The sequence below is a fragment of the Chrysoperla carnea genome, chromosome 4 (genome assembly GCF_905475395.1).
Source record: "Chrysoperla carnea chromosome 4, inChrCarn1.1, whole genome shotgun sequence".
NCBI classification, from domain to species: Eukaryota; Metazoa; Arthropoda; class Insecta; order Neuroptera; family Chrysopidae; genus Chrysoperla; species Chrysoperla carnea.
This window is the reverse complement of record NC_058340.1, coordinates 20,713,712-20,785,800: the sequence shown is the minus strand read 5'-3', so window position 1 is coordinate 20,785,800 and position 72,089 is coordinate 20,713,712. Positions and strand designations below refer to the sequence as shown.

The window sequence follows — 72,089 nt, the reverse complement described above, 5'->3', positions numbered from 1 at the left end:
ATAGTTAACAAGGACCCAAAAAGCATCAAGATTTAAAATTTGACGATAAGATGAGATATCTTCACAATTACTTCGAAATAAAAACTTTTAATAAAGGAATTTAGACAATGTCCATAACATTAAAGGAAAGTGGGCGATATCTTCAAAACTGGTCACTCAATCGTTGAATGACCCCAATTTGTGTACATATGGGGTCAAAATTACTCAATATACCAAGTTTATAGAATTCCAAAACCAAAATTTATTTCCTTGATAGTTTTGAAAAGTGCTTTTAGAAATTTGCATTAAATTGAAAAGCATTCTGTGTCCAATTTGGAGAAAAATAACTTTTAAATGAGAAACATTTGACGTATATCGTAACTCAATAACGTAACTCAATTATGTTATTTGAGATGGCAGCAGGATAATAAATTGTTATTTGGCTATGAAGCATTCCCAAAAAAAAGTTCATTGTAAGGAAACGGAAGCCAAAAATATTGTGTGGACCAAAAAATTTTTGTCATCGTCCGTAAAACATTTCAACGCTTGTGCGATCTTTGCGTGAATTAATCATGGTGACCTATTCATCCTGTATGTATGTTCATATATATGAAAGAAATAAATAAATATCCCAGCGTAAATAATGAAATACACATTTGGAGCGGCTTGATCGACAACAATACATTTAATATAAACATAATACACAATACATACACACATGAAGAAGATGGAACAGTTTGTGTATGAAAGCACATCGACCGTATAGGAAAAAGAAAAACTTCTCTATGTGTGTATGTTGTTAGCAGAGTATGTAGCTGGTATACCTAGAAACAACACAATTGTCTGGTATAGTAAACAGAAGCTCTTAAATGAATTAAATTTTATACACATATCTTTCTTTATCATGTTGGTGTTTGTGTTTTAGCCACCCTCCACCCATGACGTGATCATATATAAATATTAATATTAAATTCGTTTTTTGTGGTATATTTCTTATAAAGTGAATACAATGCTTAGACTATTTCCTCATTGGAAAATGTGATCGTATTTTTCTAATTTTATTTAAAAAATGGCACACTTTAAATATTCCAAAAAATTGAGGATTAAAGATTGTAATATTATGAATTTGTGCAATCTATTATAATGGAATATGAGAAAAAAAGATCAGTTAAACAAGTCAGTCATAAGCACTGTCGACGGTCGAAGTGAAAACTTTAAGCTTTTTAAATTTTAATTAATTATAGTGAAAATAATTAAAATTTTATAATTTGAAAATTGAAATTATTAACGTGTCAATAAAAACTATTATACATAATAAATAAAGCAACAACACAAAATTTTTTTCAAGCGGTCAACCCATCCTAGAAATCAGTGTGCTCAATATTTCTTGACTTCAATGATCGTGTGAAAACCGTTGTTTTCTATGTGGTATGTATGGAGCGTGACGATGATGCGAATTCCATGAATTTTGCTCACCCAAAAAGTGCTCAACTCTGACTCCATTTCTGACTTACATATTATACAAAGTCTACAAGTTATGTTAGACTTTTAATTTAAGTTAAAAAGATTTGTCCATCATTATCAATTTCTCCAGAACTAAATTAATGGATGGAAGAGCATTATGGAACTAAAAATTCATTCGATTTGACGTATGAAAACGGAACTCTATAAAGTACTTGCACCTTTTTCGAGCAGCATTTTGTACATGCATGTTTCAAGTGGCTTTTAAGAGTAGCAGTTACGTTATTAAATTGAGGTGTCTGAAACACAAAACAATAATTTTTTGAATGTTCCTGTAATAGAACCCATTTGGTAAGCAATAACAGACTATGTTTAAATATACTCATAAGACATTTGAGGATAGATGAATCTTTTGAATTGGGACATGGGATTGCACAAAGAAACGCACCGCCAATTTAACAATATGTCTATAAAAGAATTAGAAAATTTTTTTAGTTACTTCAGACAAAGAATCTAACCATACTAATCAAGTACTTAAAAATTTAATATGAACGGAAACTGGCTTCATTTACAATTCACATATTGACGAAACTACACATTCGGTAGCACAAGAGAGATATCTATTGAATTATACAGTAAGGTGAATTGAAATATACTAGAGAAGGATAAGACTATTGAGTAATAAAAATATAGATATCGTGAGGTAGATACATGCATATATGAAAAACTCTCTGCTGGATTTTATAAATCGAAAACGGAAAACTTTTATATAGATGTAATATTCTATACGATATACACGCTTTTTTTCCTTCGAAAAACAATACAAAATGTTTAAAAAGATTATGCAGCATAACTTGCTTGATTTGAAAATATGGTGGTCATGATATCTATCTCAGAAATAGTTTTTGTTTCCTGCAAAACGATTAACGAATAATTTTAGCTACCAGTTTTAAGAGTAATTCCCAAAAATCAAAGCACATTTTTAAATAAATCACATTTTATTTTTCGATTTTATTTTATTTAATCTAATAAAAATAAATAGAAAATCATGATAATAAAGAAAAAATTAATGCATCTTTGAAATTTTCCACAGTTGTTTATTAGATTGTAAACACTTTGTAAAAAAAGTGAACCTCTCACTTGCGTATCTAACCTCCTTTTTAGGGGAGTAGTTGGCGGTTTTAACCAGTTCTTTGGAAATTACATACATAAAACTATGCATCAACTAAAATTCCATTTAAAGTTCTAGCTAAAGTAGTTGTGCACATTTTCGTTTTTTCCGACTTTTTAGCTTCAAAGTTGACCGAGATATGCCAATTTTAAAATGGAATTTTTTGCTTTTTGAAAAAGCACCCATCTTGTAAACCGTTAGAAATAGAACAAAAGTTTAAATATAAAAGTTATTCCTTATAAAAAATTGTTATTTAAACAATTTTTATATGAATCATTATTTCGTAAACATCACTGTTTAGCCGTGAGTTTTTAACAATGGGTACCAATTCTGGCTTTCTGGCCCTCAAGTGAAAGTTGATTGATCTAATTCTTCAAACTATTAACCTAGATATATACCCTTAAATTTACGATAATAAGTTGTTTTTTTTTGAGATGTCTTAAGACCCTTTGTATTAAATTTTAAAAAAATAAACAAACTTTTTAAAAAAAGGCATTTTAATTATATATATTTGATGAATCCTTTGAGAGTTTTTGATCATCTCTTATATATTAAAAAAATTATTTTTCTATAATTCAGCTCTTTTAAATTATATTTATACGTAAACATTATATACTTCTATATAATGTATACATATACATTATATAAATAAAATAGGATAGGTTTTATACACATGACATGTATAAGAAAATATTATGTATTATTGAAACCATATATATATTATTTTAAATTAAATTTTTATTTTTGTGAAATAAAAGTTTAAACATACATAGATATATTATACATCTAACATCTACAACTTTATTATAGATAGATGTATATTATAATATGATATACCATATATTATTGTATTACATAATACAGTGAAGAGTGGCTTCAGTTATATAGTAGAGTAAAATTACGCCTTGTGCATGGATTTAAAGTTCGGAAAGCGAAACTTTGGGGTTTTTCTTTTCACATCAAAATCAAAGTATAAAATTCTTCAAAAGTAAAGTATTTTTTGAATTTTTTTTACTTTCCCGGAGTGGTGCAACGGAGTGGGTTACTTTAGCATTTTAAACTATTTTGACCCTTTTTTTAAATCTTTTAAAATACATTTAATACAACGCTTTTGTACGATAAAATGATTTTTTTTGAATTTAAAGAAATCATTTTCTACTTTTTAGTTCAGCTAATTACAAAAGCGTGTATTTTAGTTTTTTTAAACTATAATTTATTTTGTGTTTTTTATTTTATTTTTTTAGAGTATTATTTATTTATCAAAAATTCTGTATAAATATGGTGGGAGCGAAAATAAATATATATGTTTTGAGATATGGAAATCGTTAATCATGAAAGTCCTGATCAGGATAATCAAATATACAAGATAATCTCTAAATGTATCAGACGCATTGTATGCACATGCTATCTTGAGCGTGAAACGCCTTTATCAAGTCACTAGTTTGTGAATATACTATATTATTTTTAATAAAAGAAAAATAATTAAGAAGCCATCCTGTCTATGTATATTTAATATTAATATTCATTTTTAGGAAACAATTTATTTTTAATAATAAAAAATATACAAAAGAAAATATCAAGTTTTATACACAAGACTTTCTCATATAATAATAATAATAATAATAATAAATAACTTACCTCACTTGTATCACAAAATTTGTTGGGGAAGTATTATTTGTGCTTTGTTTAGGCTGCGATAATGGACATAGATGATCTCTAGATTTGTTCGATATGCTCTTTGCACGTATAGTAGTTACCGATATTATTAAATTGTATAACTTTTCATCGGGAATTCTAATTATTTCATTGCTAGTGGGGAATCACATATAAGAAATAGTTACTTCCAAATTAGTTATTTCCGTCTTGATATATTAAATTTATCAGTTTTGAGAGCTGGGCTCTTTAATTCCTCAAAATCAGATATTGAGTTCGTTAATTTTTTAATTTTAATTTTAAAACTTGAACTCAATCATGTTATTTAAAAAATAAAATCATTTATTTCGAAAGGCTTTTCTCAGAGGGATAGGTAAACATTCATAAGAATATGCTTCATAAATATAAGTACTATAAATATTCATTGAAATAAAACATAAAAAAATTTAAATAACAACGGTCCGAAAAAAAATTCAAATTATTATAGAACCCGTAATAAATTATCAATATTTTGACTCTATAAAAAAATTCATACATTACGAATTTTAAAATATTATAAATAAAAATAATTTTCAAATTAATCAAATGATTGAATAATAATGTACCTGTGTGAAAGTATTATATTGAATAGAAGTGCTAGAATGTAAAAAAAGGTACTTATACCATACCTATAGCAGCAAATATCTGAACACTCAAAAAAATAACACACCACAACTAATAAAAATAAATTATATATCGTTACAATATGAATTTGAAAATCAAGGGGTGTTCACACCTTTATTGATAAATTGTTGAGTGTTTACTTTAAATTATCGTCTAAAAGTGGCTCAAATTTCAATTTACAAAGTTTTATTTCCGATGTTTAAAAAAGCACTATATTAAATATACTGATTGATTTTTTTCAAATGTAAAACATAATAAAGTTAAAAACTTAATAAAGCTCGATAAAGTTAAAAAATAAATAAAGCTGATGCCATTTGAAAGGACTAAGATTAATAAATTATAGTTTAAAAAACTAACGATTTATTGGACTAAAAAGTGGTTAGTTATACTCTCTCTCTACATTCATTCTTCAAATTGCCTGATTTGAGAGATATTGACCACCCCACGCTTCGAATTTTAGCTTGTTTGAAGGGAAGTTAATATATTAAATAATTAATTGTTAGTATATATATTATAGTTGTAATTGGAGCCTTTCTTTCCTTCTGTTATCCCTATATATTATAAATGTAAACTTTCACGCAAAAACTAATGAATGGATTTGAGTGAAACTTAACAATAATATAGCTCATACATCAAAATAACACATGAGCTGTAATTATTTATAAAGATGTATATATATATATACATAAAAATAAAAAAAATAAAAACATTAAAAAATTTAACTTTATTTGACATTACTATTAATTTCAGATTTCTGTAAAACTAGTCAATATAACAATTTCGTGGCCATCTTTTCTGATATACTCACTGCATTATGACTTATTTTACATTTAAAAAAAATAGGAAACCGTACATATATTTTACCTGTGTAAAACAATCCCTATCATTATTTGAGTGTTATAAAGTAGGCTATAAGACGGTGGTCTTTATCAATCTTTACTGTTAAACCCAGCGAAGCGGGTGGGTATCGCTCTAGTTTCTATATATCTTATGCTTGTTTTCATTTTTTACGTTTTAGTGTTTTAGATTTTTTTAATAATTTTTATTTAATTTTAGACCTTTTCAAATGGTGTGAGTTCATTAAATTGTGTTTATAGGTAGAATTATTTAAAAGGAAGTGCCTTTCGGGGACATTATCTTTCCAGATATTTCTTCCTATTTTTATGAAATTTATTTTTCTTCCTATAAAATCTTCTTTTTTCACGACTTTTAAGGTTTTGTTCAAAACTTAGATAAAGGGATGAACATTTCTCTGAGATTTAAACTAATGAAAAGGAAGTGCCTTTTGGCATGACAAAACGTGAGAAGATTAAAATCCTATTTCAATGAAGATATTAAATATTGGAGATATGACCTTGGAGGTGGAGCTCAGCAGTTGACGAGTTTTTTTTTAAATGTATATTATGTTTGTTATTAGCTTAGATTAATAATTTTTGTAGTTCAGCAAATAATAATTATTTACGTGTTAAAGTGCAATTAATGATTTAATATATGATCAATAAATGAGAAGCCACGATAACAAAATTTTATCCACAATATACAACAGTGAAACAATTTTTTTTTTATTGAAAGGATAATCGGATAAAAAAGGAAACGAAATAAAATTAAATTTTATCATATACAAATTAACACATTTACTTTATTATTTACCAGTTCATTCAAAATAAAACGAACAAAAAAAAAAAAAAAACAGAAAAGAAAAAAATATTTAAACTGTACGTAAAAGTTTAATCAATTATGACAAATTAATGAATGAAATTACCCAACGACTTTAGAAAAGCGCCAGTTAGTAATGGTAGTATACAGTAATATATAAGTCTTTAAGACGATCACTTCATACTAACACACACAAAATATACACATATATTTAAGACAGAGATCGTTATAGAAGAAAACATCTTCATAGTTAGATAGACAGAAAACAACATTCGTGCATATTAAAGACGGTATTCGCAGACATTTTTTGTTGGGAAAATATTTCTATAATTCATAGTGTCTCAAATTTAGTATTTTACAAATGAACCTATTCGAGATTACAGTCTAAGCAAGAATTCCTTGGTGGTCGTCACTGCAAGCTTCGAGACAGAAATTAGGAGCTAATCAAGAAGAGTTAGGACATTGCGACTATTTTCATCAAAATATTTTTAATATTTATGGAATTATGTTCTTAAGGCTTTAAATTATTAAACCATGATATTGGCTCGGGCGAGAAGTAAACAAATTAAGAAAGTAAATCCTTCTAAAAAAATTGAGCATCTTTTTGTAGGAGTTTTACAAAAACTGACTACATAATGTAGTAACCTATAAAACTACAAAACCAGAGAGATCAAACTTGTATCTAATTAATTTCTAGAAAAATGTTTCATCAAGAATTTTGCTTTAAAGATAGAATCGTTACTTTCTTATAGCAATAACTTATTTAAGAATGTACGAGCGCCAGGGCAATTGAGATTGTAGCGGACGCATCCTTCCGTTGGCTATTAATTATTCAAGTAATTAATGGACGAGGAAGGCTGTGACGTTGCATTTACCATAACAACATAATTTGTAAAAATATTCATTCGATTAATAAATTCTTAACTTTGAAGTCAGATTTATTATTTGCGCGTCAACTTATCTTTCAGGAGAAGGTTCTAGTGAAGACTTCATAAGATCAAAGGCTTGATTTTTATTTTATATTAAGTTTTACTAAGTCTAAATCAATTCTGAAAATTTTAGGGAGAAGAGGATACCCCAATTTTTTTAAATAAATAAATAATTTCAAAAGTAAGCATATTTAACACTGGTCTTATGGGAAAACGGTAGCTGCAAGATATTTTTCATAGATTTCTCGAAAACTTGTCGGTGGATATTAAACAAAATCTATTTAAATTAAAATTAAAACCTTAATAAATTATTGAAAACCAAAACAATACTGTTGTATCCGACTAAATACTAAAAATCCATACAAAATCCATACTAAAAATAATTCATTTTTCCAATTTTCATGGTGACTTATGTAATATTTGGAGTAATTTTCAAAATATCAAAAATTGAAAATTTTGTTTTATTATTTAGCTTTCGATATTTTGAAAAACAGGGCAGATATCGAAAAATTTTCTTCTTACTTTTTGTCAACATTCATGAAGTTATAACAAAATTAATCATCAAAGTTGAAAATAAGGTACAAATTATTGCCCTGATGCAATCTTGACAATTATTGATAAAAGCTTAAGAAAATTGTCAAGCCTATACTTGAAAAATGATTTTGAATACCTCCATAACTTTTCTTAGTTTTCATCATCATCATAATAATAATCATCATCTGGTGTTTTAAAACTTCTGTTCAAATAACAGGTGATGAGCTATAATATGATTTTAAAAGAGGAAGACAGATATATATGTATTTATATAATTGGTTGAAGGTAAGCAGATTTAATTTGTGCAATGTTCTTTTTACAAGTAAGATAAGAGATATTAAATTAACTTAGTTTTAAAAGAACTTCGACGTTGTGGTGGTTGTAAATGTGTATATACAGAGTGGGGCGCAGATAGATGTGCATTTATTAAAAATATCTTCGTTATGAGTCTTCATTATGAATTGTAGATGTGCATCATGTGTTGGATGAATTTGACTTTTTGGAATATCAAGTTGATTCAATTGAAAAAAAAACAAATTTGTATAAAAAATAATTTGGGTATTGCAGGAAGAACTGCAATACCCAAATTACTATTCGTAGATAAATTTCGGAACTATATTCTTTATCACACGATATTTGTTTGCTTGTTGGGAGTTAAAACCAAAAAAACTGCAACAGACACCAACAACCGACAGATAGGTTACCTAGGAAACTAAAACTTTTTCAATCGATTTAGGTTGCCATGAATTTTGAGAAAATGCAAAAATCTTTTTATAATTGTCAATTTATACTTTTTGTCAAAATTGTATGTTTTATCATTTAAAACAATTGTGAAAACTGAGTTTAAAGTAATAAGAAGTTAAAGAAAACAGAGATAATTTTATCAAAATAAAACCAAACATAATGTACTCACATATTTTTTTGACAATTAATTCAGAAGTATGTCTTTTTTAAACTAATACTACAATTATTTCATACAGTTATAACTAAAAGTAGCTATAAAATTAAATTATTAAAAGAATCAAACAATTATCTAAAATTCTAAAATAAAATACCTTAAATTTTATTAATATAATTTAAAAATAAGCTCTACATTTATAATGTATCAAGGTACGAAAGGAATATTGACCGTACCGGGTGTACCAGGAAACCTATGGATATTTTTTTTAAATATTAATTGTTATTATTTGCGTGAGTTATATATTACTATTCACCAACTAATAATTAGGAAATTTTGCTTTCTATAATTTTATATCTACTTACGCCTCACTCTGTACATGTGTGTATGTGTGAATATACTCCACGTAATAAGTGATATTTTTGTATTGGTGTGTGTGATGATGTTTTTCCTTGCTTGATGTTCCAACCTCTTTCTATTATGGTCTTATATAAATATGATTATTACACATAATTGACAATTTCTCATAATCATTGTTTACGGTGGTAATTTTATGTACGTTTTTAAAATCTATTTATTTCCTACTGCGTTCATGTTCGTTTTTCTTCTTTCTTTAATTGTATAATTAACTATTAAATATGTTTTTTTTCTTTTTGTTAGCTCTTGCCATTTTTATGATGCATTTAACTTGTTACATATAGTTGTCAACACACGGAGCAAAAATATGCGACTCTGTATTTTAGAGCAAACCCTTTACAGACAAAAATGAAATTAATTATTCAAACGATAATGTCTAAAAATGCTTCTCTGCTGAGGATAAGTCGAAAACAAGTTCCATCTCATCTTGAAATAATGATATCATTAAAAAGATCCTAATTTTTTCCCTAAGTTGCCTTTTCATGATTGATTGTTGGCTGACTCGAAATGAAGAGGCCTTCTGATGAGTGTGGAACAGTACATTATAGCATGATCTCAGGCTATTATATCTCGTAAAATAGAGGTTTTCTTGCACATTGTTTTTCAGACATTTAATAGGTATATATTCAATATATTTGACTATTTATGAATATCAATTTTTAATTTACGATTGAATTTGGCTATATCTTTGGTTATCCCAATTAACTGAAGTGGTAGATATGAGTTCACATGCATATATATTTCTTTCGCAGTGCCACTTTGGTTTGATCTAAAATACAGAGTCGCATATAGAACTCTAACTTGTTGTTAGTTTACATTTTGACAAGTGCATGAAATTGGAGTCACGAGTGCATGCAGTTAACATCCATTTGTATTAAGTTAAAGAAAACGAGTACATAGACGAGTATCAGGCGCATTAGATGATTTTGAAGTCACGGATGTGCATTTGTAGTCTATCTGAGAAAAAAGCCTGACTATTTCAGATTACCCATAGCGGGTATTTGGTATTGGTTTTTTTTTTGTGATTGGGGTGATCTTAACTCTGGAAAATTTTTTTTAATATCATAGTGATTCGATTCTAATTAACTTTAACCTTACTCTAGTTAACTTTTTGATTTTCTTTTAGAAATATTTTAACATAGAGAGTTGAAGATTGAATTTATTGTGATATCAATTTCCAGAATGCTAAAATGAGAATTCGTGTCAAAGGAATGAGTTTTATTTAAAAGAGAAATATAAATTTTATACAAAGTCAATACTATCTACAACAACAACAAAAAGAAATATAACACATTTTTATCTTAACAATTCCACACACCTTTTTAAATTCTATTACCAAAAGTAAAGATAATGTTACTACACAAAATTGTGTATTTAATGATACATTTTTTTTTTTTTTTTTGATGAAAAGTGTGATGGAAATATTATTATTATTATCAAAATATATGGGTTTGGGAAGAGGGGGGGGTGTTTTACATTTCTGTTAAAGTATATATAATAAACATGTATGTGTATATGTTGTTTGTTATATTTGGTTTTGGTAACAAGATGGTTGTTAGAATATCATCTTATTTTCCTCTTGGATTACACATTGCTAGGGCATTAAACTGAACGTTACCCAGGCGTAGCTGAGCAGTACACCCTGCTGTTTGCTTGTCTTAGAACGAAGTATAAGTATAAGTAAGATTTAGATAAATATGCCATGTGTAGAATGGAAGGAAAAAAAACGTATACAATAAAACTACCATACCAATATATATTCTGTGTACTAGGCAGGCTCTAACCATGAGAATAGGATATAAAATAAGTTTCAATACACTGAACTCAAATAGAAAGAGCTGAATTAAGTCTTTGAATGTACTGAAAATAGGCTTGTAAAATAATGAAAATGAAATTTTTTTAAATTGATAGTTTGTTATAAACTTTTATTTAACTTGCAATTCACAGACGGGAATTTAGTTCCAAAATGAGTCAGATCTCCTAACGCCGCTTATATCATTAGTTAGGATTCTTCTATAAATTTTGTGGTCTCCATACAAAATTTCCATACAATCTTTGTGAATTCTGACCTCCGTATAATATACAATAATAAAATAAATACTTATCTTCGCTGACCAATCAAGACTTCATTTATAAGCAATGATGAATAGTTTGACAAGGATTGGAAAATTAATACTTGACATGTTGACCAAGGCAACTATCACTTTGATTTGAAGTCAATATTGACCTGTTGTCATATTTGGTTGAGATTGAAACTTGCAAGGATTGGATATCAAGGCTGTATCTAACAATGTTAACCCAAACTCAAGTATATCGTCAAGCTTAGCAGTTTGCTTTTGAAATATATTTCAGTTTAAGCATGTAGCAATGCTATCTTAGAAAATTTAGATCAATCGTAAAAGATAGGATAAAAAATATAAAAAACCAAAACAATAGGGGATCGAATTAAATTTTTTTATCACTTCAGGTAAAGAACTCTCTCTTCACGATAGAAAAGTGAAGTTGATTTTTAAAATTTTTACTAGTAGGCAAGATATGAACGTTTAAATTCCTAATTATCGTCATAGAAATTACATATAAAACTTTGTTTTGCTAAAATGAGATGGGTAACCTTTGAATGCAATCTTTGATTGCCTATAACTTATTAGTTTTTTAATCAATTTTAATTTCATTTTCTAATTTAGTCATGAAATCTAGTCTAGTTTTTCCTTTTTATGGGTAATATGGTCAATTCGACATCAGGATTACACCCTATTGTGTGAAACTTATTAGTAAACTCAATACGTTTAAAATATATACAGAGTAAATACACAAGTTACTATGATACTTCTTATATCCTGTTCATTTTTAGCCCCCCGAAAAATGGGTGTTATAAGTTTGACCGCTATATGTGTCTGTCTGTGACATTGTAGCGCATGAACCGATTTGGTTTTTTTTGTTTCGTTTAAAAGGTAATATAATGAGGAGTGTTCTTAGCTACGTTTCAATTGCGATTTTAGGGTTCCGTACTCAAAACAATTAAAAATTAGGCGATTATCCTCAAAATCGGTTCAGTTTGGAAAATGCTCTAAGGAGAAAGGAAGTTTAATGGAGAGTGCTCTTTGATGCGGTTCAAGTGCGAGTTGCGCTTAAAGTACCCAAAAGATTAAACTGTTTTTTTTTTTTTTTTTTTAATTCTGTTAATTTCGTTTGTATTTATAGTATAGTTCATGGGACAAATGAATTACCAAACGTATATATGGTTTATATATATTTTATGTATGTAGTTTGAAAAGAAGGTTATTGTATACTATATATATGTACATATAAATGCGCTGTTATATTACGACGCTTTATGGTATAGTATTTGTGCTTGTATGCATGCATTGAGGCTTGCTAGGTGCTTTGAAAAAAATGGTAAAGAAAGCTATCAACTAGCAGTAGAATATATGTATAAACGACGGAAGGTTGCTTGAAAAACAGGGTGGCATTTCTAGTAATGGCCCGAGTTTAAAGGAAAGTTATATATACATGTATAATATATACAGCGTACCACAAAAATATTTGTTTAGTCAAATGTATCTTTTTGTGAGACTTTTAACCAATTTAAGTGTTAAAAATTCGAATTGCCCAAAGAGATGGTTAGTCCTTATACTTCTTCACCAATATTTTAGTAGATGGAAACACAAGTTTCATCTAATTGTCCGATTCGAGAGATTCGATTATTTCTATGTCAACTGATATTACCTGGAAAACGTGTATTACGTTGTACATCTAATGTTATTAACTTCAAACTAAATAGATCTAAAGTGTAATTATTAATTCAGATAATTAAATCCCTACGAAATGTGACAAATAAGAGGCAAAACAGATCATATTCAAGTAACAGATAACAAAAGATATAATCGATTTCACAAATACATACTATCATTTCTAATTTACTTCTTTGTAGACCAATTTAAAAAACTAGCTTAAATTTTGACAAGAGATTGTTACATTCTGTAAAAAATATTCACTGATGCTGTTATAAGCAGTAGTGGAAAAAATAAGATGGATGGTAGAAAATGTCTTATTCTTTTTTTGGTCTCCTTACCCTTTCTTCAATTTTATCCACATCTAATGCCACATGTGAGTGAGGTATGTATGATGGCTTGGCTTTGCTTGGCTTGCTTTTGCCTTTACGTTTTATGTATATCTACGTTGGGGGGGTGCTTTCCTTACGTACGTTACTTCTCAACGTGATCGAATTTGTTTTTTACATGTGCTCCATCTACATCCTTCTATTTTATTATAAGTTCGTTTCGTTCGCTCACTAGTATATGTTAGATGCTTTTCTTTCGTTTCTCTTTCACGATCATTTACTTTATATTTTTGATATCCTTTTTTTTTTTCTTATTTTCCCATTCAACCAAAATATATGTGTGTAGATATATACATACTGTGTTGTGTGTACGACTACTATTGCTTCGACGTAGCATCATATTGTAAATGATGGGATACTATGTTACGCTTCAAAATAGTAAACTTAAAGGTGATGTAATATAAATGTTGCGAGTTCATTGTTTTGCAAACAAACTTTAAGCATTAAATTTTGCTTTTTTTGTCTGAAAATTTTTATGTCAAAAAAGTATTGCATAAAGTTGGCAAGTAAGATCTTTATAGGGTGGCCCTAACTCACTGAACCATACAGAAACTATGAATTTCATAGTAAATTCTAAGGATAAAAGTCCTTTAGGGTTTAACATCGTATGTTCCCCTTACAATAAGGGCTTCGGTTATTATTTATTATTAATCTTAATTTTAGGAATTTCTCGAATTATATTGAGGGATGTCTCAAATTTTCATAATAAGCAAATTTCCAGGAGATCAAGTTATAATAAAATTAGTGTATCAGTTTATTATTTTGAGATAATTTCAATTTCACAATTCTCAAATAAAAAACTTTGAAAGTAAATTTCTCAGTAAATATGAAACTTATCGAAAATGTCTGAAAGATTAATTATAGTAAACTTTATACTTATAGCTTTCCTTATTACAAAAATTTATTTTTAAGATTTTTAATCCCACTTGGTTGCCACTTATTATTTGTGAAATTGAAACAGTTGTATCTTCGAGTAAAGTGGTCTAATCGAGATCAGCTACAGCTAATTTATAACCTTATAATTATTAGTTTTTGAATACGAATCTGAAATTTTTTTGGCACTACATAGTTTTGTGTTGAGGTTTTGAAAGATGAGAAATGCTAGTTATAATTTTCTTAGAATTTTGAAAGAGTATTCGGATTATGCATTGACTGAGTTATTTGTTGAAATACCAGGTATAGACAGTGTTGGTTGCTCATCACATTACACATACATACATGACACACATAACTGATATTTAATACAAACTACACAATTTGCACAGAATTTGCGCTTTCACGGGTAAACAGTGATGTTTACGAAAAAATGTTTCAAACAAAGGTTGTTTAATTTTTTATAAGAAACATTTTTTATATTTCAGCTCTTGACCCAAGACCCAATTGGTCTATGTTGCTCATTTACAAACTCGACCTTACGTTTTACGTCCTCAGCACACTATACAAATTTCAGCTTTTCAGTTTGATATCTCTTTACGTTTTTGAGTAATCGTTATGACAGAATAGACAGACAGACGACAAAGGACAGAGGACAGAGGACAGACGACAGACAGACAAACAACCGGAAATGGACTAATTAGGTGATATTATTAACACCTATACCAAAATGTTGTTCATAGCATCAATATTTTTAAGCGTTACAAACTTGGGACTAAACTTAGTGTACCTTGATAAATTTCATACACAAAGTATGAAAATGTAAACACTTACTTCAGTTCAACTGCCTTTTTTTCACAAGTTCTTCACTTTATGGTTGGCATTCTTTACAAAAGAAAAAAAATGTGTAATCAGCTTTAAATATATTAAGATGTATATGATTATATAGGGTTGATGTTTTTTTTTGTGGGGTGGTATGAGGTTGAAAAACGACTATGCAAAAGCGAATAATGTAGAAAACTTGGGGGATGAAGTGGTGTGTATCTATCTATATGGTTGTGGAATACATGTAGAACGTGTACATCTTCTTATATATGTTAACGAAAAAATAAAAACGAGTATGTGTAAAAAAAAACTTCAGAAGAACTGAATTAGGTTTTTTTTCCGTCTTTGTGTATATATACGTTTATATAAATATCTACGCATATATTTTCATTTTATTATTTTGAATAAATAAAGTAAAATATCGTATATGTATCTTTGTATGTATATATTCTTAGTAATATAATATTCTACCTTATCTTATCTCAATTTTCTGTATATTCGAAGTAAAATTGAAATTTAAAGTAAAAATAACAAATGTAAATCAAACGTTACAACCGGGAAAATATTCTGTCCTGCAATATTTTCAATTTATTGTATCATAAATTTTGGAAAATATATTTTGCCAGTAATAATCACACAGATATCACCATAAAAATATAATTATCTCTTTAGAATAATGAATTAAATTTTCAAGAAGGAAGTGAATGATCAGCTAAAAACTATAATTAATTTTCAAGAAAAATAGTTTTCTAAAAAATTATCTACATTTGAATTGATATTTTTATGCCAACGGCGCAGTTACATTCTAATAAATGATTGTTTTATAATAAAGGAATGTTACCCCGTTTATTTTTTAACCGAGTAGTTTAAAAAACAATTTCGATCGATTGACATGTAAAAAAAAGGGTGATTAATTTAGAATTAGCTTGAGACAAAAACAATTTAATCACATTATTTAGATAATTATTATTATTATTATTATTTTTTTTTTTTTAATATTATTAATTATTTTGTTATAGTAGTCCTAACTACCTAATATTTTAATGAGAAAGTTACTTGGTCAGTCTGCCTAACCGTTTGCTAAGTTTTCATGTCAAAACTCCGTATAGGCCGTAGAACAGCACAGTTTTTATTAATTGAGTAATACTTGAAACTTTGTGTATGGCTTCCTTTCGACGAATCTGCCAAACTTTTTTCGAAAGTGCAGTGTTATTTGAAAAAGCATGATCGAAATGTGTCGAACATATGAATATTTCTTTCTTAATTAATACATAGACAGGCTTTTAGTTTTAATGCATTTGAAAGATAATTTAATGAAAAATTCAAAAAATGATTTGTCCGAACAAAATACTGCACCGAGATTGTCTTCTACCGCTAGCACGCCGTACATGGTTCACTTTTTCTGCATTGCTTAATAATTATCAATGTTATCAAGTGATCATATTGTCCGAGAAATTTCCTGTTGCGTTGAAACAATATTTTCTGATTAATACACGTCAGACAAAAAACGACTTGATAGATTGGTAGTTCGTTCAAACCAAAGTGGCAACGACCGAGTGTGAGTGTAGATAAGACTTCACATACATATACAGCATACGCTCTCTCTAGTTCGGCGCCACTTTGGTTTGGACGAACTCTTTAAGTTATAACATGAAATTGTCTTGTGAGAACAAAAAGTAAATTCTTACAGTAAGATCGACAAAAATAGTCGAATAATATGGACCTCAATATTAAGCTTCAAATTTTTAGTCGAATGTGGCAATCATTATGCACCCGACTTTTCCATTTCTTACTATTAAAATGATGAAGAATTGACAACTTTTGTTATTTTTGTTATTCTATTTTCACAGTCGAAGTACTATACATAATATTCTTCTTTAAAATACAAATTGACCTAGAGTTACTAAAACGTTCTAGATTGTTGAAAATTTCTCTTTAAGTTCGTACTGATTGGCTTTAGGATGTGCAAAATTTTATTCACTTCAAGAAATACAATTTTGATTTTTCACAAACAAACAAGTATATATTCTAAAGAGTTCCATTTCATTCTGTTATAGAATAAAATGCGAAAAACGAATTGAAGTACATGTAAATAAAAGTATATTATATACCTACATATTATTATTTATATTTTGATTATATGATTCAACTTTTTCATTCTTGCTTAAAACGGAAATTAATATCTTAGATACATGAATACAAATGTTTATAGATACATTCATGTTATTTTTTTATATCACGTAGGTATGATTTTAGTATAAAAATTGTAAATATATATCTTTTACTTTGAAAACATGTAGTACCCATCTATGTTGAAATGTATATCGAGTGTAACCTGTTACCAACAGACTCTGATTGGAGTTATACGACTCCAGAATATTGGACGAAATCTCTAGTACCAACTTAAATTATTGCACAAGTAGTTAACAAAATTTTTGGAACAATATTCTTTATCACACGTTATGATGTGTTTGCTGGTTGGAAGGTAAAACAACAAAAAGTGCAACAGTCTCCAAAATCTAACATGTAGGTAACCTACGAAATTAAAACTTTTTATCGATTCAGCTTGCCATGAATTTTGAGAATATGCAAAAACATTTTACAATCTGCAAATTTTTTGTAAAATATTTATGTCTTTTCATTCAACAAAATGAGCTGCGAGTTATCAGGAGTTAAAGATACTAGAGATAATTTAAAGCTAGTACAAGAAATTTTATGTTATGTCCTATTAAATATCCTGATCAATGAAATTATGGGTAATATACTCACATATTGGGTTGACTACTTAATCAGAAGTATGTCTTTTTTAAACTAATATTACAAATAATTCATAAAGTATAGAGTTAAAGTAGCTAAGTATTTGACTTCTTAAATTAATACTTTAAATTTTCAGAATTTCCAATGCAAACAGTATTGGTGATAAAATATCCGATGGTGTAGTAAATAACCTTAAGTAGCAAGTAATGATTGTTTCATCACTTTTCAGCAATAAACAATATAGTTCGCTATTTTTCCAACCTATATGTACATATAATGTTTTTCACTAAACATGAAAAAAATAGGTATACACTAAAAAAAGTAAATTGAAATAAGATGTTTATCTGGAATAAATAAAAAAATATATGCAAATGAAAAATAATCACTTATATTACTTCAAAGATCATGAATTTGTATTCATTTTGAAAAATAAGTTTCATTTTTTAACAAAATTTTACGATGTATTTAATACATGTTTTGAAGCAAAAATTGGAAATGTAAGAGAAACGTTAAAATACATCCTTTATAATTGAGTCGGTTCAATCATTAGCTTGATTGACATTTTTTTAAGGATTTTCAATTAAATACTAATGGATATGTGAGACCCTTGTACCAGTAGCTCTGAGAAAATGAAATGACCCAATAACAGAGTTCATCGTTTATATCATTACATTCCTCAATAAATATTATTAAGAAAATATAATCATTTAACTGAGTTCTCGACAATTAAGTTACAAATTAACGTTAAAAATAAAAAAAATTATTGTTATAAAATGATATATTAATACTAGTGGCCTAGTCGGTATAAAGCGTTACCAATTTCGTACGCGGTGTACATAGGGTAAGGGGTTCGATAGCAACAGCTCCGAAAAGTTTACGGTATATGCCAGAAGGGCGGAAGTACTTCCCCACCGTATTTTTATGGCCATTGGAAATTAATAATTCTCTTCGCAAGGCTTCCGCCATTTTATCAGACCAATATGTAATGATGTGATTTTCAAAAAAATGACAAAAAAAATTATCATACAGACTTCCAATAAAAAACATCAAAAGTAGTCTATCTGTTTAGTGGCCCAACCGCGTTCAAAATCACAAACAATGAAATTAAAATTTGACCTTGAATCTCAAATCACAAATAAAACTGTCTTTGTAAAATAATAAACTAAATTATTTGCTTTATTATGTACAACTTATTCCCGTTTATTCATAACAACAAAACCATAACTTGAAAATTGCATTCACATCCCGTATATTGGTTAAAATAATTTATATGTTTACAGGAATAATTATTTAAACACAAAGTAATTTACATAAGCTAAATTTAAATGAGATGTGAAAATATGTTTGTGGTTTACACAGTCGAGTAATATATATGTAGACGAACAGACAGACAGACAAACAGATACAGATAGACATATTCTGAAAATAGTATAGAGATAGACATAAACGACCCGAGGGTGTATGGAAGAAATGAATCGAAAGGATAAGAATTATACACGATGGTTCAATAAAATGCCGCTATCTGTTATTCTAAAATAGAAAATTAAAATTTATAGTCCATGTAAATAAATCAAAATTCATTATACATGGAAAATATTGATAATGCATTTTTATTGGAAAACTTTTATCCTTTTTTAGAGTGACGTCATTGAAAATGTAAAAAGAAATCTTTATAGAATCATTATTGTGTTCGCCTTTCATAGAAGCCTGCATTTTTTCCCAATCTACTATAGAAACTTCAACGTTTAGAAAATTTAATAATTCAATCACGGGTGTATTGTGTAAACAATCAAATTCTGATTTCGATAGTTCGTTGCGTAAGAAAGAAACAAAAAACAACTTTCGAAGAGCTTTTTTTTGAAGTAGGTGTATATTTTGGAAATTTTTAAGCACATGTGTGAAAATTGAAAATTTCCCTCTCTATCTCCGAAACTATACTGTTTAAAATGTTACGAAAAATAAAGACTGTAAAATCTCACTCATAATTTACAGGAACACCTGAGGCAAAATTAAGTTTGTTCTGAAGGGTAAATTTTTGAGGCTAATTCATTAAGAAGAGTAAAACTTTCGAAATAGTGTTTCGTGCTACATATCAATTAAGGTATTCAGACGGCTATGCTTACAATTACAATTTTAGGTAAAATAATAAATGGATGTATAATGAGTCATTGCAGGATCCTTTCCATGCAAATCTAATTCACATTTTAGCAGTTGTTCTTCAAGTCATCCTCATTAGGATCATATAATCAAGTACCCACAAGAAAAATGATAGTCATGTGGACTGTTGACGGCAGTGAAAGCTCAAAACTTTGGAATAAATTTCTTTTTTTAAAATTTTTAATTAATTATAGTATAAATAATTAAAATTTCATAATTTGTAAATTGAAATTATTAACGTGTATATAAAAAACGAATATTAATAAATAAAAAAGGCAACAACACACAGTGTTTACAAGCGCTGTCCAATCCTAGAATTAAGTGTGCTCAATATTACTTAACTACAGTGATCGGGCGAGAACCGTTATTTTCAATGTAGTATGCATGGAGGAGCGGTAGGTAACGATTTACGATTAACGACGAGATTCATGATTTTTGTTCACCCAAAAAGTGGTGTTCAACGAGCCAAAAGAAGTTTTCAATCTGAATATAATTTGGATAAAATACCTCGCACAAGAGGATTTTTAAAATTTGGCAAAACGTCTTTCAATGCATTTTGTCAGGTAACATAATACACTAGATATACGCTTCCAAAATTATTTATTATTTTTGCCCATACTTGAACTTTAACCACCTATATCTAAAAAAAACATGTTTTTGATAACTGACTTGTCCATCAAGAGGTCTCATATTGTTGGAAAATTTTTGAGTGCACCTCATATAACATACGAAAGTTATGGAAGCCATACACTACTCAAGTGATGTCTGCGGATCATTCAAGTCCACTAGTGAGTTCGTTTTTAACATTCAACAAAATGAAAATCATTCAGGAAAAGTTATTTTCTACCTTATAGTACAATAAAAGCTTGTCCTTCAAAAATTACTATTTATTTCAATTATTATAAAAATTTGTATAGGGTTCATTTTAGTTGTACCATTATGTATAACATGAATGGTTCGGTTAAGTTTTAAGTGAGTTAAAACAACTAGAATATATATGAGTAAAACGTTAAATTTGCATAAATGGTTGATGAGAGGTCGCGTAGTCCTAGGTCAGGATCATCATCATCATCATTACCCTCTCATTTGCTTCTTTCTATCTCACTTTATTTTATAATACTGAGAGTTAGTTAATATATAAATATTGTCTCACTTTTGTGTGTAATATATACGGTCGTGTTTGTATGGTATGATTCGTATATGTATTGTATATATAATTTTAACAAGAGGTTGTAATAAGCAAACCAAAGTATGAAAATGTGGCTACATGGTAGTACCATGGCATGCCATCGTACTGAACCGTGGTACACAGAGAGTGTAATGACATAATTATTATTAGCGTACAGGGATCAAGTTTATATAACAACTTTTTAATGAATAATAAAATAGTCTTATTATATACATAGTACAATCATTGAATCAGTAATAGTAAAAATTATTAAAATAAATATTTTTGTCTTCAGCCTCAAAGTCAGTTTTCATTGTGCACAAATGAAATTGAAATGTTAATCAATTTTTACAATATTTTATCAGTAGAAATTATTTTTTAGTTAAGGATGTACGAGCACCAAGGCATTAAATAAAAAGCTTGATTTTTTTTATATAAAATTGTACTAAGTCTAAATTAATCCTGAAAATTTAGGGGAGGGGGTTGCCTTATAATTTAAATAATAAATTATTTTAAAAGTGGGCATAATTATCATTTTTTTATGGGAAAAAGGTAGATGAATTTGTATGTTTTCATACATTTCGCCATAACATAAATCCAATTTGGTAACACTAAAAGTAAATTTTTTTCTCGCTAAAGGTCAGAAACTATTACTTAAAAATTTAATTTTCCTTAAATCGGTAAAACATCTATTTTTATGTTTCAAATATTTTTGGAGATATTTGCAATCACAGTATTGCTGTGTAGAAAAGGCTCAAAATTTGTATGCTTGCCTCACGTTAGAGGTGTACGTTTTTTTTATCGGGTTCTACACACCAAATCAAAATATTATCCAAAGTTTACTTTGTATATGTAAAAAGTGAGAGATTGGTAAATAATCTGTTTTAAATGACTGTAGTAATAATACGTACTTCTGGATATATAAATCAATTATTTTTGGTACTTTTTTTTTATACATTATTTTAAAAATATGATTTATCAAAATCTGATAGTATAGACCTCAAACAATATTGTTCGTCAGAATTATTACATCATATGCGTAAACTTATACATTCAAGTTAAGTGTGTAATAAATAATAATAATGATAATAGCCCTACAGCCCTATTGGGCAAATGCCTCCTTCAACAACTCCCACTCCTTTCTATCTTGGGCCTTTCGCAACCATGGACCATGTGTGTAAAAGGCAAAGTAAAAAATTATCAAATATCTTTTTCAGAGCTCAAGATGTCTGGGCTTACAGATTTTGTGTACTCAGATTTCACAAGCTTTTTGATTTTTTGCTCAGATTACATAACCCAAAATATTACCCTAATAGAGTAACTTTTTAATTTTTGAGGCTTAGCTAAAGCCCAGTAAGAATTAGCTGCTACTAGGTTGCCTTCGGTATTCTTGTTAAACCGGAAAAAATAAAAAATAAATATAAAACAAAACAAAAAATAACTATCATTTTCTTGACGCAATTGAATAAAAAACATTTGTTATCGAACTAATTGTTTTCTTGTCTTAAGAATATTTTCGTCTTTTAACATTTACATTTGTTCTTAACATTATCACATTTTTATATATGTTGCTGACAATAAGATTTTCGTTACCAAAATAAACAACTATAAAAGAAATTGATGACAGATATTTAAAAAAAATAAATAACCCTTTTTTAGAATAATATTTAAAAAAAATGTATTCATATTTTTTTTATACATAATTCCTTGGGTGTGACTGATAAGATTTAATACAATAACTGAAATAATAGGTAATTTCATTATTTTTTCATGTGAAAAGATATATTTAAATTTTTATTATAACCCTTTCTTGGGATGACAATATGTATATTGGATAGTGGTTTCCAAAGCTAATATACATAAATATTTGAAAAAAAAAACTGTTTGCATTATATTGATAATATTCTATGGGAATTTTGACTTAATATGAATAATATCGTATGCAGGAATACGATTTTTTGATTTAATATATGCAGATGTATTTATAATTTCTATAAATATTTTATGTTATAAAAATAGAAAAAAGTCTATATTAGCATAGATATGATTTATTTAAGTTTGGTAAAAAAAATTTTCTCAAGCTTGTCAGAACATGTGCCGGCAGAACTGAAAAATTTTGAATGGTTAGGGAATAATTTTGCACGAATTGCTTTAATTATCAGTATAAAAGTACTATCATTTATGTGGTAGAATACAATATTTATTTATTATAAAATTGATGGAATGAATGGAATAAGAAATGAAAAAAGAAATTTTCCATCATCTTATTATTTGAATATCGCCTTTAATTTTTCTTCATATACGATTGAGAAGTCACCGAATAGTAAAATTTTTTAAAGGCAAGATGAAGAGTAAGTATCTAAGTGAAATTTATTTTAACCCTTAGGTCTTATAAACTTTATTGTAAAAATGAATTAAACTTAGGTCTGAAAATTTTGGCATGCTCATAATTAAGATATTAAAGATTTAAAATTTAAGAAAATTCCAAATTTTTTGTTTTTCTTCCTCACTGAACTCTTTGTTTCGAAATGCATCGAAAGATTGGAGTTTTTGGAATAATTAAAATAACTTCTCTAAACTGGAACCTTGTGTGAGCTGGATGATTTTTGAAGTAAATTTCAAAATTAAAAGATTTTTTTCAATTTTAATAGCATCTTGTGTATCATAGTAAAATAAATTTAATTCTATAAAAATCACAAATTTATTTCTGTATATTATTTTTTTGAATGCATGGTTGGAAAATTTTCTAAATGTGAAAATTTGTTTAACATTAATGAAAATTATCTTCATGGTTTTTTAAATTAAACAAAATTTTTTCGCTTTAATTAAAAATTTTTATTCAATTTTAAATATGTTATGATGGTTGTGATAGATTTCTTATCCATCGCAAATTGAATTATTTCTGTTTCCAATTATTGCCAGTAATTAAGATTTTATTTTTAAATTAAATTATTTATATTTCCATTTAAGTGCAATCGGAATAATATTGATCTTTATGTGGTTTGTTTTACATGGAAGTCAATGATTCCACATAGAAAAAAATTTTGTCTTTCGCAATTCCGCTTTTTCAATTATTTTTTTATATACAATAGATGTAACGGATATCCTAGCCAAACATATAGCATGTATAAGAATGAAAAATTAAAAAAAAAAAATTGAATTGTAAAATGAGTTGTTTAGTCATATTTTTATTTCAATGGTGGAAAACATTAAAATTGAAAAAAAAAATTTATATTTTTATATTGTTTGACCTGATTGACCTTGATGAGAACATAAGTTAGAGATAAATATTTTTACAAATGATGTTTGATAATTGTGAGACCAATATCATTTATTTTGTTTAATATCTTCAAAAAAAAAAAAACAAAATTTTCAGGCTTGAGTCTAATTCAATTCACCAAATTTGGTTTGGAAAAATATTTCTCTACTATTAAAAAATCTCAAAAACTGTAACCTGAGTTTTATTCAATTTCGAATTTGGCTTGGAAACTTTCAATATTGAATAACGCAAATTAAACTATTTCAGTTCTTCCACAATAAATTAAACATAATTATTCTTTTTGTAGTTAAATGCTTAAAAAATCTAAATAAGCTATTAAACATTCTAATAGAATTAGAAAATAGTAGATATAAAAGGCCTTGTGTATTTCACCCAAATAGTAGGTAGGTAAGTGAAACAAATTAATGTGCTCCTGTTATAAATTAAAGTGGGAATAATTATTATACAAATTTCGAAATTTTGGATTGTTTAAAAATTATAGGAAAAACAAATATTTTAATAACAGCCTAGTTTTTTTTAGCGCTTAGTACCTTCAATTTGTCTGTTTGGATATGTAGGAAAATTTTTATAATTTTGAATTCGCTTTGATTGATTTTCAGTACCAATAGCATAAAACATAACGGAGATAATATATGTTCACATTAAACATTTTTGGCAAAACTCGAATAACAATTTCTTCGTTTCAATTTTATTTTATCGAAAACTTAGTAGCCATTATTAGAGTAGTCATCAGTAAATATGACTGACTTTCTGGAAAATGACTATCTGCCACATTATGCTTTACGCAAATTTTCTTGCATGCATGAAGGTTGTAAATTAAAATAATTCGAATTTCACAAAATAATTTTATTTACATATGTAAACTGAACACTCAAACATTTACACCAATGATCGTTAAACATTCGATAAGAATCAACAATTAAATAACAACAAAAAATTACTCAAACCAAAAAAAAAAAGGAAAAACTCAAATAAAACATTAAAAAAAAAACACATAAAAACAAGTAAAAAAACACCAAAAATACATCAAAACAAAACACAAAATAATTTTTAAATTAATTAAACCATATTTTTAATAAAACCAAAAATTTTTTGAAGAAATTATTTTCAAATATAAATTCAACAATTATTTATTTAAACATATTTTCATTTCATTGAATTACATCATGGCGTCCATAAGTCGCCATCACATCTTATGCGTCGCTTCAATGCGTCGTTTAACAGCGCCACTCAAGCATCCAGTTTACCCCTACCAAATATAAACACATACAAAAATTCAATAAACATGTGAGTGTTATATTGCATGACAATCATTATGAATTACATACGCTCCCACCATCAGACAAACAGCTAACACTTCTGTTTTGGTAGAGGGGTTAAAGTACTACTTAGAGGGGAGCAATGATTGTATGCACACGCCACTTATAATTCAATTTGAAATCACAAACTTCTATAATACACATTCTAGAATTCATAATATACCCACCATCCTTTACACATTATTTTTACATGTTTTGAAATATCGAAAATAAAAAAAAATTTCCAAATAAAAGTTCGTTCAATTTTCAAATGATTAACTAAAAAAAATAGAAAGCAAGTATACATAGGCTTTTTCCAAAATAATATTGGAAAAATTACCAAATAAAAGTTTTATAGAACATAATTTTTGTATTTCAAGTGAAAATAGAATTATTAAAACTGTTTCTTGGGTAACTTCGAATTCTTTTTGTGATACTGTAATGTGCGCTTCCATTTTTCAACTTTAAATCGAATAGTCACTGGGAACTTTTAAAAAGCTTTTTTAGATACCTATGCAACATAATTCGTAGATATTTCGAGCATACTATCACTATAACTTGAAGTTGAATCGTATATTTCAAGCTTGCTATTAGTATATTGCTAAGAAAATTCAACAAAAAACTCGAGTTAATTGTTTCCCAACTCGATCTTGAATTAGTGGAAAAAGAGATTACTTTTTCATTCTCTGTGGGATGATTGACTATCGAGATTTGATCCTAGCGTAAGGCAGCTTCTTCGTTCTCGTATTATTAAAAATGGAAAATTTCAATGAACATTGTACAAGCTTTTTTTCCCTGCCGAATATCTATCAACCTATTTGAAAAACATACAAGTGTTCCCTTCCTAAAATATATTTTCTATAAGTAGACCAGTTACTACATGACCCTTTTTTAAATGTTGCCAAGATAAGTAACAGAATCTAAAAGCTTGAAAAATTTTCTGTTTACAAAATTAAAATATATATTTTATGGTATTGTCAACAATTACTGTTGAAAAGCCTTATGGAGCTTTTATAAAATTTCATTGTTGGTGTTTGTAAGTTTATGGTACAGTTTCACGCTATATTTAGGGGACGTTTATGTCACATAATTTATTACTAAGTGGGGGTAAGTAAAAACTAAATTTAGGGGAGTTAAAAGTAGGTGGAGTATATAACAACATGAGGGTATTTTATATTAAGTGGGGAACGTTTTTTAAGGGGAAATGTTTTCGGTGATCGATTAATATTAGAAGAAAACACACTATTTTGCGTATAGGTAAATGTACTATGAGATAGATGAAAATGAGTGTTTCAAATAAGAATATTTACATTTTCTTTAACTTAGTTTGATTGCCGTTAGATGGCATTTGAGCGATGATTTTTCTTCTAGAGAAGTAATTTCACTTAATTTGGTAGTGGTTTTATAAATTACATTTTAATATGTATATTTTTACACTCAATTAATAAAAAAAAATTAAAAATTAAATGTAATTAATTTCGTTTTTACAAAATGTAATACTTTAATTAGATAATTAATTATTGTTATTTTTACTACAACTATAATTATTTTTTTTAATTCGATATTTTCTTTATTTCGGTTTTAAATTCGATGTTTTATTTAGTTTTAAATGTATTTAAACAAAAAGAAGAGTATTTAATATGTATCTACAATATTTTTTAAATATTCGTACAAGATGTTAAAAATTTGTTTGTAACTAATCTAATCCAGTGAAAGAGTAATACTTTATCAAAGATACTTTATAGAGATTATTAATGGAAACAGATTATCTTTCTGTATATTTGCACGGTTTTGTAGCTCCCAAACGGATGTTGCGATTTTAGATGAATTTTTGTTTATCTTACACTAACCAATTGGCGTGGTTCTTGAATTGTTTAATAAACATGATTAAACGTTTGAAGTTCGTTCTAGCTAGTAATTGTAATATGCGACATTTCTCTGCGCTTTAAAAAAAATAAAATATAATCTTTATCAGACGTCAAAGTGTTTGAAGTTTTGTTTAATTATAAAATTGTCGTTTTAAAGAAAGTTTCTAAAATTGAGGATTAAAATTATATTTATATTTTATTGATTATTGAGTTTGGCAAAATTTTGCAATTTTATTTCAAGGTTATCTACAACGTTGAATAATGACTCGATACTTCACGAAGCTGAATTTTTGAACTCTCTGTGTGTTTTTGAATATAAATTAATTTAATTACTTAAAAAACTACTTCATTAATTACAAATAATTATTGTTTCATTACAAATGAAATATTACCATTGAATTCATGTTTTTTTTTCTAACTAATTATATATTTATTAGCAATTAAAAAGTAATATTTAATTTTTGTAATTATAAATTATTTATAAATCATTATTTTAATTTTATAATTTATTAAATAATGGGTACAGCGAGCAGAGAATCTTTTTTGATTTCCTTTAAAACAATGTATTATTAGAATTTATGTGGTGCAAAGTATTAATTATGGCCTTAATTAGTATCAATGTAGCTTTACTCTACAGTCTAAGGAGAGAACGTAGAAGAAAAAAGTAGTTTTAATGTTGGAACATAAATTATGATAGCTATATTCAATGTACGGATACAGAAACTGCTCTAAAGTGAAATGTGAAAGTGTGAATTATTCCGAATTAAAAAAAATTTGTTCAATTGCATTAAATTTAGTTTATACCTTTAAGCAAACCCTTATTTCGCCTCTTTTTTGTTATCTACAAGCTACTTATCCGCAAACGCTTTTTTCCCATTCTTGCATTTGTTTTTTAATTTTATTCAATAAATATAAAATTAAACTGGCTACAAAAAAACAAAAACAAACATGACAAATCTCTTTAAAAACGGCTATTCATAATAATTAATGTTGGACGTACAATTTTTAGAGATCTACGAAGATCCCCTGCGAGGGAGGGAGAGTTTTTCTCTAACTGTTTAGAGTTTATCTATATCTGATGTATACCAACCGATAGAATATTATTGAAATATCGATTAACCCTTAAAAGTTTGCATTGTGCGTTTGAAGTTACATATAGAACACTTATTTTTGTTTTAAAAAGCGAATGCACCCTCTAAACTCATTAGTGCCCAGCGTAATTATAGGACACATGACAAATTCTATGAAAGTATTTTAAATGTGCCCTCAAATGAGTTCTTAAGGCGCTAATGGATTGATTCTTTTTATACATAATACATATAATGTTGTTTTCCGTCTTTTACTTAAAAATCAAATACATTTACCCAAATCACAAAACTTTTTACCTTTTTTTTACAATTATAGATAAAAGGATACAGAAACTGAAACCGAGCTGAGAAGAACAAACTAAACTTTTGGATAAAAATTACATAAAAAGTAATTAATTGAGTCTAATTTCAATGAATTTTATTTTATAATAAAAAATAGTAAAATTTCGTAGCTGATTTATCGTGGCGTGTTTTTCCTACTGCAAGTAATTGTTTTATATCGATATAATTTTTTGTCCAATAAAGTTTTGAACAATATTCTTTAATAGAAGGTATAATTCATATAATTATAAACATAGCAGTGGGGATTGAATTTGTACGGACTGTTTCTATAATACTAAAACATTTAACATGCTATTAAATATACTCTACTCATGTATGAATATGTACGCATCAATACTGTATCAACAAGATGACGTCACGTGTTTAAACGTGATGCGACAATTTTACATTAGCACACGTGCTTTACTTGGCTATACATTTTATTTGATTATATTTAGCAATTGCGTTTCATTGCATATTTGACTTATCGCTTACCTTTAATGACCTTCGCAGGTGATAAATAATTTCAGTTTCATGAGCCGGGATAAGGATTCTGAATTATCAAACATTAACGTTAGAATTTTTAATATCGTAGTTAGTGAAAGTTATACTTAATGAATAAATATATAGATGAACCAAAATTGCTCCGAGAGGCAATTGAATTTGGATATAAAAGTTGCTCCAAACCAACTGACTTTGCATAGTCAAAACAAGTACCTAATTAGCATAGCAGAGAAAATATACTTCAAAAGCAATTGTCAGCATAAACTTCACGATTTCAATCGTTTCAATATACAGAGGAGTTACACTAAAATTTTTAAATAACTTTGAGTATTATATTTTAATAATAATTACAAAATTACATAAATTAAATTACCATTTTATTACGGTAAAAAAAAATCACTCTATCAGTGATATTTAGGAACTCTTTGATCTTTAGTATAAGAAGACGGCTTTTCTATGGTTTTTCGTCAGGTTTGCACAGGTTAATACCTCTTCCTTCCATTTTTTCTATTCCTTTTTTATGGATGGCATGTTCTGCACAATTGTTTAAAAAGGAATGAATAAATTGAATTTTATTGAATTGAATAATGTTGAGTTACAGAACTACGAAGTTTTAACAAAAAGTTAAAACATTTTAATTTCCGAAACGTGCAGAAGAGTAAAGATTTAGGCAAATACCATTTTTGTGTATAGCAGCGCAATGCAGGAGAGGAGCAGACTTTTGTTTTCTCCTTTTCAGATATCAAGAATGATTTGATAATTATAACAACATAAACAATTATATATTTAGGTAGGTATATCCAAGTTTATAAAAATATGTTCTCTCATTTTCATTAAACATTCATAGTACTTATAGTATTATTATTACGACATCCATACAAAAGATTATGAGAATATTATTATGATGAGTAAATTTTTTTTTCTTTCAACGCTGTTCATACTTCGTTGTTTTATGTTTTAATATAATAGGTTTTATATTATACTAGCGTTACATACAAGTATACAGGATGGAGTACGTGAAAATTACAAAAATGAAATCATGGAAAATGACTGACATAATAAAAATGTACTTATGTTTCTTGCGCCTCTAAATTTATGCCATTAATCATACAATTAATGGGTAACGATTGAAATTAAATATGCATAAAGCAAATAATATATATCCGAAAAATATCAAACGCATGTATTTATTTTGTTATAGGCCATATGCATTACATACTGTTTTAGTCCTGCTTTCATAACGACAGACACAAGTAATCCACAAACGATTAACCTTGTGAGATATGTATTTGATATTCGCGCTAGAGCATTACCGACATTTTTTTTTGATTTTACTGCGATCAATTAAAGAACATTTTCTGAAAAATACTTTAAAATATGCGCCTAACAAAAGACACCTTTTAATCGATAATTCAACTTTAGAATCACTGTTTGATTAATCACTGTTTAATTTTAATCCTCTCCTTAAAATATAAGCCAAGAAAAACAAATGTGATCTACAATTGTGCAGACAGTGAAATGTTTCCGTAATGAACCCGTTTTCAAACGCTTAAGCGACATCGTAGTCCTAACACAAACTTTTAATTATCAATCACAAGATGTAGTTTTCAGTAATCGTGCTCGTAACTTCCTAATTCCAAGGATTCACATTGTAAGTCTTATGATTTAACCCTTTCATCCAGTTGAATTCGATTAAAACCCTAAAAGTTTACCCTGGTAACATTTTGATTCGTAGAAAGGCCACACTGTACTTGTAATATATAATAGTAATTTAAATATAATGTAAAAACAATAGGTAATCAACATATGCCAGTATTTTTAGTTAGTTTTATATTATAAAAATAATTTCAATTTACTTATATGTAACAAATGTTTCTTTTTTCTTTTTAATATTTACTTAGTATAAGTATTATGATATGCTCCTTTGTTTTTTGTATACTTTGTTGTTTTTATTCATTTGTTATTCAGATGTTTTATTGTTTAAATAAAAAAAATGGTAAGAAGATATGGTAAGTATAGGTAATTATTATTAACTAAATTATAACTTGTATTATTAATTACATTGACCATCAGTTATTCATTTGTTGTTTATACTCTACTCTCATTGAAGTATATATTTATTTGAATGCAGCCTTAAAGTAAACATGTTTAAGCTGTTTTACTGAAATTATTTACTTATTTTGAGTTAAAAACGTGCCACAAGTTGTTTCAATTTACCTAATTTATTTTAAAGTAGCTAATAAATATAATTTCCTCCTCGAGTAACTCAAGTGACTTCAAAAGGTCTATCAGAGTTATTAATAGACAAATACAATTTCTTGGAAAAGTTAAACCTGAATGCTCCATTTTTAGCCTAAGAAAATTTCCACTTCATTGTATTCAATAAGAACTTAAAATTTAGTTTCTACAAGAATATTACTTCTACATCACTAATTCGCATGAAAAATATGACAGATTTTGAATGCTTTTTGAACGTGTGATTCAAAATCTTTATAAAAAACCGGGTCAGTGGTCGAGCGGTCAAAGCCGTTAGTCTTTGACCGTTTGGCTACTGACTGGGAGGTTGCGGGTTCGAGTCCAGGCAGCGGCAGTGTGAGCAATTATAATTAATGGGGGTGCAATTGGATAAGAACGAAGTTACTGAATCCACCCACATCAAAATGTAATTGTAAATATTTATGTAGTTAAATAAATAGTATATGTCAGAGAAACAGAGGTTAAACTACATTTTTATATTATAAAAATTAGATTGTTAATTTTATGAATAGATCTTGGCTAAAAATGTAAAATTTTTTAACCACTTATTTAAAATCCTATCAAAAATATTTCGTGGTCAAAAAATACCTGGCCAACTCACTTTGGTCATGTTAAAAATTATAAAATTCGTCAAATCATTTAAAGTACTTTAAGCGCGCCAGTATTTTTAGTTATGTAATGGTAAGATTATGAAAATGATAAAATACAAAGTTAGAAATTTTTCTAAATTTTCTAACAATTTTTTCTGTGTAATAAAAATTAAACTTTAGAGCTTATTTTAATTTTTTATCGTCCAGATTTTTTATTCAAATGGTAATTTAAAAATCCGGAAAGAAAAACATGAACTGCTTATATATAAAAGTTGACCTTCAAAACAAGCATCATATAATATCTTTTATACTCAAAACTATATTCCTTTTCTCATTATGAATGAAACTGTTATAAATAAATAAATACAAAAAATACATTTAACCCTTTTTATATAATACATTTTAAATTCACTTGATATTAAAAAGGATCTTTTTATGAAAATAAAAATAGAAAAGGATACGATATTATGTCATTGTATATGTTTATCCTTTATACGATGAACGTATGTCTAATTCTTGGTACATCAATTATGTAAATTTGGGTGGATTACTTAAAAATATTAGAATGTGACTGTATCAAAATTGATACCTGCATATGTTAAATGTCAATGCTCTCTCAAGTTAAATGTACTAAGGACGTGTATTAAAATAGTTGTCTCTTAACATTTTCAAAAGGATTTCTGCTCCAATTTGGCATTACGAATGGCCACAGCTCATTAAGTTATTAATCCAGAAAACTTTCAACTTTTTTTAGATTTTCAAAAATCGATTTTTTTATCTCTAAAAAATACTTAATTCTTACGTTAATGGAATTTTGTGTCAAGTGGTACGAGAAAAGTGGAAAAACGATATAATGTTTGAAGGAATATGAATGGTTGGTTGCTACGTATGTTTAATGCAAATCGTGGTTAAGAGTTAATAGCGATGACATCATTTTCTGGTTGGATAGGTTTCGAGGATATTTACGAATTCCCAAGGATAATAAAGGATATGAATTTTTACATTTTTACTTTTTTGCACTTAGCGCATTAAGATAAGTTAAGGGCGAATTTTTTTGTTCAATTTTGTCAATTTTGTATAACTTACCGAATTTATACATATTTTAAGAAAAACTCAATAACTTCTCTTCAAAGGTTTTACTCAATTCGCTTGACCATTTTATGTAATAACCTTAGAAAGGGTTGTTTGGTTTCATGGGCTCCTTTCAGCTGAAGATAACTATTTGAAAGCTTCTACTTTTTATACCATGTATATATGAAATATACATAGTCATTAATTTTAGTCCCAAGTTTGTAACGCTTAAAAATATTGGTGGTACGAAAAAAATTTACTATAGGTGTTCATTGAAGCATCTAATTAGTCCATTTGCGGCTGTCTTTCCGTCCGTCCGCCCGTCTGTAAACACGATAACTCAAAGAAAAAAATGAAAATACAGTGCACTCAGGACGTAAAAAGGGAGGTCAAGTTCGTAGATGAGCAATATATGTCAATTGGGTCTTGTATCTGTAGAACCCATCTTGTAAACCGTTAGAGATAGAATAAAAGTAAACGTGTAAAAAATGTTCCTTTTTAAAAAATACACAACTTTTGTTTGAAACATTTTTTTGTAAAGATAAAAAGATAAAGAACTGTTTACTCACGAGGGCACACATTAGATGCAAATTTTATAGTATGTATTAGTAATCAACACTGTATATACATGGTATTTCAACAATTAACTCAGTCAATTATTTGTTTTCACTTGTTAAGATTTAAGTTGGACAACATTTCAGATAGTCAGCAATTACATACCGAAAATTCAAAGAAATATTACCTATAAATATATAATATTAGATTTGTTGTAAATATAACGACAACGACGCACATTAAAATTTGAAACTTCCCAAAAAAAATTTTATGTTAATAGCATTTAAAAAAAGACAGCTGATTATCAGAACAATAAACTAAAATAATAGCAATTATTTAAACTTATGCATACATTATACCCTAATTTTTTATATACATGTTCTTTTTAATAACAAAAAAAAAATTTTTTTTATTCATTTCCTGATTTTCGAATCTCGGCTAGACAAAAAAAAAATTAAAACCGACATAACGAACCTCTAACATAAATAATAATACATGTACGTTAAAATATGCAAATTAATTTTTTGTCAATAATTGTATAAAAATTTAAAATAACAATACAATACAATTTATATATTTAAAAAAATAACATTATTATTTTAAAAGGTATCCTTATCCATCCTCCCGTGTAGCCCAGTAGGGTAAAATTTTGTACCTTGTATTAGAACATATATTAGATCTTTTTTCCGATTCTTGAAAAATGCCATTTATGAGACATCCACTAAAAGAGAGTATATACATATTTAAAAAATTAATATTGTGCTTTGTGCTTTAAATCACAATCTACCTAAAACACGTCTCATATAAAATTTGAAAATATGTACCGTCTTGTATCTTGGAACAGAACAACGTCTTGTAACAGTGATCAATTAACAACAGGCATATCTTGGCAGCATCCACAGTACAGTGAAGATAATCGTCGTTGGTCATGTAGTTGAATTTACTGCAAAATTTAAAATGTACTATCTTGTACCTTGTAGTTAAACATCCTGCACCAGTGATCAATTAACGAATATTCATGCTTATTCATGCGACCTTTATTTCGTTTATTGTTATAGATCAAAATTATTCTGTTAGAAAGAAAGAAATATTTGAAGTGATTACCAGTTGTTATGACATTCGGGCTTAAGGGTAAATAATATATCCGTGAAATCAAGTTTGATGGCTCTAATCTTATTTAAAATCGGCGGATATGGTCTAAGGTACATTAAAGCGGGATTCATTGTACATTATGGTCTGATACCATGTATCAACAATCAATTAAAGATAAGTACACTTTTTATCGACACCTATAATATATATGTAGGCATAATGCTGCCTGATATATGGAGAGACTATTTCATTCAATGAACGTTGTATGTTATCCAAGATACAGCACTTTTCCTTAAATGCTTTTATTTTCTCATATTACCCATTTTAATTTCTTTCTTTCTGTTTAATATCATCAAATATTAATGTATGCATATGTGATATAATTGAATCTTTTCGGGGAAGAACAACAACAATATATAATATTGCAGGATATTGTTTGTTTCTGTGAAATGTACCCATATCACTTTCATTAATATACACAAAAAAATATCTAAAGCTTTTTGATACAAACAAGGTACACTATATCTATATATATACATTTATTGTAATTTGTAATTTTAAATAGATCATATCGTCCATGATATTATTTTGAAGAATTTTGAATAAAGGGAAATGTAACAAACTTGTTTTAGAATAAAATAGTACTAAAATATGCTTGGTTGTAATGTTAACGATCGAAGATAAAAAACTTATTGCTTCCCAGATCCATGTGCTGAGAGTAAAATATCACTTATTTACAGATAGCACACGGTTATTCTTAAGTAAGCATTATAAAGACTTTCTTGACGCAAAAAATTGTTTTTTTTGTCGTTTTCTCATTAATATCCAGTCAGGAAAACCATTTTTCTAGGTGGCAATTAAATATATAGACATATTTGTCAAGCACGTATGAGTAAGGCTGAAGAAACGATACCAATATATGTGCAGATGATTTAGAAAAAGTGTCTAACACCCACCAACCGGAGGGCTTGTTACTATTCCGCTGCATATGCGGAGGGTTGTTAGATAGCAAAACTTTTATTTTTGCGGCTTCCAAGTTGGTTGAATAAGGTTAGGCGTAAAATTCGATAATTATTTCTTGGCTAATATTTTTCGCAGATTTTTATTTCTAGTTCAAAATAAGTATTATTGGTTAGTTTTCAAAACATTATCTCAAAGAGTTTCGAGGTCAAACTAAAAAACAACCAAAAGTTTGAATTAAATAATGAGGACTCTTGACCTACGGCCTTTGGCCTTCTCTTCGACTTTGATAGAGCCTTCAGCTGTGGAGCTTGCTGCGCTCGCATGTAGTGCTAATAATTACCTAGTCCAACACCTGAATAATAATAAACAATACCTCAATACTTCAAAAATACATAGTACATAGTGAGATGTAATAATAATATATCACATAATTTCTATGCGCTTCCACCATTTAATGAAACTTTTTCTACCATTTAATGAATTATTTTTTGTTCGGAACCATCAAAAACAGTTGTATTTGACCGAATCTAATCTATCCTCGCATCCACTTGACACAGAAAAAAAAAGTTTTATCGAAATCGGTTCATCTGTTTAGGAAGAGTTCAATTACAAATGCATGCACATATTAGTTTTATTTAAAATTTTAAAATTTTGAAATTGAAAGCCAGTAAATTAACGAACGAAAGATATCTAGATAGATAAATTGTCTTTAAGTGCATTTATTTTTTTACTTGGCTGCTTTGTGCCAGTTTTTAAACAAAACTAAAGGATGCGAAAAACTTTCAATAGATCAAAACTTTTTCGTAAATAGACAAACCAAAAATACTATCCAAAAAAACAAAGTGCATACACCAAGAGAAAAAAATAGCACATGCTAATTAAAAATAACTAATATAGTTAGTACAACATAATTATATTCTTAATTAACTCCAAGGTCTAGCATTTCCTTACCGTTACATATAACTAATTTAAATATAAAAGTTTGAAAAAAAAATTGATTACCTAACATACATATGCAAGATCACGTATTCCTACTTTCTTTGAGAAGATACCATTTACATATTGTATAGGTAGCTACTTGAATCATGATATTGCACCAATTTTTTTTGTTAAGTACATAATTTATGTCACAGAAATTTTTTACATTTTCGAATAGGATTATTTTTTTCCTCTATATATAATACATAAAAATCGAAGTGGAATGTTGATTGCCGTTCAAAACAACTTTTGCATTTTTTATTCAAGTAAATTCTTAGTAAATTAGTAAATTGTTAAAATGTATAAACAGTGTTGATGGCTCTATCACATTATACATACATATATGTCACACATACACAACTTATATTCCTATATAATACATACTATATAATTTGCGCCTAATTTGCACCCTCACGGATAAAAAGTGATGTTTACGAAAAAATATTTCAATCAAAAGTTGTTTATTTTTTTATAAGAAAAATTTTTTATATTTAAACTTTTGTTCTATCTCTAACGGTTTACAAGATGGGTCCGACGAACCCAAGAACCAATTGACCTATATTGCTCATTTACAAACTCGACCTCACTTTTTAAGTCCTGAGGCTTGTAAATTTCAGCTTTATATCTGTTTTCGTTTTTGAGTTATCGTCTTCACAGACAGATGGACGGACAACCGAAAATGGACTAATTAGGTGATTTTATGAACACTTATACCAAAATTTTGTTGGTTGCATCAATATTTTTAAGCGTTACATACTTGAGACTAAACCTAGTATACCTTGAATATTACATATATACATGGTATACAAATTGTATATGCTCCCTAAAATGAAGACTTCGACAGCCTCTCTTCTTGGGCAATGTAAGCTTGGGCAATTGGTCAAGTCATTTTTGATTGGAAATAATTTTGCCAAAGTCAAGATGAAATACATACAGATAGTATAGAAATAGTGTAGTGTAGTGCCAATCAGCCGTACAGTCTCTGTGTACAAACTATAATCAATACATAGAAGTCACATAGCGATTACACACAAAATTTCTTGGTGGAGGTGTGTCATAGAATTTTTATTAATACACATAGTACCTAGTGGTACTACTTTTATACATAAAACTGATTGAAATCTTTTGTTAATTTTGTATTATAATAAATATGTAAATGATTTTATAATACACAAAATATACACACAAACACAAACAGGATTAAAAAGGAAGGAATTATTATTCATTCATTTCACTTTTATTTTTTTGTTATTTTTATTTCATAAGCAAATAAGATTTTTGTTTAAGATTTTGTTTTCAATTTGGTTCCCATGACCTTCTTCATCTTTTTTAAATATAAAGAATATTTTTTGTCGTCTGCATAATAATAAGTGTTCATCATCATATAGATCATTATTTTATCAAAATGCATTTTATTTAAATATTTAATTTAACCTTTGAATAAAAATGTGGGTCTGATTTTGTGAGTATGGATATTTTGGTATGATAAATGTTGAGGATACGGAAGAAAGATGTTACACGTTTTTTTATTTCGTTTGTTTGATGACAATTTTTTTGGTTCATTTTTTATGAGACAAATGTTTAAATGAATTTATAATTTTGGATAATGAATATCACTGTGAATCAAAATATTCGTTAGGTTTTTTTCTCTTTAGAGTACATACCTATTACCCTTATATTGCTTCTCTGAATTTTTTGTATTTTTTTTACCTAAACGCCTGAAAGGCAGATATGAAAACATTTAATCGCTCAAACTACACACTTGATTATTAATTAACAGCAATTGTAGAAAACAGTTTGCTTTCACAATCAAAAAGAAGAGGAAGTTCATATCAGTGGGGCCTGTAAAACTTTTATTAGTTGTTTTAAAAGAAAAGGGGATAGAACAATCAATGTAATCCAAATAATAACTCGAGACCGAGGCTAATTAATTTTCTAGTACCTTGTAGATACATTTATCTAAACTGAAAAGTCACAGAAATATAAAAAATAATAGTACAAGAGACGATATAAGGTCGATCTTCACCCATTTGATACACAGTTGAGACATATTTTTTATTAAATTTTATTGATTTATAAACATGCTTATCATATTTTATCTATCGAAAAGTGTTCATGCATCAAAAATTCGCGAAACTCTATTACACTCTATCTAGATGTGTTTGGTTATGTATCAATAAAGGTATGTTGCCTTTCTGATCAAAAGCACTCTGTGGTCTATAGATTTCTAAGGGCATTGCTTATCTCGCTAAGAAAGATTTAGCGGGGATATTTGAAAACGACGAGAAGGGGAGAAGACAGCTACACCATTCATACAAATAAAGAATTCGACTATATTTTTTTTTCTTCATATTTTTCTTTATATTTTATTTCCTTCATTTTTTCTACTTTCTTCGGTTAATTCAATATATTTATCGTCGATTTCTTCCAGTGGTCAAGACCAAACAACAATGATTGACCTTCACAGTGTACAAATATCTTTGATAGTAGAAAATTTTTCGATCTTCTCGAAATGAAAATATAATTCGTGCTTAAGCAAAAATTTATGAATAGAAATCGTTAAAGTAGCCATTTCTGTGGACGTTCTTATATATAAAAGCCTACCAGTGTTAATTTCTTAATGTAAATTACTTAAGCAAAACAGATAAAAGATTAAATATTTGATATAAAGTAACAAGCATAATTCCTGATAAATTTTACATTATAAAATGTCATTGTGAATAATTTAAGACGACATAAATTTCCAAACAGTAATAAACCACGTATAGAACGCATAGCTTCTTATAACAAAAAATTAACAACTGGTAAAATATACTTTATCCCATGATCTTTGTACCATAAATCTATGTCAGTAATAAACAATTTTTAATTGTGAATACATATACTTTCAAATTAAAAATTGTTATTATAAAATTTATGATTTAATAAAACATCATATATTTATGCATACAGGTAAATACTATCTTGTCGTTAATATAGGGTTAAAAAAAACTAATTTGCATATTTAACAAAAAAAAAAATGTGTAGTTATGAATTAAATGCAAAGACATGTACACACATATTATGCGAGCTGCTTGTAACAATATCAGAAGATTTCTCAACGGGTGATTTTATAGAGACAACTGCATTGAAAATAATAGAAATAAGAAATTTTATGCATATATCATTATAAGAAATGCCCCTATATATTAATAAAACCGTAGAAAAAAGGTTCCTTAAAATATTTGTGTTCACTAAAAATAAATTTATTAATGTATTTAATTTTTTATGACTACTTTGCATACCACAGCTTGAATAATATTTTAACACCCAGAAGGTAAAATTAATTAAAAAATACCAGTAGTTCATATCAATAGACTCTAAATTATATGGTTCGTATGCAAATTATGGGAATCAAAGTTTAGATACATAACAATCATAATTAAATTATGATTTTTAAAGAAATAATTTTGACAGCTGAGCGATGGATAGGTGCATAAAAAATACATTTTTTTTAATGATTTGAAATGATGTAGAATATTTTTTCTTGAGGTATTTAACCGCAAGAGAAATAGATTTAAGAATGTGTAGTTTTGAGAACATGCAAGAAAGAAGATTACTAAAAATTGTGTTATAATTATATAGATTACTATTTATGTAGATGGGAGAATAAACATATCAAATTGTTTACCTGAAATTTTGTGATATCCAAGGCTTATTCAATCGGTTATACAAAAAAAGAAACAACATTTTTGAAGGCTTCATATATTTTGAAACAAAGTGAGCAACGCAATGACAAGTAACAAATTTCAAGCTTGATGATGAATTCGTGACTGGACTAACACTGGGAAATCCATTCTTATTATTATATAACTTTCCCGAGCCTTAACCAAATCTAGTGAACCAAGCCTTGGTTTTCGAACTTTTTCTAAATTCTAGACCAACTCAAACTAATCAGGTTTGGTTTGCTAGCCCTTGTTTGTGTTTTTCGCTAATATAGTAACAAAAAAAATGGAAGTGGTTAAAATTTTTTGTGCCAAACTCGTTTATTAAATATAAATACTAATTTTATAAATCTGAAAACTTATTAGTCCATGTAAATTTTAATTAAATTACATCGCACTATACAAAGTAACCACCAGATTATCAAAGGGATTGCTGCAGATAAAAAGACTTTATTGTCGTTGAAACAAAGATTTTCTTATTTATTGCACCCAGGCTTAGGCAAATACACATTCTTTGCCTAAATCTCAAAAGAATCAAGCATGGAAAAATGTGATCATACGGTATAATTTAAAACTCGATCAGTATTAAGGGTGAATAATCTCTCACCAGGCTGCAACTACTATTGGTTGAGCTGTTATTTCCTTTATAGACTGCTGTTTTTATATAAACGTAGAAACAAACAATAGTTTTTGGTAATGGAAAGGACCATTACTTTAACATTAAATAAACAATGTAATCAATCTTATTGGGTTCTGAATTCAGCAAGAAAGTACCAATGTATCGATTGATATTGTATCGTTTTTGACAACTAGCTAGTTTCGCAAATTTCTCACGAAAAGTCTTACATTTTTCTTCTGATATTCAAAACATTTTCTTAAATTTTATCCGAGTGATTACCGATGGGCGACATGTTCTATGTAAAATAAAAAATAAAAACTTACATGAAATCGTTTAAACAAGACTTCTTTTGCTAAAATATGGATATCTAATAGGCTTTTAATTATGTAATTCGACAATAGGTTTATATACAATGAACCGGTTGACGTTCAGTTTTTTGGCCAGCTGTACACATATGTATGTTTGTATCTCTCTTAATATAATTATGATATACCTCTATTATCGTTTTCATTATTAATTTTTGTCACGAACTTGAAATACAATCAAATAAATTTTTATTAACAGAGATAAATAAATGGATCACGTTTCTTTACACTCTATTTTGTCAGATCGTAGTGTTCGTCTTCTCAAATTAAACATTTAATTGAGCGATAGTATTTGCGATATAGTTTTGGATTGTATTTTCTATCTCTATAGTTTCGAGTTTGATCCTTGATTAAAACAGGTCGCTTACGAATGTTTACTTTATCAATTCTCGTGTTCCTTCGGTTACGCCAACAGCATCATGTAAAGACAACAGAGCTACAGTAGATATATCTACTCCTAAAAATCATCTATTGTAATGTATCCATTTCGTAAGTTTGGTGTTTATTTAAAGAAAATAATAAATCTAAAGAATTGCTTACAAAAGCAGAATGTTGTTAAATATATTTTGATAATTGAAAACTTACTGACTACATCATCGTTATATATCAAGACTTTTAGTATGTGTTCGATATTTCTTGTTAGTCAACTGCTTATATAACAAAATTTTCTGTAGCAGTGCGTAATTCTCTTCTCTTCTTCTATTTTATTCTTATTGTATTAAAATGTCTGAAAAAATAATTTTTTTTTAAATTTTTTTTTCGATGGTCTTCCTGTTGGAATAACCAAAACACCAATATCCGATTACCATCAATTTAAAGCTGAAGAGTGCAATTATAAATTTTTCGGAGCCTTTCAAAGATGGCATTCTATAACCTAAAACTTTCTTATGCTGTTGTCCAGCATAAGTTGTCCAGCAAAAGTTGCCCAACAGACCACAAATTTTACTTTTTAGTCTTTGTCTTAAAATATATGGACAATTTGATTGGAATTAGTATTCTTATAAACATCTAGCCTCTTATTTTATTAATAATAATAACCTATTTCGATTAAAAACCCATCATAGCACACTTATAAACTGTCACATTTATAAATGCGATTATGATCATGTTAAACCTTCGCAAAATTTCATCAAAACAAATCTATTGAAAAAGTAAAAGTTACAAAATAAACGATGTAATAATACACTCAAAAAAGCCCTCGTCTCGTATATCAATAACTTTTAAACAGATAACAATACACTGTTATTGAAAAAAAAAGTATATACATCAAAATTCCTCTATTGAATTTTGGAAATATCACAACATCCATATAATAAATCTATTATAAAAATGTAAACATAAACACTTCACAAATCAATTTGTCAAAAATAGATTGAATAGATTTTTGACAATAACACCTAATAATAATCAGGCAATAATGTTTTTGGGATCAATAATATTCAGGTAGGTATAGAAAAGAATTTTTTTTTTGGTAACTCTTACACCTGTTTGGTTAACTCACCAATAATATATTTTTAAAATAGATGAATCAACTATTTTAAATACAGGTGTTGTGTTTATTCCTATTTCAACTAGTTTTCTAACAAAAAAAGGGATATTTGTAACATGTATTTTACTAGACTAATGCATTTTTAATAGATTTTAAGTATATGAATTAAGTAAAACTAATGAAATAGTATTCTATGATTTGGTTTTACTATTTTATTAAAAACACATAAATATGTGGTCTATTAATTTTAACCGAATTTTTTTGTATAATACATTCTTTGCGACCCCTTTTTTTCATTTAAATTTAGTTACGGTATTAATATGTTTAAATATTGTACGATTATTAATGGACCACAAGGAATATTCATTTTTAAGAAGTACATTTTAAGACTTAAAGCAGTTGCTTCTCTATTTAATGTTTAAGCTGCTAAAGCTATGGGGTGTTTAAAAAATTATTTAGTAGTGTTTTTAATCTTGAGTTAGTTCCTCTTCTGTTTGTGGAATAGCGGGGGACTTTGATCCTCGTTTGATTCAGTAAAACAAAAATGCTACAAATTTTTTGAACTATGTTTTTTTCAAGTTTTTTCTGTCATTTTTATTCATTTTTCTGGGACCGATTAATATCTTGCGAGTGAATTTTAAGTAAAAATTGCTACGATAGTAAAATTATACTAACCTAAACCAAAAGCCTCATACTAACCGAGTTATTTCAGATTGAAAATGTCAATTTTTTTTTTATGAAATAGACTGCTTTACAAATTTATAGAGAACTCAACAAATTATACATACCAGTCAAAGCCTTCGACGATTATATAAGCTTTATTTTTTTATTGTAAATTTTTTCTAACGATTCGTAATAAGTTTTCAAATAGATCCACTTTATTTATACATTGTTTAGTCGATTAATAAATTTTTTAAATCATTGTAGAGTCGTTTTCATGATTCCAAAAAATGATCTTAGGAAACTCCATTCGATCCGACAAACTTCAAGAGCTAATAAAGTGTTTATGAGCTAGCTATTTCAACTACAAAATTAAAATCACTAATATGTTTTGAATGATCGTATGATCAATTTTCGTAAAATTTATTTTCTGCAACTTAATTAATGGTCAATTTATCCAACATTGAACGAAAAATTTAAAGCATGTAAGATTATTGTGTATGCAAATATTCATTGTCACTCTCCACAACAGAATCTTCCACATAAATGTTTGGAAACGGATAAAGAAAAAGGTATGCTTTTATGTCGATGAATGTATTCTTTGATCATCAAATTATAAACGGAATAGGCATGTAAATGATATACAGCCTATATATATCTAACATTTAATCATAATTGTAAATAAGCATTTTCAGATAACGCATCATTTGATGACTGACGACGAAGATGAAAAAGGAAGGCTTTTTTTATTATCATTTTCATTCATTGTTAAACATCTTAATTGTATGTTGTAGAGTACCTACTTGATTGTACCTACTTACAAATGAAACGAAAAAGTTGGGAATTAAGTCAGATTAGTAATTACATAATATTTTTTTGTTCGATGCATACATATATATAGTTAAACAAGTTAAAAAAAACAATTGACTGAGTTAATAGTTGAAATACCATGTATGGACAGTGGTTATTACTCTATCACATTACACATATAATCCACCTATACATGTCATACATACATAACTGATAATCGTATATTAATACATACTAAACATACTAAACTAAAATTTGCATCTAATGTGTGTCCTCGTGAGTAAACAGTGATGTTTACAAAAAAATATTACAGACAAAAGTTGTTTATTTTTTGATAAGGATTAATTTACTTTTGCTATATATCTAACGGTTTAAAAGATGGGCCCTACGGACCCAAGACCTAACTGACATATGTTGCACATTTACGAACTCGACCTCACTTTTCACGTTCTTAGAGCGCTGTAATTTCAGCTTGATATCTGTTTTCGTTTTTGAGTTACCGTGTTCACAGACGAACGGACGTACGGGCAACCAAAAATGGACTAATTAGATGTTTCTATGAACACCTACACCAAATTTTTTTTCATAGAATTAATATTTTTAAGCGTTACAAACTTGGGACTAAACCTAATATACTATGTATATTTCATTTATACTTGGTATAAAAACTGTATCTTTTATTACAATTTGTATTCCATTATGAAGAATGATAAAGACATATATAATTTGTTACCCTATTCATACATTGAAAAGTATAAAGTTCTAAATTTAATCGGCTTTCACAACTTTTCTTTTACTTTAAGTTGAAATGTAAAATGAAAATTTTTTATTTTGAATATACCTTTATAGTCTGAGGGACATGCAATTATTAAAAATATATAATGTCTAGGTTTAGGGTTAATTTTTAGCTTCCTTAAGTTTAAGTTAATGTAATAGGTGGACCGATTTGAAAAATTTCCTGTTTTACATATTTTCGCTATTTCAAGGCCGCAATATCCGAATCAAACCTTTTCAATGTGATATCTGTGTGTTTACGTATGTATGTATGTTGGCCTGTACGTATGTTAGTCTGTGCGTTTGTTCGTATGTTTGTTCGGATTCTTTCGCCTCGATTATCTCGCGAACCAGTAATGACATTAACACGTGACTGGGCTTATTCGACGCGAAATGGCGTATTTAAGAAAGACAATTAGTTGAGCCGCCTTTTAATGGTAATAAAAAAACTGGAAAAAACTGAATAAACAGAATCTGAAGAGTGGATAAAACACATCATTTATCTATGGAGATAATGATCGTTCCAGCATAAGCTGCAGTACATGTTCGAAAAACAGTCTATGAAGGCTAACAAGATTTTTTTTTTATATGATTTTCCCCCTCTGGGAAGTTAGTCGTGCGGACTACAGGGTTCGCACTTACACGACTTCAGTATCACACCGACACTGTCAAGATGTTCTTTTATTTTATTTTCTAATTTTATTTTAGTGATGTAAGTCCTCTTGAGTGCTATTTCTACGAGGAGTCATCTTATGTTTATAAGGTATTTCAGTCTTGATTGTAAGGTGCACTAATCGAAAGGAATTTTCGAAAAAGACTTTCAAGTCATTCAAATACGTTAAAAAGGATATTTTATTATAATCGAAGTAATAATCGTTTTGACGCTTGCAAAATTGTTTTCTGGTACATATTTTAAATAATTACCGGGCAACGAAATATATAAGGTTTGGCCATCCTGGATTAGAAAAGCTATTTTCCCGTACCGTTTCACCATTATTGATTATTAACTCATATTTAACCGAAATTGGTTGCTTTGGTTTAACAATTTCAGAAAGAATAGTGCGTAAATTTTGTGGAAAAAGCACGTGAGATTTCTATGGTTGCTGGCCTCGGCTCTATAGTCGCCCGGAAATGTATTAATTGTGATACTAAACACAGAAATTGCTATATCTCTATTTTTAAGATTTTTAAAGAGTATAGACATACCCGTTTCTAAAATTGTAACTAAATGTATTTTTGTTTCCGATTTTCGAAAGTAAAGAGTAAGAATTTGATATTGCTTCCTAAAAAAAAATTATTCATAGGCTTAAATTTATTACATTATTATTTCCCTCCAACTTAACTTTTTGGAATTTCACATTTTAACAATAAATAGACCACCAGGCTTTAAAGATCCATTTTATATTGAAAACTTTAATCCAAAACCTAAATGAAAGCAAAATAACCGTCTAATATATATCCAAATTCAAGGCCCACTTTTTTTATAAAAGCAATTTATAAAAAAGTAATTTAAATTCCAAAAATCATTTTAGATTATACAATTAATGGCTACGCAATAAATTCACGTCAAAATGATTACACCAAAAAAATAACATTGAACATAAGCTTTTCAAAATAAAAAAAAATTAATTTAAATATTGTTTTAAAAAAGTATAACAGCAGTATCATCATTCCATTCACATACAAAAAAAAAACTAAACTAGATTAACATAAAATCAGTTGAAATAAAAGATCTACCATAAACTAACCCTTCTCAATTTTTTGGTCTAAATGAACATTACAACAACGCAACGCACGTTGGACAAAAAAAACTCTGCTATTCATTTCACAAAAGTTTATTAATGTTATATATTTTCTTTTGTTGAAGGTATTCCGTATGCGAAAAAATTGAGTGTTGAGTTTCCAATGGAAATATCTATTTTGTACATCCAACCTTGAATTCAGTTAAATTAATCACCATCAATGGTCTTAGCGTATAACGAAGTCATGTTGTTCATAATAAGTTTAGTACCAAGTTTGTAACGCTTAAAAATATTGATGCTACGAAAAAAATTCTGGTATACATGTTCGTAAAATCACCCTATTAGTTCTTTTCCGGTTTAAATTTCGATTTTTGCCCCAATTCCTAGATCAGTTTTTTGTATTTTTAAAATACGTATTTTCGACTACCAAGTCGGACTGGCGGACCAGGACATAATTTTCTACCAGTGGCGGACTGCACACTGAGTGTGCAGTCCGCCACCAAATTAGCAAAGAGTAACATTCACTAGCTAATTCTTACTGATGATGACTACTTGGTAGTCGAAAATACGTATTTTAAAAATACAAAAAACTGATCTAGGAATTGGGGCAAAAATCGAAATTTATTTCGACATATCCTAGAGTTCTCATTTATTATCTTCGATAATATTTATATTCTTTTCCGGTTGTCTATCTGTGATTACTTAAAAATGAAAAGAGATATAAAGCAGAAATTCTTAGAGCGTACCCAGAACGTAAAAAGTGAGGATAAGTATACCACGTGTTGTATTAAAGTACACATGTTTTTATATATGTATGTGTTTGTTTACTACGATGTACACTAAAGAAGTGAGAAGAAAATTACTCTTATAATTTTGTGTGTAAAAGCGGCTATCTTCCTTTACTTAGATGGCAAAAAAAAAACAAACGATTGCGTAATCAACACTGTATATACATGATATTTCAACAAATAACTCGTAGATTGGTTGTTTTCCCTTGTTTAGCTTAGTAATTGATGCATTGATTGCTTGCGTATCGCCCAGTTAATTTAAAAAAAGATGTGGTTAATTAATGCAAGAACTCATGTTTTTGAAAAAATAATGTTTCTGGAAATAGCAATGAAAACAATCAAGTTGTTTTAAATCAGTCTAACATAATCGAAATTGAAAATGCTTGCAATTAAACCTGTTATTTATAGTCTTTTAAATTTTTCTTCTTTTTCCTTCTTACCTAATGATTTTAAGAAAAGGGACTACTTTTCTCCCATAATCTTTGAGTTTGAAATTAGGAATCTAATAAAATCGATCCATTCGAAACAGCTTCGAAAAAACCTCTAGAACCCTGGAAAAAATTGACAATTTCCGGAGTTGAAGGCATCTCCATTTTCTTACCACCGTAAGATTTGGGGTTTTACGGAATCAGGATGAAGTATAATGCAGACAAAAGAAAATTCCGTAATAACATTAGCAAGTTTTATGTCACTGTAAACGCAAAACACATTTACAATAGTTTATTTATTACATCACAAAAAAAATTTTGAATAACAAACTAAAAAACGCGTATTATTATTTACCTGAAAGTTGTTTTACAAGAGTTAAACAAAGATAATGTAATAACACTAAAAAAAGACAGAAAATAGTTTAAATAAACTAAAAGAAAGAAGGGTTATTTCTCATAAATGTTTATGTATATAATTTTTATGATGATCAACTTACTTTTTTTTTTGAGATCATGTTATTAAAAACCTATATATGTTGAAAGTTGAAGTTTTATCACATACTAAACGTGATTTCACATATTGTAAATGTTTTAAAATGTGCTTCAGTAGAAGAGCTATACAACATTATCGCTTGTTTTCATACATATTGTGGGTGGTTTGTGGTTTTATTTGAAGTGTTTTGAATTTTATTTAATGGTTTGTAATATTGCTGTGATTTAATTACAAATACAATTACGCACAAATTTGATTCAATTATTTTGGTACAAATCGATTTGAAAAAGGTTAGTGTGTTTTATTTGCGTACTCTTAAAATATAATTTATAGGCTTGATATGTGATTAATGTATATTTTAATATAGGTATAAAGCTGCCATACATTTTTTAGATTAATTTCCAACAAGTCAAACATTTGTGTTCACGTATTCTTTATGTAGTTAGTCGCACTATTAAAGTTCCTGTCCCGATAATAAAAGCTCAAAATAAATGAATACCTACTTTTTTTTCGTATTCTGATAACAAAACAATCGACTCTCTGATACTGGCTGGTTTGGTACTGAATAAATCGACGTTTCGGTAGTGCGACATTTAGAAATTCGAAATTTTCAAAATATCAAATCTGTCGGGGTAATTAAAAACTTGCCGAAACCAAAAAGAACTACCTGAGGACTATTATCTATACAAATTTTTGATTTGTTAAAAATAAGACAAAGTGTACGATAACTTTATATTTCATATTATATGATTGAAACATTGAAAAACGAGATACAGAGTATTTACCTAGTACCTGTACAGGCAAAGCTACGAATAGATGCAATCCTATATCATAATCAGTCTAGACAAGTAAACAAAGAATTTTCTTTTCAAGTATTTGACTTAATGACAATCAAAGAAATCGTGGAGAAAATGGTGACTGATATTGATATCATAAACGGATATTTATCCAGAAAAATGGATCCAGAATGATCTTGATGTCACATTGATCAATTGTGGAAATTCCTCCAAAAGGAATTATAATGGACTACTTTGAGTATGTTTATTCGTAAGTTGGATCAGATTGTGTTCGGGTTTTAAAATATTTTAAAATGAGACTCGTATAAAAGTGTTAATTAGATTAAACGTCGTCTTAGAATTTGTTTTTATTTCAAAATAAAGTAAGCAGTCTACACACTTTTTCCATTGTACCGATATAAAAGACTGTAAGATTTAAGAAAAAAAATTTTCAATCGTTTTATTTCTAAGTAATATCGAATAATAGAAAACTGATTAGCCTTAAAGTGTTGTAGGAGGAAATTTCAATAATTGGTGTAGTAAATTGATGAAACCATTTTCCACATGAATTTTTACTTTGTAAAACCATTGCTTCAATAATTATTATATCGCCTGGTTTAAATGTGCTTCTACCAATTAAATAAGGTGTTAAAATAAAAATTTATTCATTAAAGAATAACATGTTTAAATTGAGCTGTAGAAGGCATTGAATCATGAGTGGATCTTAAGAAACCATAGTAATTTAAAGCAAAACTGTTCAAATAAATAAACGAAATGGTAAATATTCCACAGACCACTCTTTAAATTGTCTAATCCATAGACTACTGTTTTTAAGATTTATAAGCTTGATTATGCCCGTCATATTAACTGTTTGGCGATATAAGTGATTTTTCCAATATAGTATATTACACATCTAGGGAACAAAAGTAGATAATGTCTCAAATCTCATGTTCTTTGTCGCTCTAGGTGCAGTCACGGGTAACAAACAACAATGTGTAAAACATTCTGTACTTGTTCCCGTGGCATATTTTGTGTTTGATGAAGGCCAAAAGTGGCAACCTTGTTTAGAACAGTGGGATGAAATTTGACGTTTTTAATCCAGAGGGTAAAAAACTTGAACCAATATGCCGATCGATGACAATTTACGTTCTAAGAATGGAGTAAAGCTTCTCTCAAGCAAAGGATATTTTTTGATTTTTATGAAACTACTAAAATTTATCACATCTTCCTTCTTTTCGATATTTTTGAGTCACACGTAGTACATTTTATATATCTTAATATATATATATATTTCTTGTGAGCGTGTGTATGTAATTGAACTCCTGCTAGACGGCTGGACCGATTTTGATGAAATTTTTCGTGTGTGTTCGTGGAGATTCGAGAATGGTTTAGATTTATAATTTGGTCCAGTACAACTGTTTTTGAGGGCTCCGTACCAAAAAAATGAAATTTCATTAAATGGTGGGAGCGCATATAAATCATATCACATTATGTATGCTATGTGTACTATGTATTTTTAATAGTATTCAGGTATTGCCAATAGGCATTTATTAGAGCCATATGCGAGCGCAGCGAGCTCTACTATCAAAGGTCAGGCCAAAGGTCGAAGGTCAGGCCAGTCCAATAAATAGGAGATAAATTGGGGTTTAGCGGGATGGGTTTAGCGGACAGGCTAAACGTAGTATAGGTATTCATGAATTGGAGTTACGTTTTTACGGGACAACGTCCGTCGGGGCCGCTAGTTTATCTATAGATACTATTGCAATGCAATAATATATACGAGAAAATATCTAACAATCATTAATCAGACGGAACAAGTTAGATTGATAGATGTGTATAACTTGAAGTTGTTATTAAAATGTCGTTAGGGTTTTCTACAAAATACAATCATTTACATACCATTGGTATCCACCTACTATTTTATATACGTATCTACGTACGTATTATATGTTACAGAGTAAAATAAAAACTACTCAAAGTTAAATTCAATTCGTTATCGATTAGTGTCTGATGTTTCTTCCCCTAAACAAAAAGTTTAACTTAATATCTATATGATTTTTCTTCTCCTTAAGGTAGTACCTACACGAAAGTGATATTTCAAGAATTTCTCAAAACACAGAATATAAAATATTTAATTCATAATACACATGCTGTTAAAATTAGAAGATGATTTACCATGTCATACATGAGATATTAGCAATTAAAAGTGACGCAATTTGTACGTGTACATGGGAGAAGCGTATAAAAATACACAAATTTACAAATATTATATTTATTTATCAATGAATGACGTTCACCATCTCTATGAAAAACTAACATAATGTAGAATACTATATTTAGAAAATATATAAAAAAAAATAAAAATTATTTACCATATAGTTTCGATAAAAAACTTAAATAAATAACTCGTTTTAGCGATGTTTTTTTGTTTAGAGGATATAAAAACTAATGTTAAAGGTATATATCATAGTGTGTGTGTATACGTATAGGAGATATAATGGTGAGTAACTACAGTCTTGTGAAAATAATATATGGTATATGTATAATAGTCATAGCACAGTTAATGCGCTGAACGATAGTATTAGTCCAAAACTTTTTGACTGGACTGTCGCGGAGGAACTACCTTAAAATCGCTGTACTTGTATTTGATTGTATTCACACTAAATGTAACGTAATAAATAACAGTTTCAGAAAAGTAAAAAAAGTACAAAATAATTTCTAGAAGTCAAAAAAAAAAAAAATAGGGATTATCGTAAAGAAGAATTTTTGAGGGATTTCGATTGTTGTAAATTAATGCTTTATTGATTGATAAATGCATTAATAAAAGTAAGGCAATTTTAAAATATATTTTTACTTTTCTTCAACTATCTTATCTTCGACTTAGTTCGGCTAGTAACAAAAGCGTGTTTTTTAGTTTTTTAAACTAAATATTATTTATTAATATTATGGAATGTTATTTGCGCTTCCACCGCCAAAGATTTCTTAGCAAATCGTTTATCCTGAAGACCCTAATCAGGATAATCTGACAAACTTATTAAATTATTGTATTGTCATTGGTTCTGGGTTTTTTTTTGAAGTGAGTTAAAATCACGTTTAAATATTATGTTACATAGATATATAGATACTTGTCAAGCAAATAAAACGCGTGTAAAATAAAATAAATAATTTATAAAAACAAAAACCCGACTTCGTTCAATAAAATCTGAAAAGAAAGACACAATTCCAGTAATTTACTTAGCGACTTTAATAGTCGGGGCCTATTGTTGGAAAGATTTGAGCCCGTCTGGATTTTAATGAACCTAACTGTTAAATGCCTTTGTGTAAACTACTGGAATTGTTTCTTTCTTTTCAAATTTTATTTAACAAGTTTTCAATTTTCAAGTCAGCAAAGTTTTTATCTGTTTTACTGTTAAATAAAAATTTCATTTGTGCTTACACCACTGATTTTGAACCGACTTCAACTTGGTAGGTTATCAACTTTGCTTGTCTACCCTTTTTATATGCAACATTCCGAACGCATAATACCAAACGTTTTTACTTCTGACATTCAAATTTAAAAAAATCAGTACATTTGATTGGATATTACGATGTCAAAGTAATACAAAGTTTACTTACTTAAATCGTGTTGTCAGAAAAACAAAACAAAATATCAAAAAAAAAAAAATTAAATTAAAAATGTTTTTTTTTCAAACAGAATTCTGTTTACGAAAAGGCTATTTAACAAATGTATTAACTGAGTTTTTTTTAATTAAATTTATTGAGGTTGGTTTATTCTTGAAGTTGGTATTATTTTTAAATTTTGTATAAAATATTACTGAAATAATCGTCTTAAGAAAATTTATGACATAATATAAAATATCTTCCAAGGTATTAAAAATGCATAAATAATTAATTGTTTAATATGCCCAGAAAATTTTCCAACTATCACGTGAAAATACATGCAAACATTATTTATAGATAAAAATATTAAAAAAAAATTTATATTTGTAAATAAAACTTTGTTATATTACATTTTGTCTATAAATTAATTTAACGTTTGCATAAAAGCTGACAGGCATAACAATAAATAATTTTGGCAATTAGCCGCTTCTAGTGGTTATCTGTTAATTCCAACCCATAAATATTTACATAAAATTGAAATCAATCTTGTTAGAACTGAACGTATTTTATATAGGTATGCAATAGCATAGCATGTACATTATACGGATATAGGATACATATTATTCACTCATCTATGGAAATTTCTCATCCTCAAATATGGAATTATATTATTTTCAATGTAAATATTTCAACTATTTTTGTTTACGTCATATAAAACATAACAAAAAGAAAATCGACTTCAAAAGAAAAACTTTTCCAAAACAAATTAATTTGCACTAAAAAGTAAAAAAATAACGATAATATAATGTAGTTATTATAAATTATTGATATTTTTGGAGTCGGTGTCAGCCAAGGAAACAATTCTGGCAGAACAGTTTGCTACATTAGCTTGGCTGTCCCCGACTCCAAAAATAATAATAATATAACTACATAATATTGTCGTTATTGTTTTACTTTTTAGTACATATTAATTTGTTTTGGAAAAGTTTTTCTTTTGAAATCGGTTTTCTTTCTGTTAAAATTTAATTTTTAATTTTTTAATTTTTACGGAATCTAAAGTACACTTACTAATTTGTCACTAAAAAAATTAATCATTGAAATCTGTTGGCGTGATATTGAGTTATTCGTCCTCTTGTTGTGCATACTTAATGCAAATTTAAGACTTTTATGGTTTTCTCATAGATTCCGTTGTCAGAACTGAACCAAAATGAAATGAGACCCCACGGAAGCACCAGTTTTCAAATAGATAAAGAATCATCAAAATTGGTTAACCCAGTCGAAAGGTCTGAGTTAACACACATAAAAAAAATATTTATAGTCGAATTGATAACCTCCTCAAGTCGGTTAAAAAAGCGAAAGACGATTTTACCTTCCCAGTAAAATAAATAAATAATGGGATTTAACCTCCGTTTATCAAACATCCGTCTATAACAGACGCCACCTACATCATTTTTTTAAATCTTTACTTATTTTTAAGTTGAATTTGATTGTAAAATTAAATTTCATAATGTGGGTGGAGTCGGTTACTTCGTTCTTCTTGTGTGTACGCATGTGTATAAGTTTACAGACATTTATTCATAAATTTCTCGCAAATGAAAGGTGATAACGATCTTGTGTTTGCGCTAATCGTTGCGTAATACTCAATATTTAGATGTATTTAAAAGATTAGCAAAATCGGCGTTTATAAATATATAATTTCTGGAGAAGACATCTTTTGGTTAGTTTTATAATCACAGAACATCCATTGAACAATATTCTATGCCTTGTAAAGTCTTTCTGTTAAAAAAATATTTATAGAAATAACACAAAAAAATCTTGCCTAAAGAGTAAGTCAAAAAAATTTTTCTTTACGATACTAAAAATAAGAAAATAAATTATATTTTAAAAGTAATACAATCGCCTGATTAGGCTAACAAGAATGCAGAACATCCTACGCTTTGAATTTTACATTAAAATTAAAATTACTATTCACTTTTTAGTGCAACAGGAAGCGTGTTTTATAGTTTATTTAAACTATAATTTATTTAATATTATAATAATTCTTTCGCTTAAAATGTAGTCATAACGAGTAAGAATTAGCAAATTGTAATTATTCTGTTGATAGATGTTACTTGATGCTAAATTGGTGGAAATTTCACCATACCAAACTAGCGAAAAGTAACTGAGTAATTACAGTTAGTTTTCTCAATTCCTTACACATATATAACAACAATTCAACGACGTAAAACAAGTTTTTCTTGATATCAACTGCAAATTATATTACAAACAGTAATTATGCATTCCCAGAAGCATTAATACGGTAGTATGTATGTACTTCATATTATATTCGATTCAATGCTATACATAGATGGTATACTAATATATTTAAGCGATAAATGTTATTAAAAATAGCTATAATAAACAGTTATAAATATAATTAAAAACAGTTATAATTTTGGGAAATATAAATAATATTTAAAAAGTCCAAAATTAATTCTAATTTGTACTTTTTTTATTTTAAATACAGAGTGAAAACTTTTAGTTTTTATATAGTGATCCGTAATGATTGCCTCAAACAATGAAAATATAAGTATAGAAAATAGAAATAGAAGTATACATCTTGAAAAAAATTATTCCAGAACATCAAGAATGGGCAGTTATCTATGAATGATTATCAAATAAAGAAGCCTTACCTAAAATAGGTGTGGTTCTGATCAAATTATTTTAGATAATAAATTAGTATTCTAAAATAAATTTACTGAATATAAAAATGCTTAAATATATCTAAAGTTAGAAAACCCTAATAGCTGTTTTATAGATTAAATCAACATAACTATTTTTGGTTAAAAATTATTATGTTGTTATAATTGTAATTCATCTGACAATTCATTAATTTACTTATCATCAAAAATAATCTAAACTCAAAGAAAAAACTACATGTAATCTTTCATAAACAAAACTGTCATAACATAATTATATACATTAAATTTTTATATATTTATATATTTATAAAACATGTGAAATTTACAAAATTTAAAAAACCCGCTAAAAAGGCTTGTTTTCCGTTGTAGCTGTTTCCAAATGGAACCGAATTGTCTTGCAACAAAGCTAAGAACACCTTCCATTAAAAGCTTGCAATAAAAAAATCAAAATCACACATGTATGTATCCATAGCACACTAGCTAAAAAACTTTATTTTTTAATATTATGGCTAGTGTGCTATGGAACGTAAGAACAGGACAAATTGATGTATTCAAATATTTCAATAAATTTGTAATAAAAAATTGAAAATACGAATTTTATTTTTATATTATGTTTTTTAAAAAAATGTTCGAAGCAACTTTTTTAATAGTTTTAACCATCTCTGACGCTAGGCAAAATATTAGGAATCGGTCCTATTTGTCAGTTTATAGCAGGCTGAGTTTTCAGTTCTGATTTCGGTTAAGTATCTTAAAAAATTGGATCCATCACCCTGTATGACTGTGCAAAATTTCAAATCGAATGCCTATAAATAAGAAAAATCGGTACCCAAACGGATAGGAATTACAGCACCTGACAATTTTGGTATTTTTATTCCTTATTTTTAGTAGAAATGGGGCCCTATCTGGCACCAAGCTTATTGCTTAGATTAAGGGCACTCAATGTTTTGAATGGATTTGACATTTCGTTGAAGTTGCTTCTCCAACTCCAGAGAAAAAATAATTTTCGGTTATATGAACAACCACGAATCTCACAAATATATTTCGTTATTAGAATATGCTTTACAAAATAATATGATTTTTGTATCCTTCTTATAAAACACGTCGTTGCAGCCACTAATAGATATACGTTTTGGACTTACGAGTAGGGTAAAATTGGTTTTTTGGTAGCTTTGTATGTTTTTCAACATATAAATAAATAATTGACATACAATGTGGTCAAATGGTGTTTAATTTCAAAGATTCTTTAATATTCTATATTATACAGTTAATCAATCTACCATACAATATGAGCTTAGCTTAACCATTTTCAATTACCTTGCCTTACACACTTCAAATCACAAAAATGTGATAAAATTTTTGATTTCTTTTAATGAATGTAGAAGAAAACTCCCACAACCAGTAGGAGAGATTCAGTTAAAAAGAAAATCAAATATGTTTTTATGATATTTGATTCTTAAAAAAAAAAAAGGTTATTTTGTTCACCTCAAAAATAGAAGTAGATAAATTTATGATAACTTGACTTTCACTTTATTGAATCATTATTAAATTCCTTTAATTTCAATATTTTTGGTCTTAACGATTATATGAAGAAACAGTAAATTCGAAATTTATCCGTAAAAATATTAGTAAAATCAAATAAGAGTGTTTCAGTTTGTAATATTATCTGCAAGCATGGTATTTACCTAGATATATTTATATGTCATATCCCTTTTTGCAACCAATATACCAATTGATGTATTATTTTATGTAAGTTAAATATGATATATGATAATTTAAATAGTTTTTTGGATTTAACACCTTATATCACATGATGCCTGAGGTGGAGACTTTACACTTCAATATATTAACGTAAATTTCGATTTTCATTTGAACAAATAGAAAGAAACAAAAAAATTACACTGGTTGTCTGTACTGGATATCTTGAGGACCCAAGTTCGATTCCTGGTTAATTTTAATTTTAATTTGGTTAATTTTAGTGCTTTTTCCTATTTTTTAATAGAAATAATGGGTTTAAATTTAAATCTTAAACACAAAATTTGATACTTCTCGTTTATTAAAATGGATATTTGTCAATGGCAAAGATAATGACTTTATAACTTTGCGTGTAATTTCTCAAGCATCAATCATGAAGCTACTGATCTAGACAGTAAATGGCATATCCACCACGTCTGGTTATATTAAAGTTTTTCAATAAAGATACTTTTCAATGTAACATAAAAATATCGTAGATATTTTGTACGTTTAGGTATGCTTTAAAAGTCGGTTATAATATGATAAGTTTATTGATGTGAAATAATGCGATATAAATTACAACGATTTTAATAATAATTTGTTGTATTAACTTTTTTATTTAATAATATTTTATTATATAAAATAATAATTATTATTAAATAAAATGAATATTGACAAATATTTGATTTTTCAAACGTAAGAGTATTTATTAATACTTATGTAAATACTATTAAAGTATTTTTTATTAATATAAATTTATTTCGAAGAGTTTATGTGGTGAATTGGAAAACATTTAAAACAGTATAGAAATATATTAGAAAAATGAAAAAGTGGTTTATTTTTATTTCATTTTTATTTTAAATGATTGAGGACAACTATTCGATAAAATTGTGATAGTATTCCAGTATTTATTCACATTATTAGATTTCCATTATTCGCTCCATGTGTGAGTTTTATTGGTGGCGTTTCCATGTTAACGATACACTATTTTAATTATAGAATTGTATGGATCCATATAAAATTGTATGGATTGCATTTATGACTTTTTAATATTATTCACAAATTTAAATAAATAATTATGATAATTTACATTTAAAAAATAATATTTATGCAATTTGATTTCTTATTTTCACAATTTTTTATGCATTAAGTTTAATTAATTAGTGTTTTTCAATAATTTTAATTTTACTTCACTATATCATTTACATGTAAAGAATTGCAAATTAGTCATAACAGCCAAAATTTTTCACTAGAAGCTTTGGCATAGATTTTATTGTCCCCACCATGACTAGACACACAACGAATAGGGAAGTTCAACATATTTTTACATTTCATAGGTAGAAAAATAAGTAAACGTGGCTTTTGGATTGATGTATGACAATGTACATCGAGCCTAGTTGTGAATATTTTTCACCATAACTTCGGAAATTTAAGGTGACTTTGCTCCGTTCCCATTTTTTAGCACCTTTTCAGCGGGTTATGAACTAAGCAGTCAATTAAAACGCTCAACTCATTTGATTTAAGTTGAGTAAAATACGTATTTTCCTCACTAAAAACTGAAAAAAATTTTTATTTAAAAAAAATTATTTCTGAGCCTATAAGTTTTGGATTTTATTACATTTTCGCAGTAAAGAGCTAAAATTGTATTTTGAGTTGATTTGAGAACAACTTTGCAGAAAATAATAACATATTTAACTCGGTCTTGTGAAGCCGGGGTTAGCTGTTTATATTACAATAGCGAAATTGAAGTGTAAAACTTAAAACTCTTCATTAATTGTGTACTTACGAACCATGTTGCATGTGATTCATTACATACTTGAAATTTTTTAATGAATATTTACTGAGCCAGATGTAAATATCTGGCTTTCTATGTATGTAAATAATATATAATAATAAAAATATATATAACACGTAAGCAAAAGCTTTTATTTCTAAATCATCATAGTTATTTTTCAAATGAAAATGATGAAAAATAATCTGTAAGGCACCCTCTTGTACGCCATCATATCCGCTTGTTGTTGTGCGTGGCTTGTGTTTGACATCTCGTGAGTGAAATGAAAGTTTCTACCATGAATATACATAGTGGTTTACGTTTTAGAGTAGATGTATTTTTTAAAATTCAAAATAATTTAATGTGGTATGGATCTTTCCAATGACTCCTTTACTCTAAATAAGAATTAAAAATTGGAAAATATAAATTTTTTCGGTTATTATTACATAGTATAAAACAACGCTTCGTCGCTTCTGTCTGTCTATCCCTCATCTCCATGTATGCTTTCCGATCTTTAAAACTACGCAACGGATTTGGATGCGGCTTTTTCTAATATATAGAGTGATACAAGAGGAAGGTTTTTATTTTTTATAATACATGCATAATATAGTAGTAAAGGGTTGAAATAGGTGTTGAAAGAGATATGCTTCAAAATTTAAAATTTTGTGTGGCGACTAAGCTTAAATGTTGACAAAAAGATATACAACCAGTTTTAAGGATTGTTTTTAACCTTCGTGGAGTGGAAAGGGGAAGCGTGAAAGTGGGAATAAAAAATCAAATATTTTCAAACATACCAAGGGGATGTGGGGGAGATGGTGGAAGTGGGGAAGTTGCGCAGCATGGAGTAAATGTTTTGTACCGAATCTTTGATCTGATCGTTTTTGTTTTCACTAAATCTAATATTAACATAGATAATTAAGAGTTTCAGGTTATACCTTCAGGTTATAACTATTTCCAAAATAACCTATAATTATCGTTGCCAAGGTTATCAGTTGTTCAAAACCAGTCTTGGGATCAGAAAGTAGACTGCACCGAGTATGGTTCAGATTCCACCAAGATAAGTGAAAACGAAAAGTCTAAGGAGTTTATTAAACATCTTTTTATTGAAAAGGACTGTGACAATTGACTAATTAAAAAATTAACCAAGAATATATATTAAGTTTTTATAATATTAGTCACTGTCAATACAATATAGATATCTTCAAAATCAATGACACCAGACAAATTGTCTGGATATTTTGTCATAAAGAAGAATAATTCTACATTCTTTCTGATTGGGAAAGCATTTTTATTCAAACTCACTTATTTGGAATGGTTTAATCTCTAACCGGACAAAAAAGAATAAATGTGCCACCTAATCAAATTCTGGCGTATGGCTTAGTTTTTGAAACCCTGAAATTTTGATGAAAAATATATTAAATTAAGCTCAGTACAACCAGTTTTTTGAATGAAAAAGGTGTAGTAGATCAAATTGATCACAGTACAGAAAGCTCTTGTTGATTCACGTTAAATTTTTCCCTAAAATTGTATATTATTGTTTATTTAATGAACACTTCAATATTTGTTTCTACAAAAAATATGGATTATATGCGTTAATGGTAAAAAAATTATTATAACAAAACAAAATAACATCCATCTCTTCACCCACACCGTGTGTCGCATTAACTTAACCACATCAGCTGCGTATTCTCATCATTATTTTTATTATTATTTCTGTTCGCTTAGGTCCTACGTACCTCTACCTATCTACATAACATCATAGTACATATACACGTACTATATTATATCTTGAGTATTATTCAAATATTAAAAACTGTTCCCATTTACACGCTATCGTAGCTAAAACTAAGCATATATATTTACTTCTACTCACTTATCTTACGGAGTATTAATTATACCGTATTATAAGCTACTCCTGCATTAAACTACACAATGCAATCATAAATAAGTTATACAAAAGAACTCTCTTACGTGTTTAATATGGACAGAGACTTGCAGATTAGTATGGTCAGTGAGCCTCTGGAAAGTATGGTTAGAGACTTGCAGATTAGTATGGTCAGTTTTTTTTTTTTTGAAAATATCATCTTTCTTCATGAGCCTCTATACGTGATGTCTACTGCCTGGGAGACAAGCATGCTGATACGCTTGGGCTGATGTACTTACGTCAGCCATATTTTGGCGACCTACTGGAGCCCAAATATATCGACAACACGTCCTGAACACCTCCACACGATTTAAGGAATAGGGGCTTGTCGGTGGTGACCTTTCTTAAGAAATGACAGGGGACCATCCTATTCTAGTGCTAGTCTAATGCTACTGCAACCTAACCTAGCCTACACATATTCTGGGTTTATCTGCAAAATCGAAATTAATTGAAACGAACGTGAAATCACTTGAGAGCAATAAATGATGCGTAGTAGATACAGGTGAAAATATTTTGTCACAATATCAAAAGTGCCAGGCAGACTTAAGATCGTCCTTCGAAGTGGACTTGCAACATTAATGGTATAGTATTTTTTATATAATTTTTGTGCTTTAATTTGTAACAAATTTCATTTGGAGCAATGGTATATAAGTGCTCATGAATGCAAAAAATCCAACCCATTAAGTTTATACTAGAGAATTACTGTTTTTTTTGTAACCATTTCCAGACATGGGGCAAATAACATGAAAAGCGTAAAAATATATAAAAACATACGGGTCATAACAATATTAACCCTAGTCTTCTACAGACAAAATTCGATCTCACTTCACTAATTGACATCGTAATAACCAAAATCTTTTTTCGATCTTAAATATTTACCATGCTATTTTAACCATTATTTGGGACCAAAAGGGATATTTATTGTAGCTTACACGATAACGTGTAAATAGACATTTAAATTATTAAAATGTTCCATCATTGTTACACATATTATTCATTGAAGTGTGATATCCTTATTTACGTATTCCACAATAATAATGATTAAATATTAATGGAATATTATAACATATAATTCTCTGATATCATTGGAATGTTGGTTTGTTTGTTTGTTTGTATGTTTATATTGTATATTATTATTATTATTCATTTGTTTTTGATTCGTCTCCCTTTTAAGCAACTTCCGGGTTTTTTTAAGTAAAAATTTAGAATGTTGTAATACTTCAAAAAATTGTATTGCTTCTTGATATAATATATACTATATTAATTTTTTTTCAAACATACTACTTAATATTAAAATTAGTTTTAAATCTAAAAATATGAACTAATTAAACAAAGCCAATTTGAGATATATTTTAGCAAAAATTTTGTGAAAATAAATAGAATAGATTCGTTCGGAACGATTTCCTAACTTCCTAGTTTTTATGAATTTCATTAAATAATTAGTTTTTTTTTTTTTTTAATAACATCACTTTTTTGATAGTCCCCATACATTATAATGAAAGTTGTGTAGCACTTAAATAGATCCAATCCTACTGGGAAATATTAGGACTGATCAAAACGTGATTGCCTAAAATCTATATTGTTAACCCTATCCAAAATGGAAATGTATTAAGATAAATATTGACGACGAAATCACAATTTTAATATCGAACTATAGAGTGGAAAATATCGACTTGATATACCGAAATTTCAGAAATAATTATCTTAAATAAACCGATATTTTTATTATGATCAATTGTGAAGAGAAGTCCTTCGAAATATGATGATAGCTGTACTCCAGTGGTGTATAAAAAACATCCATACATATATACAAAACAAGACAATAAATCAAAATTTTGATGAATCGGAACAATAAGGCAGCTAATAGGTGATTGACCAAGAAATTAAGGATCACCTTTAATCACGTTCTATTAATAGAAAGCTTGTTATATACAAATTAAATGTATTAATAATAGCAAGTATGTACAAGAAAATATAGAAGTATGGATTGGCAAGTCGATCATATCAGACAAGATGTACAGTTTGAACACAATATTATTTTGCAGAGAAATTACTCAAGGTTATTCGATTTCTGGTTGATTTCGGTGGATAATATTTCTTTAGTTTTGGTAGGTGTATTTAAAACTAAATTCATTAGCATATTTCCTACACTTTTCATAGATCAGTCTGCGGCGCACCACTCATCTTTGGCAAAAGCTTCACTGACAATATTTTTAATTTTTCAATCAATATAATTTAATTTTATAGAGATTAATTTTGCGTTTTCATTTAATGAAAGTTCATTTTACTTTTTAATAAGAAATCATTCATAGTTTCATTTTCCTAAAAAAGTAAAAATATTTTTATAATTTGTCAATTTGTATAATTTTTATCAAATTTTATGGTTTTTCATTTAAAAAACTTTGGAAGTTAGTTACCAGTGTAAATTAGTTATCAGAAGTTAAAGATAATTGGCATAATTCAAAGATAGTAAAAGGAAATTTTATGTTATGTCATACTAAATATCCTATTCTATATACCAAATGCAAGTAAAAATGCATATTAGGTTGACTACTAACTCAGAGTATGTCTTTTTGGAACTATATTACATTTAATTGATATAGTAAAATTACCTAAAATTAAATTCTTGAAGGAATAAAATGAATATCTGCCTTCTAAAATTAATGCCTTAAATTTTTAGAAAAATATTTTGTTAAAAAAAAAGTAAGCGCTACATTTATAACGTACGAAGATGCGACAGGATAGTCTCCTACCGGGTGTCCGACGAACTATCTATTTTTTTTCATACAATTGTAAAATAAGTTGCATCGTTGATTGTTTTGAATAATTTAATTAGTTAGGTAATTGGTATTCTTTTTGCCAGTCCATGACTTGTATCCGATATGTTAGTATAGTAAATAATTAATTATTTATATTTTAAACAAAAGTTAAACTGAAATATTTCATTCATATTATAAACGTTTATTCAAGCCCTATATATAATAATAATAATACATACATACCTAATATATTAAATACCAACGAACCATATGATTAATTATCTGAAAACATTCTAACAAAACTTCGTAGTGTCATAAACAGTAAGAAACTTAGTCAAAGTATTTTATCTACATATTGTGTTTGTTTTATTTTCACTATTAATTTAATTCCTTTAATTTTATTATTTTCATACATGAAGGTTAAATTTGTTGAGACTTGGATTTGTAAATTTATAATAGATGAGTATATTTTAACTTTAAAACAATTCTCATTTGATTCAATCTTTCGTTAATTAGTACCTATACGCTGTTTTGTTTGTATAGTTTTGCTTTAGACTACAGAGAATTTTTTTTCCATTAAATTATTGAGTTATTTTTTTATTTAAATAGGTTCATTATCACGTACTGAATGTAAATGCACAAAATCCTTACAAAAATAGGCAGGGGAAGTGCCTCCATTTAAAGGAAATTTGTCTTAAGCTATATATCCATAACCATGCACTTTAGACCGAAAATGGTAATGATAATTACCATTAATTAATTACCCTTAGTGTAGATAATTAAATTACCTTCCTTTTTTATAAACTAATTTTTGTTTATTACTAACAATTTCTTATTTATACAAATATTAGAAGACATATCGATCAAATAGTCAATAATTGTCATGGTCGTATAAGTCATAAACGGTTAGTGATTCAAATTGTGAAAAAATTGGTAAACAAAAAACATAGGTTATTTAAATATCTACAATAAAAGTTTTTACCATTTTTGGTCTAAAGTGTTCGGTTATGGAAATATAGCCTAAAACGGTTTTCATTAAAATGGAGGCAATTCCCACGCCTATTTTTGCCAGGATTTAGTGCATTTACATTCAGTACGCGATACTGAACCTATTTAAATAATAAAATAACTCCTGTAATTTAGTGCATTAAGTACAAGAGTAACTAGTCTCTATATAACCTGTAGTATCTATAGAATAGTAAGTTAAATTTACTTTACAAAACTAAACGAACTTCACTTTTATCTGGTCAAGTTAAGGTGAAAATGATCTGTCAATCATAACATACCCCAATTTACATACAAAAAGCACATTTCTGTTGCAAATATTAACTGAAATAATGCACGCGAAATTTTTAACAAAGAAAGGTGAAAATATCATCCAAAAAAGCTCAAAGTCAGAATCTAAATATACTCGATTTGAATACAAAACTGGAGTATTACCTACTTACCCGTTCAACCCTACTAGTTTGATACAAAATATTTTCGCCTTTCTACGAACCCTTTTATACGGAATCCGTTATCACGTCCCTTTATTTTCTAGTCGGAAAATATATTTTTCTATTAGATACCGTTTTATAGTTTATAAAAGGTCTAATGTCAATGTTTTATTTAAACTAAAAACTAAATGTCATGATCATTATTATAATAATGAATAACCGAACGCAAGACGTGTCTTTTATTTTAATAAATAATGTATCTTTAATAATTGTTTTTTTCTTCAATTATTAAAAATAATTTCCTTAGTTTACTAATATAAATTATATTTCTTAGAATTTATTGATTAAATATACACACATATATGGAATCATCAATTTTGATTAAATACATTGTTATTTTATTATAATTCTTTTTATTTGAAATATGAATATTAAAAAAACACTCTTCTGTTATAGCTATTTGAACGTATATACAATGTTTTACAAGAAAATCATTTTGGATTTTAATATAATTTTAAATCAATTACTGAAAATGACTAGGTAAAATAGAATATTTTTCATAAACTGGGTGGTAAAAAACTAATTGTAATCAAACTCTTCTCTTAAAAATTATAAGGAAGGGTCGCAGAAATAGATTAAGAAACTTGGCTTTGTAAAATATGAGCTTTAAAGGTATGTAAACAATTGAAACATATTTTTTTTTTTACTGGAGACGTATTTAAATACGCTAAAAACAAATTAGAAATATCTCAGCATTGTCCTTCTTACTTTTATAAATAATCTAAGCATTCGGATTGGTTTAACTGGATCATTTAACTTCAAACTAAACTTTTCATAACTCTAATAATTAGTTTATAACATATTAGTACGGACAGTGCTTACCAAAAATGAATTGTGTGGGAATTTTGATTTAGGTTTAAAATAGGGCAAATACCTCAAAGCCATCTTGTTTACAAGTAACGAAAATTTATCTGTTACTTTCTCAACAAAATATTTACGGAAAAATAATTCAATTGAAAGTTTTTTCTTTCAAAATCGTCTTTATGTTAGTTCTCGGTGAATAACACGGACTTTCTAGAATGAAAATGGACACAGCAATTCTACTTTTAGGGATTTTTTATTAGTCTCCCAAATAATTTTAATGTCGCCTACTAAATAAAAAAACTGTGTTTCACTCAATACAGCACAAGCAAAGAGACGACGGATTTACTTGTTGTTTTTCGTTTATGTAAAGCAGTGCTGAGTAGCTCATTTAATGATGTATGTTACTCGACGAAAGCAGATAACGTTAAAAATAATGAAAGAATGGAAATATATTCGGTAAACATACGTGCAATTTGGCACTGAAATTATCTTCGAAGCGGAGCTTTGAAGAAAAAACATTTCAGTTCTAAATTTACAGCAAACTAATTTACCACTCTTTCGTTTCAAGCCCACATCGAGATTTAAAAAAAGAAAGATTCTATGTTAAAAGGTTTTCTTACGAACGTTTATTTTCATATCAACCTATATAATGATATTGTATTTCATATATAAACACCTATATCTCGTTTATTTTAATATAAATTGGTAATATTTTTTTATGAAAAAATATTGTATTTTGTAGATGATTTGTCATTATGTCATTTACAGGGTCAAAATTTGACATTTATTTAATGGACATTATAAATATTTTTTGATACAACCACTAATTGAAAATAATTAAACAGATTTTTTCTAAATAACTTTTTTATGGCTATGCAATTTTAAAAATATATTTTAAATTCAATGTTCAATATCTCATACTAATAGGGCGCACGTGAGAGGCGAACTATTTTTTGAATACATTATGATAAACATGGTGTTGTCGAAGTGAACCGTTCCCAACTGTAATTTATAGCGAAGAAACTAATATTTTCGTTTATAAAAGTTAAACTGGACCGCAAAGAGTCTTTGTCTAAATGATAAAATCTCATTTAAGGCAGCTGAAAATGTATACTTTTGGTTGCGGTTGCGGCTGGTTCTCGATCATATAGCTATTGAGGAGGAACAAATCTAAAAAATATTAAAATATTAAAATTAAATAGTACTCTCGTAGAGTTTATCTAAGGCTCCGTATTCTTAGATTTGGACTAGAAATTATTATAGTAATATTATAGTGTTACGAATATTAAAAACCAATAGTGCTTGAATAAATTTATTAATTCAAATTGTATTGCAGTAGATATGAAATTTTTCCTTGAGGGAATATTCCGGTAGGTTTCTTTATGACGGCATGAGAAAAGTCGGATTCAATTTCATGACATTCTATTTTAATCAGCAATGGGTTCAATGGCTACAATCACCTTCTGTTAAGAATAAGACTTTGAAAAGCATGATAACTCACATCTTCCTTGCTTTGCAGTAAGTTCTACGTGTTAATTCAAAAAACTGTTGCTGCTGTAATTCGAGATCAAATTTGGACAATCCTAGTCTTGGTGCATATGATCGCTTCTTTATTTAACACATTTTTAGTAATGCTGTAATATTCAAAGGAAAAAATGGATTTTGTACCAAGATTTGAAACGATTAAATACTTAATCACTCATTTTACTATACAAACTATTGCAGTGGTTTATATACCTTTGAAATGATTGTTTCGGTACTACAAATGCACTATTCAAACCAAACATGTCGTCAGTTTATCACAGATATAGAATTCTACTATGGATTGGATAGTATGGATAGTATAGTATTCAACATTATACTTAGTATTTATACATGTAATTCTATGAAAATAACAAAGTAAACATGATAAATAGTATTCATTGATCAAATAAAGACAACATATATATTAGTAAAAGTACCATATATAATACATACATCGTTGGTTCAGTGCCATCACCATGGTAACGCGTGGCGCGCCACTCGTGGTAATTGTGTGTGACTATGGCCCCGATATGGATGGTTTTTATGTGGCATGGGGGGTCACCACCGTGAGGCATTGGTGCGTCGTCATATAGCTAGAAGCTATAGTGGAAGTTGTGTGTACATATACCATACATGTTGTGTATTAAACAGGAATAAGAAATTCAAGGGTGGGAGGTTTGCCAATAATACAATCTCAACACCTCCCGTACCCTTAAAAAAACATTCACTAATGTATAAAACATCATGTGACTGACATATAACGAACGTCATATAACAAACATTGGTTGTATACAGCTTTCTTTAAGCTTTCTCTACTCTGTATGTGCTTTCGAAGCTGAGTATATATACCAGACTGCCCCATCAGCTACTTAGATATTAATAGGAAGGAAGATATATATATAAAAAATACGATTTTTACGTTCATTTCAATATATATTATTCCATACATGTTAAATTAATATTGGGTTTGAGTTGAACGTTCATGTTATATTGAAATGTATTCTTAGCCTTTTTTTAGGATTAATAGATGTCTGTTTTTTTTATGAAAAAAAAAAATTTGATTAAGATATCCAGACAAAAATAGATAATTTAAATCAACTCACTTTAATATAATCAAATTATACTTTATTTTGAAGCGTAGGCCTCGAAGTTATGCGGTGTAAAAAATATTATTTCCACTTTTTTCCAAGCATGAATTTGAAGTATATTTGTTACAACCATTCTATGACTTGAATCATAAGTTGACTGTTGATCTTTAGATATTCAATTGTTTGTAAGTTATTTATATAATAATTAATTATCAAATATAAAAACAAAATAATTCTTCTTTCAAGGAAAATAAAGAATTATTAACACCCCCTTTTCATTATAGAAATTATAATTATAATTATAAAATCAAATCAAATGTAAAACAGTTAATGAATGTGTTTAAGATATTTTGTTCACTACAAGATAGCAACATCAAGGCTTCAAAATAAAGCCAAATTTTCTTTGATAGTCTAGTTTTTTTTATTCAAATTTTCAAAAGTTTCATTCTTATGAAAGACCCTGTATTATATTGTGACTTGGAAATACTGATTTTTTTTTTACATAGAACTTGAAGAATGCGAACATATACTAATATGATAATCGAACTTCTCTCTAGTCTTAGTATTTTTATTTAATAGAATTTTCCTTTAAGAAGTAAATATGTGAGTATACAAACCATGTTTTGTATTAAGCTTCAAAAAACCACTGAAAAATGGAAACTATAGTAATATTCTGGCAACTGCAGCTTAGTTCATTGCTTTTGTAGAAACATATTGCCAAAGTCGTTATGGTTATAAATTAGTGTGTTGGAAAACTAACTCAACACTTTGTATTCAACAATGTCACAAATCACCGAGGATCATTGTTAGTAGCCTCTAAAGTTTCTGCTCTTGGTAACATGAGTTGTCAAAATGTGCACCGGTCTTAGAACTACTACAAGAATGCGTATTCTAAAATTTACTAAATTATAAAGTATAACTGACGAATATATTTTAGAAAAAAATTATATGGTTTATTGAATCTGACTGTAAAATCTATCGAAAGTTTTTGGGTTGTTTGTTGCAATAAATTCATTGTATAATCTAAATAATGAATAAATAATTGCTTTTTATTATTCTTAAGGTAGTACGAGCGCCGAGGCAAGTTTGGACTTGTGGTTGAAATTATTTGTACCTTGTTTTCAACTTTGTTGATTAATTTTGCTATAACTTCATGAATGAAGACGATAAATAATAATAAAATGTTTCTATATCTGCCTTGCTTTTCGAAATAATGAAAGCTAAATAGTTAAACAAAATTTTAAATTTTCGATATTTTGAAAATTGCTTCAGATATCGCAAAATTACATTTTCACTTTTCGTCTAATATTGTCAAGTTATAACATAATTCACCATCGAAATTGAAAAAATAAATTTTTTAAATTTGTGTCTTCACTACCATGCTCATACATGCACTAGTCAAGCACAACGGATTTTCTTTTTCTTCAATAATTTATTAAGGTTTAAACCCGACTAATTTTGGTGAAATCTATGAAAACATATCATCCATCTACCGTTTTTCCATAAGACCAATGTGAAAAATGCCCACTTTTGAATTCATTTATTTATTTAAATAATCGGGCAATCCCTCCCCCTTCCCTAAAATTTTCGGAAATGATTAAGACTTTGTCCAACTTCATCAAAAATAAAAATAAAAAAGCAATCCTTTTATCCATAATTGTCTTGGCGTTCGTTCTTTCTTAAGCCTTGCATTTTATTATGTCGCAATCAGAATAACATCAGGTTTTAAACCTTAGTTTGCAATTATTTTACAAAATTTGAAAAGATTTATGGTATAATATTATACAAACACTCATTGCTACTACTTTTAAACGTTGCTTAATTGTGTACAATGCAATAATATTTTGGGCACATCGGTAGGGGGGAGAGAATCACATAATTTTAATGAACCATGGGGTACACACCCTTATTTCATAATATGTTTTTGTTTTGGAATTCGTATTTTTTTGTATGCAGTAAGCAATCGTAATAGTAGTTTAGTTATTATTAATACATATATTTCAATAAATGACAGAGACTATACATATGTAATTATATAAATTAAAAAAAGACCACATGACTTACTACAATACATACTTAGTAAAATACAAAAAATAAAATATGGTTGTAATAAATATGAACATTATTATTATCTGGTATAGTATTAGATAACAATAAAAAAAAATGGCGGTTTGTATTACATATGTGTCTCACTAATAAATTATGAATTCATCTTAAATTGCTGTTATTGGTTTTTTTTGAAATCATAATTAAATTTGTGTGACACGTCAAAAGGGTTAAAAAATAGCCATAATTCCTGTAAATATTAATTAAATTAGCTTAACAAGAAAAAACTATAAAATTGTGTATAATTTTCCTTAATTATTCAACGAAAATTTATAAATTTTTAACTAACCTCTAAATTACCTATTTCTGAATATATAACTAGATAAAAATGAAGAAACATTAAGTATATGCTGTAATCATACTTATATAATAATAACAATTACTGGATTGAAGTAAATCTACGCTTACTTGCCTGTTGATAAATTTCGATTTTTGCCCCAATTTCCTAGATCAGTTTTTTGTATTTTATAAATTCGTAATTTGATGTCTGACTGCACCAAATTAGCAGTCTGCCACCAAATTAGCAACGAGTAACATACACAATAAGAGTTATTACGATTAGCAAATTCATACTGATGATGACTACTTGGTAGTCGAAATACGTATTTATAAAATACAAAAAACTGATCTAGGAAATTGGGGCAAAAATAGAAATTTATTTCCAAATATCCTAGAGTTTTTATTTATTATCTTTGATAATATTTATATTGCCTGTTGATGTTCTTCTCGAAAATTTTTAATTTTTAACCACTAAATTACGAATTTCTGAATTTATAACTGGCTAAATATTTAGAAGCAAGAAGTGTAAGCTGCAACCATACGTATAAAATAA

General features: G+C 27.8%; 1 long non-coding RNA gene across 1 annotated transcript; it reads right to left on the bottom strand.

Annotated features, from left to right (window-relative positions):
* Positions 1-33,902: 33,902 nt before the first annotated feature.
* On the bottom strand, positions 33,903-56,521 carry LOC123299165. Its single transcript, XR_006535306.1, has 3 exons — positions 56,511-56,521; positions 42,192-42,201; positions 33,903-34,031 (listed from the first exon to the last, which is right to left on the bottom strand). It is a non-coding gene; the product is annotated as an uncharacterized LOC123299165 (long non-coding RNA).
* Positions 56,522-72,089: the final 15,568 nt, after the last annotated feature.